Source organism: Meriones unguiculatus, chromosome 15 (genome assembly GCF_030254825.1).
Source record: "Meriones unguiculatus strain TT.TT164.6M chromosome 15, Bangor_MerUng_6.1, whole genome shotgun sequence".
NCBI lineage: Eukaryota > Metazoa > Chordata > Mammalia > Rodentia > Muridae > Meriones > Meriones unguiculatus.
In genome coordinates, this window is record NC_083362.1 from 50,853,762 (window position 1) to 50,925,850 (window position 72,089).

Consider the following 72,089-nt stretch of genomic DNA (forward strand, 5'->3'; position numbering starts at 1 on the left):
CTTGTGTCTTGTGTTCCTCATCATTCTTGATTGCTAGATTTAATCTCACTGTTTGTGTTTAATTCTCATGTGTTCTATGTGTTCTTGAAATCAGCTTTATTGTAAGCAAATCTGTGACTACTTTAAAAGACGGGAAAACAGAAAAAAAAAAATCTTTGCCAAATCAAAAAAAAAAAAAAAAAAAAGATATAACAAAACACAGAGAACCAATACCCGGACCCAAGCACCTGAGCTTCAGCTTCCTCCCTAGCTCTGAAGAAACCAGGCATTTGATAAGGGGACCTGCAAGGCAGCTCAGCGGCTGCACAAGCCTGCTCCCAGAGCACCGAGAGCTGTGCACCTGCATGGCGCCTGCATAAAATCACAGCCACTATTACCGTCTCTGCTTACAAACGCACACGAGGAAAAGGCTGTGGGCATAGTAAGTTTTTGGCTAGGTTGAGCTCTCCAAAAAACCTGGGGGGAAGGAATAATTCTGTGATGTCTCAAGTAAGCCAGTGAGGGGAGGTTAAGCAGTGTGGAAGCCTGAAAACCAGGCTTTTCATGTAGCTGATATGATGAAACCCGGTTGGTAAGTCTTGCTTATAGCTTGCTGTTAAGTGCCCTGGGGTTTGAGCTCCGGCCCTACAGAAGCCAGCCGGTTGTGGTAGAAGTCTTATATGCTTTATAACAAGTTTGAGCATTTTTAGATCAGTTTAGGGTACAGGAGACCCTGTCTCTCAAAGTAAAAAAAAAAAAAAAATTGTAAAGAGGGGGGGAAAGGTCTGCCCGTATTTGTATTTAATCACTTTGGTTTGCTCTGCTTTTGCCACATCTGACATGCAGAAAGAATCACCCTAAGAGTTGGCTTTTTCTTCTGGGGGTTCACCTCTATGCTTAAGTAAAAGTGCCGTTGTACCACTGTTTGATGCCTCACTAATTTTGTAGACACTGGCTATTACCTTTGTTTCTATGAGATGGGTTTAACTCTCGCGCCGGCTCTCCCCCTGCACTCTGGTTCCTGCATCTTGCCAGCCCATCACAGGCCTATCATCTAGCTTTGCAATGAAGTCATCCATCCACCTTAAGGTGCACGTCCTTCCAGCAACCCTTTCCGTTTGAACAGGCGCTGAAGCAAGGGCTTTGTCATCTTTAAATTAAAAAAAAAAAAATGTTTGACAGTTTCCTACATATAAAGAATTTTAGTCGTTTTCACTCGTGATCCCTTCCCTCCAGTTGAAACCCTTATCAACCAGCCCCCCCCCCATTTCCGTGTCTCCTCTTCTCTGTGACCCACTGAGTTTAATTAGAGTTTCTTGCTGGAGCGCGGGTAGGAGGTAATTTACCGGTGTAGTGGCCACTCATCAGTGACTATATCACTGAAGAAAATGACACCCTCCTCCCCCGCCAACCATTAGCGCTGGATAGTCCCTCGGGGAAGGGTCTGGCCTCTTGGACCCCTCTCCCATCCATGATTAAATATAGGCAGGCCCAGCTTGTGCAGGTTTTGTGAGGATTGTCACAGCTCCGGGGAGTTCATGAGTGCAACAGCTATGCCAAGCACAGAAGCCTTTTTTTTTTTCTCTGCACATCTCCCACCCTGTGGCTCTCACATTCTTTCTGCCCGCCTCCCCAAAATGTGCCCTGAGCCTTAGAGCAGGTGATGGATATTGCCGTCCCAGTTACTCTCGGCACTTCAGCCAGTGCCGGGTTTGTGTAATAGCGGCTTCCAGCCGCAGCTCTGGCAGCTCGCTGTCATCCAAATGGAATCTCTGTATGTTTCTCAGGGCAAAAAATGCGAACGTTTTGTAACCAATCTCAGTTTCACAAATTATGATTTGCATGTGAAGTGTGATTGAATCATTAACCCTTAAAGATGATTTTAGTAATGCCACTCTCAAGCCCAGGTTCTTGCTTTGTTTTTTGTTTTTGTTTTTTTTTCGTGTGCTACACAGCTAGGCTGCCCTAGAGCAGGTGGTCCTCAGGCCTCTTTTCTGATTTTCTTTTTGACAAAGGGTTTTTACTGCGTCACTTTTGTTGGAATGGTGCCCCACTGTGTAGACCAGGCTGGCCTCAGGCAAGCCACCTGCCTCCGCCCCTTCTGCGCTGGCATTAAAAGCATGCCTTACAACGTCTGGCATCTCAACCGCTTTGAAGACATTTTATCAGAGAACAACTTGCGGAGTTAGTTCCCTCCACCCGTCATGCACGGTTCTGGAGACGGGACTCAGGTTGTCAGACTTGGCCGCAAGTGTCTTTATTTACTGAACCATCTCGAGGGTCTCTTCATCCTCTTGTTGAGATTACAAGTATGTGTTACTATACCTGGTTCCCACTGTGCGTTCTTTAAAGTGGTAAAATCCAGGCTATTGTGTAAAAAAACATGACCTCACTGATTATGAATAAGTATTCTAAAGTACATAATAATGGATATTTTTTGGGGGGCGAGTGGATAACAAAACCCCTAAGTCGACGATTGTCTAAATGCTTTGGTTTTTGGTTTTTCGAGTCAGGGTTTCTCTGTGTAGCCCTTGGCGTCCTGGAACTTGATCTGTAGACCAGGCTGGCCTCAAACTCACAGATATCCGCCTGCCTCTGCCTCCCTGAGTGCCGGGATCACAGGTGTGCACCATCGCCCCCACTTGTCTGTCTAAATATGGTTCAGCAGTGAACTACAGATTTCTTGACACAGATGAGCCTTCTTTTTATTTAAGAAAAGAAAATCTGAGAGAATATATACTTAAGACCCTGTTCTCCCAGGTCCAAGTGTACTGGGGAGGAGGTGGGGTGTAAGCAGACTGTTGACTAAGGTCATTTTGGATGAGTTCTTGCTGTGTATGAACTCTGTAATGGATTGAAAAGGAGCTGGGAGCTTACAACTTTTTGATCTTCACCTTACTGATAACAATCTCCCCACCACTCATTACCAGTAGATAAAAATTTGATCTGAATAAATTGCAAATCTGATGCAGAATGAAACCTCCTCTAACACTGCTGGTTAGTATCATATTGGAAGAAAATTTCTGTGCATCCCATAACACAAGGATACTTTATTTTCCTACATGTAAAACACCCTTTCAGACTTCCTACATCGTGCATACATCGGTATATAGAGAAGAAAGAGAAGTAAAAGTGATTAAGATGTTTAAAAAAAAAAAAACCTTTCTCAGACTTAGACCTTAATTTTTGTGAATCACATCTTGAGTCAGTTGTTGATTGCTGTGATTTTCCCATACAGTACATCCTTCTGCGACGCAAAAATAAATGCTGGTGAGAGGCCAGATGATGCATCTTGCCATGCACACCTGACCCGAGTTCAAGCCCTAGAACCTATGATTCGAGGAAGGCATATGACTGACTCTTCCAGTCCTCTGACCTCTACATGGGCTCCTTGAGGCAGGAGCCCTGTACCTGGCAGGCCTGCACCTGCGTACTCTCCCTTCCTAGAACGTAGCGATAAGAAATTTAAAGCGTTTTAAACTGCTGGTGATGCACAAGACGTTAGTCATTCAAGCAGTTAACCCTGCCTCTCCCTCCATTTCCGATGCTGGCACTTTCTTGAGCTAAGTAGATGGCAATGATTTCAAGTGATATCCAAGCCACGTTGTCTCTGCGCAGTGTTTCTGATTAAAGTTTAAAAGGGATTGTAAGTGATCTGCTTGGCCGTCAGTGATAAAAATGACAATTATTTAAGGTGGTTTTTCTTTCTGTTTTGGCACTGGATTAGATTTATCCTTGTGCGTGTATGTGCGTGTGTGTCTTTTTTAGGTGAAGGTCTAGCTGTGTAGCCCAGGCTGGCTTCAAACATGAGATCCTCTTGCCTTCTGGGTGCTGGGGCTTGCAGGGCTGGGCTTGTTGTTTCGTTGTTCAGTTACAGGTCCCCCAAAGCACTGAGAACTAATAACTCTTGGTGAGTTAACTGGGGACCGGCATAAAGGTAATAGTTTTTAGCTCATCCTGAACCCTCATTTCAAACTGCTGGGGAAACTGTTTTTTTCGTTTTAGAAAAATCCTCAAGAAAAAAAATCATCCTTTCCCCCAGAAAAAAAAAAAATCTCTTTTCAAGATTATTATTGTGTGAGTGGTGCGTGTGCACGCGCGAGCTTCTGCTCACACTCTGTGAGCTAACAGAAGCTTTCCTGTTGTTTTCAAGTTTGACCGATTCGGATGTCTAATAATTCCCTTCCTTGTAGGGTAGTGGGTTTCATTAAACAATGCCGTTTACTCATTTGAAACGAGGACGATTTTGAACAGCTGCACACATCTTTTGTGTGGGGAAGCAATGCTGCCACCTGGCCAACAAAATCAAGAGGCCCCAAGTTTTTAAGATGCATTCTGATTTCAGAAGTGGGAAGAGTAAAAAAAACAAAAAACAAAAAACAAAACAAAATTAAAAAACAAAAAAGTGTGCTTAAGCTGAAATACAATAATGTCCCGAAGGCTGGCCTTAATGTATGTCTGGATTTTTTTTTTTTTTTTTTTGGATAATTCCAAGGCTGATATGTGTAAAACATTTCTTAAAGAAATTTGTGGGTTTTGTTGTTTTACAAGAAATCTAGAGAATAGCTGGGAGAAAAGCTCAGGGTTTCGCTAGGCGCGCGTTGTGTGTTGAGCGGCTGGGATGAGTCTCTGGAAGGGCGATGCCAACAGCTCCTTCTAAAGCCATAAAGATTATTTTTTCACAAAGCATCGCTTCCTAGCCTTGAGCGGTTCTTGTACTCTCTGCACTCAGGAGGCCAAAGCAAGAGAATTAGGAGTTTGAGGCGAACCCGGGCTGCTTAGTGGACACCCTGTCTGCAAAGAAAAGAGGAAAAAAAAAAAAAAAAGAAATAAAGATAGCTTCTAGAGGCTGTCCGTACTTTGAGGTAATGATTATTTTTCTCTATCACAGATTATAGTATTTGTTCAGTAGGGTGTCTGATTTAGTTTTGTGTCCCCCCTACGGCACTCGGCACTTAAATTGCTTGTTTTTTGCTCACCACTGCATTCGTAGGAGACAGGGCAGTGAATGGAATTGAGGGCAAATAGATATTTGCTAATATTCGTAATCCTTTTTTGTGCAATGCAAGGCTTTGAATACCGTGCCTCTTCAGAGGAGCGCTGGTCTTCGCCTTTGTTAAAGGGGGCTCATAGGATTCATTTTACGGTTACTCTTCAGCAGTGAAATGCAGGGCGAGATAGCAACCTTAAGACAGCGTCCAGCCCTGAGCAAACGGGTCTTTGAAAAGCAGCTCTTGGTTGGGGCACCTCGCTGCAGACTCTGGGCAAGCGAGCTCGCTCGATTAACCCCTTGAACGCCGTTCTCCCCGCCTGCATTCACATGTTGCACTGAGAGCCATTTTTCCATCTGGTCATTAAGGGTCTTATCTCTCCAAAAGCTGAAGCTGGGACTCCGGGTCCCGGCCCCAAGCCCCGATTCCGGTGGGGGCCGCGCGGGGCGGCGCCCGCAGGAAGTGTGCGCTTTAAGAGCGGGAGGAAGGGGCTCGCGGCGGCGGCGGGGGCTGGCGCGGGGGCTGGCGCGGGGGCCGGGGGCGGCGCCGGGCCGTGCGTCAGAAGGGGCCCAGGGTTCGCACCTTCGCTGACGTCAGAGCTGCAGTGGGGCTGCGGTGCCTTAACAGCCCGTGCCAGCCCGAGCCCAGTCGCGACTCGGAGCCCGCGTCGAGCGACACGCGCGCTCCGCCCGGCTCCGCTCCCTCCGTTCCCGGCGGGCGTGGCCCCGGGCCCCGGCGACTTCGGGACGCTTCGGGGTCCCCGCGGCGCGGCGGAACCAAGGCGGCGGGCAGCGCGCCCAGGCCGGCGGCCGCCCGCAGAGGCCCGGAAGGAGTGCAGGCGGCCTCCACGGAGGTGAGTGCCGCGGCGGGGCGGGCCGGGGCGGCGCGCGGCCCGGGAAGCCCGCTTCCTGCCCGGGGGGTCAGAGTGGACGGCTGGCCGGGGCTCCCGCGCTCGCCCGCGACGGACCCGGGCGGCCCTCTCTGCGCGGGGCTCCGGGGCGGCTGCGGGGCATCGCGGAGGGAGGAGGTGGGCTCCCCGGGCGGCGGGGACGCGGGCGAGGCCGGGGCGGGCCGGGCCGCGCGGCTTCGGGCGCCACCTGTCCACACGCCCCCTTGGCCGCTTTGCCCGCGCGCTCGGTCCCCGGCCTTGGCCGCCGCGGAGTTTTGCTGGAGACCGTCGATGCTGGGGCGTGTGAGTGTGTGCGTGTTAACGATCGCTTTGCTGCCGTCGTGCAACAGTTGTGTGGAGCTGGTCAAAGACGCCATCGCCCTTACTCGCTCCCGAGAAGGCCCTTTCCAGGTCCCACGGTTTTCGGACGACAAATTCTGGGTAGCTCGTGAAAGAACAGCAGAGAGAGGCCCGGTCCCAAGGCACTAAAACGGTTTTCGTCCCCTAAATGTTAGTGTTTTTTGTTTGTTTATTTCTTGCGTACTTTGCTGCAGTTGTATGCTCCGAGGGGCGGCGAGGGGCATGAAGAAAGCCTGGAGCAAATCTCATCCACTGGAGAGAGTTCATTAACAATCTCAGATTATCGGTCCCTTTTTGAGAATGTTTAAGTTCGTGTATTTGCTTTAACATGCGTGTTTTACATCAGCAGGGGTGTTTATTTTCTGTTCTTTTCACTTACTACATCGAGGACTTTTTCTGTAAGCTCTGAAACCAGAGCGTAAGAGGCTAGCGAGAAACTCGTTGAAAATTTGATTACGTATCACTGCAGTAGCCAGCCTATTGGCTGGAAGAAAGCTGAAATCAGGGTAGCAACCACTTTCTATAAAATATTGTTTACTCTTCCTAATAATTTAGGGCACTGTTTTTCACACTGCAATTTCGCCCCCCCCCCCCCGTTAGTCAGTTGTGAAACTGTTTTAGTTATTCATGACTAACGTTAAAGAAAAATGAATTAAGAAAACATAGGCAATACCAGAATGTACATTGCTAGGGTATTGTTTTGTGAAACCTTTAAAAAAAAATGTGCGTGTGTGTGTGTGTGTGTGTGTGTGTGTGCGCGCGCGAGCTCGTTTGAGCACTGGGTTGTAATATAAAAATTGTATTGCTTCCTATGGTCTCATGCTAAATAAACTTAAAGTCACAAAAGTACTTTCAACACTCAGAGTGGGAAAAATGATGGGCTTAAAGTAAATGTTAATTTTATCGTTTTTCATTTTGGGAATAGTGACATTGTATATAGCATCAAATTTAGTTGCTAATTATTTGCTTTCGTCTAATATTAAAACAATAACTTCTAAAAATCATTCTCAATTATTCCTTAAAAAATATTTTTAAAAAGTTTTATAGACATTAAGGAGCTGAAGCCCCATTTGCTCAGATTCACCAGCCACCCTGGTTTTTGGTGTGAGACCTGGAACAATATCCATCCTTCTTCTAAATCTCGGTTTGCCTCCTATCTTTTGATAAGATAATGCATCTGAAGCTGTTGACAGCATGCCTGGCTCAGATTAAGTGCTCACGGTTAGCTATTATTATCTTATTAGGACCCAATGGAAGTGTCCAGGATGCTTGTCGCCATCGGGAAGCCGGCATAGCATGGATAATCCAAAAGGAAAAAAAACCCAAAGGTGAAAATTAGCTGATAGTGTTATATGAAGGAACCGACACCGAATTAAAATGGTCTTTTTAATATATAGCTTGGCCATTGTTATGATTATGATTGCTTGTCATATTTCCTACTGCTAGACAGGTAATTTAGATTGTGGGGTTTGTTTGTTTGAAGTTTAACTTTTTAAATTTATTTTTTTTTATCTTTGGGACAGGGTTTCCCTATGTAGCCCAGGTGACGGGTGAATTCATGACCCTCCTGCGTCAGTCTCCCAGATGCAGGGATTATAGGTGTGTGCTGCTAGAGCCAGCTCAGATCTGCTTATCTAAAAAGCAGATATCTTTCTATTGTCTTTGTTATGTATTTATTTTTTTATTAAGTTGATGTTGTTTGTCAAGCAGCTGAGAAATATTTCCTAGGAGGATTCTGAATTTTGCTAGCTCTCATTACTGTGACACAGTCAGTTGAAAGACAATATAATTCCAAACCATTTCAACAATTTTATTGGTTTATCTCTTTGCCCAGCACACATCTCAGATGTGCAAGAAATATTTTGTTACAAAAAAAAAAAAAAAAGGAAGCAGCAATAGCATTCCAGGCAATTCAGATATGTCTGTTCAATGCCCTAGATTGGTTTATACAATTTTAGATGTTACAAAAACCAATGAAATGAGTGTGAGCATTGTCATTAAAAAATAGTATTAGAATTTTTGTGGAAAATAAATTGACTGCTTTGGACTAAACAAGGATTTAAGTTTTTTTTTTTTTCAAAAGCCGTAACTGGGTGTGATGTCTGTAAGAGATGGGAAAGATGGAAAACAATCATAATTCTGCTCTTGGTTTGAAAATGTGTTTAGGTTCTTGTCCTGTTTTACAGTGGTAAAAGGGAGAGTGAATCTTATGGTCTGTGAAAAAAAAAATATGGCTTGAAATACAGGTTAATTTGTCCACACACACACACACACACACACACACACAAAGACAAAATTCTCTAAACACCAAAGCAAAAAAGCCTAACTTGATTTTAAACATACATATATATTATACATCTTAAGTTGAAAATGTTAAGATTATGTATGTATGTGTTTTTAAAATTATTGGCTCGCCAGCTACTGGTTCTTATCTTTTTGGAAAAGAGGAATTTTGTCTTGCACAAGTTAAATGAAAGACTAAGCAGCCTTATCATTCCACTTTGGAATTATATGTAATGGTGTGAAAAGGTGCTCCTCATATTGTGTTTTAACATAAGCAGAGGGTGATAGAATGGAATGTCCAATATCATTCCCTTTCTGTAATATGTGACAAATGGCAAGAAGGATTGCAGCTTTTTTATATTTATGTTCTTTATAAACACTTGTTTTTACCACTGTGCAACAGAAATGTTTTTTGCATTTAAAAAAAAAGGTCATTTTTAAGTGAAAAAAATAACGTGTTTTTCTTTTACAAAATTTCTTTAAAGCACTAATATACCTCTTGTAAAAAAAAATCCTACTCTGTCTAAATTTTTTTTTTTTGGTTGGCTTTTGAATTTTGCCATGTCAAAATGCAGCTTACTTTTTCTCTTCTGCTGCCCCTTAAATTCTCAAATCAAACCTCTGATTCAGCAGAACTTACTAATTTACCATCTTCAAATGTACTTGATTCCTTTTGGTTTTTATACCTATGTTTGTTTGCTACTTGGACTATTTTTTTCCTAACCCTATTGTAAGAAAATTCTATTCATTTCCAAAATTTAGTTAAAAAACTGTATCCACTTTTACATCTTTGACCACTAGATTTCTCAGTTGATGTTGATAATTAAAGCCGTTATCATGTTTTTATTGTTGGCAGCAGTGGATCCTGTCCAAGCCTTTCGCATGCTAGGCAAGGGCTCTGCCACCAGCTTTACTCTTTGGCTTACGCTTACTATTTTTACCTTGTCAGTTCTAAGATACACTTCACACTTGTGCATTGATTTTCCAGTTCCATTTTACACTCCTCAGTGGCAGGAGAGCTTGTGTTTATTCCCTGAAGCTCCTAGGACGGAATTCTGCTCCAGGCAGGTGCCTGATAACACACATTGAGTAAGAAATGCTCTTACCAGTTTTTTTGAAACAAAGTATTGGAATTTTTCTTTACAAGTGGTCCTGGGCACAGGTCAATATTTGACCCATAATTAAAAGAAATTTAAAAAAAACTTGATCATTCTGTTTGATTGTCCACTGATACAGCGGATTTGCTAAAACTAGTATGGTAGCTGAAAATTGGGTCCTGGTCCCAAATTCAGTTTAGCATGTGTATTTTCCTTTGAGATTTCTCCAGAAGCTTATTTTGATTTGGGGCAGTTTTCCCCTAACGTGCCTGAGACTCGTAGCACGCAGCACTGGGCGGGCACAGAACGTGTGTGCCTCACCTTCTTTTACATTCCTGTTCCTGGAGGCCAGGGCGCCAGGTGCTTGGGTCCTCGTTGGGCCCGCGGTCACTGCTCCAGAACACCCTTGGGGAGGCTATGTTGTGTTATTCAATGAATGGTAGTATGTAACGTGCTTTGTGTTCAAAATTTTTTAATATTTTCTTCTGTTACTGAAAATAATTGTGTTACTTTTAAAATGCCAGTATGACTAGGAATATGACTAGGGGGTGCTTGTTCAGTCAACTATAGACGTAAGATTTACTGTCTAAACAGTTGTTTTATTTTTATTTACAGGTGCTTGTCCAGACTAATGCAGCTGATGAGATACTTGCCTTTTTCTGCTCAAGGTAATCAACTCGTTAACTTTTAAAAATAAGCAATCAATCAGTCAGGTTCTAGTAGAATTAAAAATCAACATAAAAAGACTGGTTGACTCATGCAAAGCAGTATAATTCCAGACCCTGGATAAATGGTCCTTTTAATAATTAAAATTTTATTAGTTCATAAAAATGGGCTGATGTTATTGGGTCAACTTAGAATCAACTTGACTATTTTAATTGTGTAATATGTGCGTATTGTCTTCCTACTCCGGAGGGACTGGATTTGGTAAGTTTTAGGTGAGGTACTAGAATGTGAAATTTAAAGAATGTCAGCACATGCTTCTTCTGATTTGCTGTAACTCACTGTGGCATGAAAGGTGAAGAGACAACAGGTGATAGTGCATTAGGAATTAGGCTGAGGCTCTAATTGTGTGTGTGTGAGATGCTACACTCATTTTGTCTTTCATTCAATGAATGTTTTAATTAGATATTCAATAAGTTTAAAACGTTTGTTATTTTATAATTTTCAAAGTTTAGTTTTATGTTCTAGGATTCACGTAGCCTAAAAATAGTCTTATCTACAAATATAACTCTGAGCTTTGTCTTACTCTCTGGTTTTCAATTAATAAATGAGATGAATTAATGGGGAAAAGATCCAGTTTTAAATATTCACATATATTATTTCAGATGCTGGTTTAATTGATTTATTTTTCCTATAAATGTGGGAAGTCAGAAAGGCAAAGGTTCTCAGGAAAGAGTAATAGGTAAGTGAATATCATAATGGAATGCTGACCCTTAAAGGCGTGCGCCACCGCACCTGGCTCATTTTATTAGTTATTGAGGCTGTAATTTCATTTTTACCATTGGTTTTAGTAGTTACATCTTTCACGTCGTGGAATAATGTTACTCAGAAATACGGCTGTCACAGAGGCAGGCTTGGTGGCGCAAGCCTGTAATTCCGTGCTTGAGAAGTTGAGGGGAGAGGGGCAAAAAGGTAGCCTGGACAATACATCAAGACTGCTTCTACCTTCTTTTTCTAAACACAGCACATCCAATGATTCTGTTCTATATTTTCCAACAGACAAAAACGTTTAAATAACTAGAATTGAAACTTGAAAAACTTATTTGCAATTCTATTTTCAGTTTTAACAAACCAGCATTGAATTTATTAAAAAAAAAACCCTGTAACTATGTATGTATAGCTGGAATTGTGTGTATATCATCAACAAATTAGTTGGCTGTGTATCAAGATGATGTAGGGAGTCAATCTCTCTTAGCAGAGTGAATGTAGATTTAATTAGAAAAGAAAGAAGGGGCTCCTGAGGGTGGAAGGGCTTTCAGAGAGGAATGCTTTTTTATTTTATTTTTTGCAAAGCAGCAAGGGGGTTTCATTTGGAAGCACAGCGTAAGCACAGAAGAGCTATCTGCAAGGGAGCAGTATGAGATTTACTCAGGAGCCTCCTTTTAAGTAGCATGGAGAATCTTAAAAATTCTGAATCCTAGGCTCTAACTCAGTTCTACGAATTCAGAATTTGGGGAATGATTTTTAGCATCCAGCTTGACTTTTGAACTTGGATATATTGTGGAAAGTTTATAGTTTGAGGTAGGTAAAATTTAGTAAACCACTTATTGGTCAAGAAATATCAAAAGTACTAGTAGGAAAAATTCCCTATAGGTATGTGGTTTGTACAGTTTTTAGGAAAGTTTTGTGATTCAGAGGGCACTTCAATTGCTTTTTGTCTTTAGCTACTCTAACAAATTGTAACAGGAGCTTTTGAGCTGAGAAGAAATCTCGGTGTCTTCACTCTCATGGTAGATTATTAGATACCAGAAGTTCACATAACCTGGAGTTTTGTTATAAGAATGCAGGGAAGTGGTTGTGTTTGAAAAAATTACACTGCAGTAATATGGTCTTTAGAAATCTAGTGCTTTATTTTTTCGTCCTGAATCATTTTCTAGTAACTTGGAGCTATAGAAAATTGACAACAATTAGTCATCTTCATATAATTGGCAGCAAACTGCTCTTTTCAATGATACTCAGTAGCTCATGCCTGCTTTGTATTATTTTCCTCAACAATAGAACTGGGACTGGTGAAAGTTAAGCATGGTGGTGCATGCTTATTATTCCCAAACTCAGGAAGTAAGGCGAAAGGATTGTGATTTCCAGGCTGCTTTTGGAGTATATAGTGAATTCTAATGCTAGGTCAGCTTAAGGTTTATAGTGAAATCCTGTCTCAAGAAACAAACAGGAATAATTCTGAGCTGTTTTCCTAATAGAAATAAGGAATTACTGTTTATTATTATTATCCTCATTATTTTTAATGCTTTTTTTTGTTCTTTGCAGATTGACTGTTTGAGGCCAATAGCCTCCTGACTGATTAGACACGATGCAGAAAAGACAAGGGTATTGCAGCTACTGCCATGTGCAGTATCCTAACCTGGAACAGGTGAGAGGTTCCTACTAATATGATAGCACCTTAGTTGTGAGTTTCTCTTTTTACATTTTATTAGCTTCATTTATTCATTCAATGAATTTAGGAAACTGCTGGTTTGTAGATATTGCTTCAAAGTGTGAGAATATGATCATGAACAAAATCAAAACTTTTTCATGGAATTTACAGTATAGCTTAGTAAGACAGAAAATAAATAGCCATATTATTTTAATGTTTAATATGTTAAATTATGATGAGTTTTATGATGAAAACAAAATAAACAAAAGAGTGCTATTTAAGTAGAATGGCCATGTAAGGTGTTTTGTGTTTTTTTTTTAAGTGACATTTGAGTTTGCATTTGAAAGAAGTTCAGTACCAGTTTTGCATACATATGGAGGAAGTATTCTAGGCAGAAAGAAAGACCCCGAGAAGAGGATCATGTTAACTAGAAGTCAAGAGGCCAGTGTGATTCCAGTGGAAGCTGGCTGATAGGTGTAGAGTAATAGGTGAAAAAGGAAAAGTAATAGATTCGGTAAAACCTAGTAGGTTAGTTGGGTGTGGTGATGCACTCTTTTAATATCAGCACGGAGAGGAGAGGTAGAGGCAGGTAGATCTCTGTGAGTTCAACACTAGCCTGATGTACAAAGTTCCAGACCAGCCAGAGCTATATAGAGGGACCCTGTCTCAGAAAACATACATTCTTGAAGGTTAAGGTGACAGCATTGACTTTTATGCCAGTCAAGTGGGCAGCAATCTCAGGACTATAAAAATGGTGACTATATTATTGAACTTGTACTTTAAAAGGATCATTCTGGCTGCTAATGGGTAGAGCAGTTGATATAGGGATTCTTTTATATTTATTTGTTTTTTGTTAAAATGAAATTCTTTGACCATAAACTTACCCCTTTACAATGAAATTCAGAGATCTTTATGCAAAAGTGACAGATTGTATAATATTCCTCTTTAAAAGGAAACCACATACCCAGTGAACAGTCACTCTATACTCCTTGGGTCTCTAGCGTCTGGCAACCACTAATATTTTCTGTTTAAAAAGATACCATTCTAGATATTTCCTCCAAATGGAAGCATATGCTGTGTGACTTTTTGTGTCTAACTTTTCATTTAGCATAATATATTCAAGGTTCATTCATATCATAGCATGTATTACTACCTCATTATGGCTGAATAATATTTCATTATAAAAATACCACATTTTATTTATTCATTCAACAATTGATGGATGCTTAGGTTGCTTTTACTTTTTTTGGCTACCATGAATATTGCTGCTATGGATATTTGTGTATAATTTTTTGTCTGAACATACATTTTCAGTTCTCTTGGGTGTACATGTAGGAGTGAAACTGTTGGATCATATATAACTTGTTTTTGAGGAACTGCCTCACTGTTTTCCAAAGTGTCTCTACTATTTCATGTTACCTCTAGCAATGCATGAGAGTTCCAGTTTCTCCTCATCCTTGCCAGCACTTATCTTTTTTTTTTTTTAATTATAGCCATTTTGTGGATGTGAAGTGATATCTCATTGTGACTTTGATTTGCATTTGCCAGTGTCATTGAGCATGTTTTCATGTGCTTATTGGCTGTTTGTGTACATTCTTTGGACAAATGCCTATTGAGATACTATGTCCATGTTTTAGGTGGTTTGTCTTTTTTATTTCTGAGATGTAAGCCCTTCTGGCTAGCAGACCTTTATGAAATAATATGACTGTAATACTTTATCAATTCTGTGGCTTGTCTTTCTACTTTGTTGATAGTATGCTTTGGTATATAAACTTTTAAAAATTTGCTAGGTGTAGTAATGCTTGCCTGTAAGCCTACAATTTAGGAGGTGGAAACAGGAATATTGCAAATTCCAGGCCAGCGTGGACTATATAGTTAGACCTGTTTGAAAAAGAAGTTTAAACTTTGCATCATTGAATTTGTTTATCCTTTTTTTTTTCTTTTTTTTTTTAATTAAAGACAGTTCTTACTATGTAGTCCAGGCTGGCCTCCCGAGTGCTGAAATTGCAGGTATGTACCACTGTGCCTTTCTTTGTGTTATTGATGAAGGATTGCCTAACCCAAAATCATGAAGGTTTATGCCTGTGTTTTCCTCTAAGAGTTTCATAGTTGCTCTTATAATTAGGTCTTCTGTTCAATTTAAATTAATTTTGGGATAGGACGAGATATGGGATCCAGTTTCATTCTTTTGCTTGTGATATCCAGTAGTCACTAAACTCCTTGATGAAAAGACTAGTCTTTTGTATTTAATTGTTATATCTGTTGAAAAATCAACTAATTATTGCAAAAGTTTATTTCCTTCTCAGTTTTGTTCTATTGGTCTACATATGCATCATAATGCTAATATCATAGCCTTTAAATATATATGGTTTAAACTGCCATATAGTAATTGTATGTTTTTATCAGATAACAGTGATATTTCAGCACATGTATATAACATGTAATGATCAGATCATGATAACTGGCTTGTGTGTCACTTTAGACATTTATTATTTCTTTGTACTGGAAACATTCTCACTTCTGTTTTTCAGTTGTTTTAAGTCATAGTTACTGTACCTGTTCTATAGAACATTAACAGTTATTCCACCTATTCACCTAAACTCCTACATCCATTAACCATCCTCTTCTCATCCTTTTGTCCTTGTCAAGCTTGGGTGATCACTCTACCCATTCATCCATCTATGGACACTTGGATTGATTCCCTTTTGGGCAGTCGTGAATATTTTGTAGTAAACAGAAGAATGCAGATGTTGCCTTGGCATACTGATTTTATTTCTTTTAGATATTCATCAGTAGTGGGATTTCCATTGTAAGAGGCTCTGCTTCTAGTTTTTCAAGAACCTCTGTCCTGTTTTCTGTGATGGTTCTGCTGCTTAACACTGTTCTTACAGTAGTGTTTTCCCTTTGTCACAGTCCCATTTTAAAATCTTTTTTGTTAGTAGCCCTTTGTACAGGATTGAAAAGATAGCTTATTGTCTTGATTTATATTTCCTTGATGATTTGTAATATTGGTTTGCTGTTTGTCTGTTGTTGTCTTTTAAATATGTCTACATAGGTTATTTGCCCATTTTTTAAAAATTTCTTAACAGATGAAGACCTTTTATTTTCACTGTATTACTTTTTTTCTTTTTAAAAATTCCTTATTAATTACACTTTATTTACTTTGTATCCCCCCTGTGGTTCCCTCCCTTCTCCCCTTCCAATCCCTCCCTTCCTCTCCTTTTTGCACGCACGCCCCTTCCCAAGTCCACTGATAGGGGAGGTCTTCTTTTCCTTCCCTGTGATCCTAGTCTATTAGCTCTCATCAGGAGTGGTTGCATTGTCTTCCTCTGAGGCCTGGGTAAGGCTGCTCCCCCCTCAGGGGGAGGTGATGAAAGAGCAGCTAAGCCATGGAAGAGGTCCCGGTTCCACCAGGCGTTTGGTCCCCACCCCAGAGCCACACACCAGCGTGCTCTGATCACTGTCCTAGACTGAACTGTGGGTCCCACAACGTCAGAGACTAGGATTTCTAGTCGAGAGATAACCCCATGGTGCAGGAAATGATCAGGAACGACCTTAGGTTAATTTGCCCATTTTTAATGATTATATTTTGCTGTTGAGTTGTTTGAGTCCCTTACATATTATGGGATGAATCCTTTGGGTGGCTGAGTATGGTGACCCATGCTTTCTAAGCAGTCAGGGAATCTAGAAGCAGGAGTATCAGGACTAGTCTACACAATGAGTTTGAGGCTAGCCAGAGATGCATGAGACTATGTCTCAAAAACAAAACACCATCAATAACAAAACTAAAGAATTTTGTGCTGGTGAAGTAGCTAGGTGGGTAAAACACATGCCACACAAAACTTAGGGGCTGAGTTTGACTCTCTAGAACCCCTGTATGCAAGTCATGGTAGTGTACTTCTGTACTCTCAGTGCTTCTGTGACAGAATAGGAGCGCAATGAGCAGCAATGAATAGCTACTATGAAGACATCTTGTTTGAAAACAAGGTAGAAGGGAAGAACTGGTCCTGAGGTTGTCTGATTTTTACATTTGCACCATGGCACATTCATGTCTGTTATGTTTTCTTTTAGTAGTTTTCTTTTACACATAAGAGTGCCTCTTAGTTACTGTTCTATTGCTTGGAAGAGACATCATGACAAGGCAACTCTTAAAAAAGAAAGCATTTAATTGGGGCCTGCTTATAGTCTTAGAGGGTTAGTCCACCGTCATCATGGCAGGGAATGTCGTGGCAGGCGGCCATAGTGCTGTAGAAGTAGCTGAGAGCTTTACCTCCTGATCATCAGGCAGCAGACAGAGAGACTGAGGCTAGCATGGGCATTTGAAACCTCAGTGCCCACCCCCCCAGTGACATACCTCTTCCTATAGGACCACACCCTATCTAATAAGGGTCCTGATCCTTCTATTCCTTCCCAAATAGTTCCTCTAACTGGGAACAAGTAACAAACATAGGAGCTTCTGGAGGTCATTCTCATTCAAATCACCAGAGAGTATGATATATTTGGATTGATTTTTTTATATAGTAAGAGATTGAAGTCTAGTTTTAGTCTCCTATATTTATTATTATTACAGAGTCTCACTGTGTAGCTCTAGCTGTCTAGAGCTATGTATACCAGGCTGACCTTGAACTCACAAAAGTCAACCTGCGTCTGTGCTGGGATTAAAGGTCTGAGCCGCCACACCAGATTTATTTTCCTATATATAGATGTTGAAGTTTCATTCCAGCACCGTTTACTGAAGAGACTTGACTTTAGTTGGTGCCTTACGTTGCTCTTACTGGTCAGCCACTCTTAGTTAGCTCCAGATGGGTGAATTATATGTTTTTGTTATGACCCTTTGGTGTCCCGCCTCCTGGTATCATGCTGTTTTTGTTACTATAGTTTTGTATTATGTTTCAAAGTTACTATTATAATGGCTCCACCTTTTTTATTTTGCTCAATATTGTTATGGTTGTTAAGAATATTTTAGGGTCTGCATGAATTTTGTGGTTGCTGTTTTTTGGATTTGTTAAGGTCATTGGTATTCTGACATGAATTGCAATTGAATCTTTAGATTGAATATTATGGAAACTTTAGTTATATTCTTCCAATCCATGAACATGAACTGTCTTTTTTTTTTTTTGTATATGTGTCCTTCTTAGTTACACTCTTCATATTTTGTAACTTTTCATAGTAGAGCTCACTCATGTCTTTGGTTAAATTAATATTTAGGTGGTAGTGTTATTTATTGTCATCATCATTATTATTGGTAGCTTTCTTGGTAACCTTTTAGTAGTATGTAAAACACTTGCTTTTTCTATGTTGATTTTATGTCCTATACCTTTATTGAATTTGTTTTTCAGTTTTGAAAATATTTTAATAGAGTCTAGTTTTTTTTTTTTATCTTAGTAAAATTATGATGTCTGGGGCTCAGCAGTTGAGTGCTTGCTGCTTTTGTGGAGGACCTGGGTTTGGTTCCCAGCACTTACATGGCTGTAATTATAGCTTCAGGGGTCTGGTAACCTTTTCTGGTCTCCATGGGTACCAGGCATGCATGTGGTGCACGTATATGCTTGCAGGTGTAACACCTATACATGCGTGTGTTTTTAAAAAAAGACTGCCATCTACAAGTGAATAATTTCATACCTTTTATGTCTCTTATTGGGGTGGTCTAAGGCTTCCAATCTGATACTGAATATGAATGGTCAGTTTGGGTATCTTTGTCTTGTTACTGCTTTCAGAGAAAATGGATTTAAGCTTTCGTCCACTAAATATGATGTACATTGTGGAAAGTCATGTGCAGTTTCTGTTATGCTGAGTTGAGTTACTTTTACACCCGATTAAAATTTTTTATCATGAAGGAATGTTTAATTTTATTATATTTTTTTCTGCATATAATTAGATGATGATGCAGTTTTATATCCTTCATTATATTGATGAGATATGTTTGTTGATTTAATATGTATTGAGCCATTTTTACCTTTTTGAGGTAAATCCCACTAGTTATGGTCTGTAATATTTCTTACGTGTTTTGAATTTGATTCATTAGAATTTTGTTGAGAATTTTTGTATCTGTTTGTCAGCAGTATCCATCTGTAAAGATTTGGTAAGAATCTGTCAGGTCTCGGGATTCAATTTCTTGTGACATATTTTACTGATTTAGCCTTCTTGTTATCAGTTTACTGATTTTGTATGTTGTCATGGCTCAGTTTTTGTAGGTTGTATGTATATAGAAACACACTCCTGAAAGATTTGATTTTTCCAGTCTTGGCTTATCATTGTTCATCATAGTTCCTAATGATCATTTGTATTCCTGAAATGTTGGTTGGTCCCTGTCATCCCTGGTTTTATGTAGATCATCCATTTTACCCTTCTCTTTTCCCCCCATCTTTTTTCATGCTGCCATTTGTGTGCATATGGTATACCACTGAGCCACATTTCTAGCCCTCTTTCTTATACATGTGTATTTAGATAAATTTTAGTCTATTTCTTCTGTGTTTGCTATTTCCTCTTATTACTGTAAGTTTGGTGCTTTCTTGATTTCTTTTTTTTTTTTTTGGTTGTTGATTTGTGGTGGTATTTAAACATTTATTTATTTTTTAATATTTTTTATTAAAGCCACTTTTTAAATTTTTATTAATTACAGTTTATTCACTTTGTATCCCACTGTACCTCCCCTCCTCCTCCCCTCCCACTCTCACTCTCCCTCCCTCTTCCCCACTTGTGTCCTTCCCCCAGTTCACTGATAAGGGAGGTCCTCCTCCCCTTCCCTCTGATCCTAGTCTGTCAGGTCTCATCAGGAGTGGCTGCACTGTCTTCTTCTGTGGCCTGGTAGGGCTGCTCCCCCTTTAGGGGGAGGTGATCAAAGAGCAGGCCAATCAGTTCATGTCAGAGACAATCCCTGTCCCCATTACTATGGAGGCCACTTGGATACTGAACTGCCATATGCTACCTCTGTGCAAGGGTTTCAGGCCATCTCCATGAGTGGTCCTTGGCTGGAGTATCAGTTTCAGAAAAGACCCCTGTGCCCAGACTTTACTGCCTACAGATTGGGAAAGGATCTTCACCAACCCTATATCTGACAGAGGGCTAATATCCAGTATATATAAAGAACTCAAGAAGTTAAACAGCAACAAATCAAGTAATCCAATTAAAAAATGGGGTACAGAGCTAAACAGAGAATTCTAGATAGAGGAATATCGAATGGCAGAGAAACACTTATAAGAAATGTTCAGCATCCTTAGTCATCAGGAAAATGCGAATCAAAACGATCCTGAGATTTCACCTTACACCCATCAGAATGGCTAAGATAAAAAACTCAAGTGACAATACATGTTGGAGAGGTTGTGGAGAAAGGGGAACCCTCCTCCACTGCTGGTGGGAATGTAAACTTGTACAACCACTCTGGAAATGAATTTGGCGCTTTCTCAGACAATTAGGAATAGCGCTTCCTCAGGATCCAGCTATACCACTCCTAGGCATATATCCAAAAGACGCTCAAGTAAACATTTATTTTTTTTAAATGTTTTGCCTTTTGCTTTATTCCATAGGCTGTAGTGTGCTGTTTCAGTTTGTTTTAAGACATTTTAAATTTTCTTTTGATTTCTTCTTTGGCCCATTATTTTTTTAAGAGCATGTTAGTTTCCATGTGCTTATACAGTTTTATTCAATTCTGATCAAAGATACATGTGCTGATTTTTTTTTTTAATTTGTGGAGAATGTTCCATATGCTGTTGAGAATAATACTTTTTCTATAGTTATTGGATGAAATAATGTTGTAAATGTCTGCTTGGCCCTTTTGGTCTATAATGTTAACAGTTAAGCTGTGATGTCAGATATCAGGCTCTTTGTAGTTTTGTGTAGACGGTCTATTTTTAGAAGTGGGATTTTGAGTACCCATTACTGGACTAGAAAATCCACATATATGTGAATGTGTTTAAAAATAAAATTTCCTTTTGCTGAGTTGATTTTTTTGTCATTATATCTTTTCTCCCCAGTTTTTTTGTTTTGTTTTGTTTTTTTTACTTCAAGTTTATTCTGATACAAATGTGGGTATTCCTGCTTGGGTTTTGTTTACAATGGTAAGTCTTTTTCTGTCCTTCACCTCTAAGAAGTGTTACTTTACTCATGAAATAAGTTTCTTAGAGCAGTATATCATTGTGTCTTTAAAAAATCTTTATTAAGCCAGTCTACATCCTTTGTTTTAAGAATTTAACATTTATATTCAAGCTTATTATTGATAAATAATGATACACTCTTGTTACAGTTTTAGATTTTTTTTTCTAATTTTGGTATATATTTTGCTCCTTTTCTTACTCATCTTTGTGGTTTGATGATCTTCTGTATTTGATTCTTCCCTTGTGTTTTTGAACAACTGTTGAATTTTATATTTGCACATACTTTTATGATGGTAGTTGTCTTTGCTTCTAGTATAGAACTGTAACAGACATTTCTTTTAGGGATGGATGGTCCGATGGTGGGGAGTTACTGCAGTTTTTGTGTTTTTGGAAAGACTATATTTCTCCTGCATTTCTGAAGGATAGCTTTGCTGGGTATATAGTATTGGGTTTTTGTTTGTTTGTTTGTTTTCATTTTATAGGGGTTTTGAACATTTTCCATCCTGAAAACTTCTGCTAATAAATTTTGTTAGTCTAGTGGGAACTATCTTTTATGTGATTTGATGCTTTTTTGTTGCTATTTTTAGAATTCTCTTATTTTTTAGCAAATTGACAATGATGGCTAGGAGTTATTTCTCATTTTTCTTTACTATAACAAAATACATGAGATAATTATCTTATAAAGAGAAAAAGTTTGTTCTGGCTTTTAGCTTGGTGACAGTTAAGTTTGTAATTGATAGGCTCTGTTACTGTGGGCTTGTGGTGAGACAATGTAGCATGGCAGGGAATATAGTGAAATAAGCCTTTCATCTAATGTCTGGAATGTGAAAAGTTGAGAAAACAAGACCCCTGGAGGCATATTCTCAGTGACTTAAAATCTCCAGTTTTAGACCCTTCAACCTTTTAAAGGTTCTAATAGTATCAAACTCAAGACCAACGTTTTTTAATTCCTGAGCCTTTGAAGGACATTCCAGATCTCGTCTTGTGTATAAGACTTTTGATCAAGTTTCAGAGGTCCTTCAATCAGTCTATCTTTACTAAGATAGAAAGTTTTACATTTTAGTTGAATAGGGTTCTGTCTTTTTTAGAACACCAATAATACCAACTTGTCATTTCATCATCTCCACTAAATGTGATAAGCCTTTATTCTTAATTTTTTTATAAGGCTGGGTTACTTCAGGAAGGCAGGCAGATTATGATAGGTATTTTGTGGAATCTGCAGATGAATTTGTTGAGTATCCATCTTAGCACTGAGTCTTCCAGTTTGTGAGTAGGGAGCATATATTTCCATTACATAAAGCTTCTAAAACATTTCAACCTACTCTTAGGTTTTTCAGTGTACAAGTTATGTTAAACTTATTAATATTTTTAATGTTATTTCTAGCGTACAGAAATATATTAGCATTTTAAAATACCGATCTTACATTATGCAACTTTGTGGAACTTATTAGCTCTAATTTTTTTTTGTGGGTCCTTAAAGCTTTTTGTATGTAAGATCCTTCTCTGTACAAAACAATCAATTGCACTAGTCTTCTAATTTAGATAACCTTTTTCCTTGAACCTCTAGTTCAGTAGGTATCAAGTAGAAGTGGTGAAAATAGATATCCTTGTCTCTGTTGATCTTAGGGAGAAAGCTTTTATTCTGTCAATATGAAATATGACACATAAGTGTGTTTTTATATAGAAGACCTATTATTAGGTTTAGGAAATGATCTTCTGTTCCTAGTTTGTTGAGTGTTTCATTATGAAAGGGTACAGGACTTGTCACATGGGTTTATGTGTCTGTTTTTTCCTTAGTGTATGAATCTAGTAGATAAGTGTATTAGCACAGGCTGCCATAATAGTACAAGACGGTAGTACAAGATGCCATGGTAGTATAAGATGGCCTAAGCGACCTGATTTTTTTCTCTTGCTGTTCTGAAGGCTATGAAGTTCAAGACCAAGGTACTAGATGATTTGTTTGTTTGTTTGTTTGCTTGTTTTCCTAGCTATACTTCCCTGTCTTCTCAATGTGTCTTCACTTGTAGAGGAGGTTGAACAATAATACCATGTTGTATTAGGACATCATCCTTTTGGTGTCATGTAATCCTAATTACTTCCTAAAGTTATTTTTACTTTTAGTCATGTTAGAGGTTAGTAATTCAGCATATGAATTTTGGTTGGATGCAGGTCTGTCTGTAGTGCAGACCGATGTTTGGATGTTACTCTGGTATTGCAGTCTTGATAGGTCTTGCTTGGTTATGGCATATAGGTAGTTCTGTTTAGATATTGCTGGATTTTGTTCATTAATTTTTTTGAGGATTTTTACATATATATTTGTAAGAAGTGCCTGTCTGTGACTTCTTTGTTGGTGTCTTTGTGTCATTTTGGTATTAGGGTAATAACAGTTTCATAGACTGAATTGAGTATCATTCATTACCTTCTGTTTTTGTTGGAAGAGTTTTATGAGATTATATAGAGATTTATGAGTTATATAGAGATTTTGACCAAGTATTCGTTATAGTAGTAGATACTGTTTTCTGACTAGGCTTGTTCATGTAGAAGTGTCTTTTAAGTTTTTCTTCAGGGTCTAAACTGTAATTGTGTCATAGATGAAACAGCTTATAATGATGTTCTGGTTTTGTAAATGCTGAACTGTTTTTTTTTTCTTAGATGATATCTAAGATAACTGTAATATGTAAAAATTCTGTGTGGTGGCATTTGTCTTGTTTATCTAATAGAAAACACTTAATTCCATAGTAATAAAAACAAGTTTTTTTGTTGTGATTTTTTTTAACCCCTCAACCATTTTTCAAAGAAAATTTTTTAATGCTGGTCATAAACATGAGGCAGAAAATAAATGAAGTCTCTTTATCTTTCTCTAATGATTGATAAATTGTTTCATTACATGACTGGACTTATTGAACCATTGGCAATCGTAAAACATCAATTCTTTAACTACAGGTTCTAGTCAATAAAGATTTGATGCAACCCCCCCCAACATTTAAAATAATTTTTATTCATTTGGACACTCTTACACTGAATTGGCATTTAAAAGGATTCTGTTGATCACAGCCAGGTTAAAAGCTTGGAATATATATATATATATATATATGTATATATATATATATGTATGTGTGTATATATATATATATTTCAAAGCTTTGGAAAACTACTAAGGCAGTGAAGAAATATGGGGCCTAGATCTAGTGGAGTATTCAATAGAAAACAATGGGAGCCAGAAGAAAGAAAACAACTGCCAACCTAGAATTCTCTACTCAATAAGTATAACTTTTCAACGTAAGGTAAAATAAAAATATTTTCAGGAAACAAAAATTAAGGGAATTTGTCACCAGCAGACCCTCACTAAAGGAAAAACTAAAAGGAGTTCTTCAGGCAGAAGGAAAATGATTCCAGATGGAAGCTCAGAGCTATCAGGAAGTAATGAAGAACAATGGAAAGGTAAATATGTAGGCAATCGATAAATCTTTGTGGGATTAACAGCAATGTAGGTTGGGAGGGTAAGTAGAATTAATTTCTAAGGCTCTTACATTGTTTAAGGAGAGAATAACGTAGGAAGTGATTTTAGACTTTGATAGTTGAGACTTGTCATTTGTTCCTTAATAGTAGCCAAGGAAGAGAGTCTATAACTACTAAGCTAACAAAACAGGGAAATTAGAATAATAAAGCAAAGGAAGAAAGAAGAGAAAAATACCATAAGAATAATAACAGTATGCCCAAGTGAAAATAGACATACTGTTTGAATTAAAAATATGTTCAATGACTCTCTGTGTATGTTTTTACTTCTGTGGTAGAACACTTGCTTGTCATATATGAAACTGGGAGACCCCAGCAATTTGAAAAGGAGAAATAAAATTGTATTTAATACTTTATGGGAGGTCCTAGCCATAGACATAAGAAAGAAAAAGAGATAAAATGACTAAAATGATAAAGATAATTGGGTGAGAAGATAAAAGGTAATAATTTATCATAATATGACGATGGGCTAGAAAACCAAAACTAGATAAACTTAGAATTAGTGAGTTTAAAAGCATGTGGGAACCAGGTGTGGTGGTGCATGCCTGTGCCCCAAGCACTGAGGAGGCTGAAGTAGGAGGATCATTAGATTCTGTTTGTGCATTTGAGATCAGCATGGGCACCATGGACAGCCTCTGGCTAAAAAAAGTAAACAAACAAAAAACCAAAGTAGTTGGACCAATAGGAAATTTCTATTTGCAAATTCTCTGCAGAAAATTAAATTTAAAGAAATAATTTACAACATCAAAGAAAATAAAATTCTGAGGAATAATTATAGTAAAATGTATAAAACCTTATATATAATCTGTCAACACTGAAGGCTAAGGATTTAGCTCAGTGATGGCATGCCTGCTTAGCATGCTTTAGGCCCTGGGTTAAATTCCCAGCATTGGGCAGGAGAGGGACCTAATATTTTCATGGATTGAAAAAGCCAATATTAAAAGTGTCCAGTTTTCAGAATTACTGCACTTATTCAGTGAAATTCCAGTGAAAGTCACATATATTCCAATGAAAATTAAGCCAGTATAAATATGAAGTGAAAAAAATGAGAACACAGAATCTGAGCAACACGGTATATTCAACTAGATAAGCATGCTTACTCAGCTTTGCTCATGAAGACAAGGCAGTTTTGGTGATAGTTAGAAAGAGCATAGAAACAAACTCTAGGAATAGATGGATGTGCACATGGTCTTTGACAGAGTGACACTGCAGAGCAGCAAGGAACAGGATTTCTCTAGTAGATGTTTATATATCAATTGAGTAGCTAGTTGTGAAAAATTGAAACTTTATCATTGAATAAATCTGTGTAAAGGTCATTCTAAAGGAGTTAAACGTATGAATGTTGTAGGTAATATAATAAAGGAACTAATAACAGATAGAATTCTTCATGACTTATGAGAAAGCTTTCTGCCAACAAAAAGCATTGAAAACAAAATTTATTCTGGACTGCAATAAAATTAAGACAGTGATAGATGATTAAGAAAGTGAGAAGATCAACTATAGAAAGGAAGATGATGCTTCAAATACACATATTTTCATGAAGAGATCATGTCCAGAATAAGTCAACTCTACAAGTTAATAAAGAAGAAGACATCTATTTGAAAAGCAGGAAGAGGAGTTAGTATGGTGGCACAGGCCTGAAACCCAACATTTGGAGACAGAAGTAGGAGGATTCCAATCGAATTCAAGGCCAGCCTGGGCTGCATAATGAAGACCCTGTCTTGAAAAAAAAATGAGGAAGAAATTTGAATTGACTCATAATATAAGAGACAATCTGGATGCCAGTAAAAATGAAAAGCTATCATCAGGTTCAATATATGACACTGAACACCTTCCACAACAGCTAAAATGTAAACAGAATACCAAGTGTTGATGGAGCAATGCAAAAACATACTGTTGACTGAGGCACAAATTGTCCCAGCCACTTTGGAAGATTAGGTACTGAAGCTGAACATACATGTGCTGTATGACACGGACATTCTACTCCTACTAATCTAATGTCTCTTGTCACACAAGACAAATAACAAGGTTCTTTACAGCATTGTTTGTAATGTGCAAATGCTGGAAACAACCTAAAATCCATCAAGAGCAGAATGCATAAAATATGATAATTCATACAGTAGAATACAGATGTATGTGAAGAGGAACAGAATACAGTTACTGTCGAATAGGGTCATAAATGCAGTGCTGAATGAGAGGAGCTCAGTGCAAAAGAGTACGTGTCGTATGGTGTCATTTATATGAACTTCACTCAGAGCCTTTCAAAACTTAGTATTAGAAATCAGGATTATAATTACACTGGGGGAAGACAGAAAGGATATCAGATTGGTATGGGACAGTAGAGGAATATCTAGGTACTTACATTCATGAATAGATGATGATGGATATGTTTATTCTGTGATGGTTTAGGGGGCTACCTACGAATGTGTTGTGTATTTGTGTGATATATATGTTGGAAAATTCTCCAGAAACCCACATGGGACATGTATAATGTGGTAGCCCCTGCAGCCTGCACAGATGCAGCCCTCCATTCACATTGCTCCTTCTCTGTTTGCCTTAGCAGAGAGACAACAGGGTTGGATTTTAGTTGAGTCTTTATTTGTTCCCTCGTATACTTTTTTTTTTTTTTAAATTACCAGCAGTCTAGCTCTCGTGATGTGTACTAGACAGTGGGGGAGTTTATAGCAAAGGATTTTGAGACTGTCATATTTAATTGTTCCTGGGGCTAAGGTAACATTGCAGAAAAGAATCTCATGTCAACACAACAAAGGAAATAATTCCAAGACTCGTAGCAGTGGTCAGGAACTAGCAACCTGTTTTGTTTTGTTTTTGTTTTTAATAGTACCTTGACTTTGATATATTAATACATGATTTTTCTTAAGTATTGTTAAAGCATGCTATTATGTTATAAAGAACATATTGACTAATATACTATTTATACTAGCTATTTGACAAAGAAAAGGACATAAACTAAAGTTTGACTCGCATTCAAATTCTGCCCTTCCTGTTTGGTGGGTACAGAACCTAAGGCAGGTGTTCTTTTTGTTTGTTTGTTTGTTTTTTGTTTTTTTTTGTTTTGTTTTGTTTTGTTTTTTGTGCCCCACTCTCTTTGTGTCAAGAGAGGGCATTGTTCTTGCCGAGTGAAATTGCAGTGAGCAATTGATGGATTGAATAGCCTGTTTGTGGCATATGGTTTGTTTCAGCCTATGTTAGATTTCTTCTTATCACATTGCTAATCCACTAATACTAGTATCTGTGGTAAAGCTGAAGACTCTAATGTGCTTACACTAATATTCTGCTAAGGCAGAATTATTCTTATTCACTGATGAAAATGAAATGAAGCATTTTTTGTGAGTTAATCTTTGTTCTTTTTAATACCATAATCCAACCCTGTTCTCTCTTTTTGTAGTTTTTTATTGTAAAAATGCTCATGGGAAAATTTAAAAAATTTAAGAAAAATTAAAAATTATCCATGGCAATATCACTTAAAATATACTTTTAAGATTTTAGTATGTTTTCTTCCATTTGCTGTACATACCATTGTCTCTATATTTTTAAATTGTAGTTTGAGATAGAACCATACATATGATTTTTGCTTCTCTAATTTTTTTCTTAATACATAGTATTTCTTAATGTTATTATGATTTCTTTATTACTTTAGGTAGCTGCATGGTATTACATCTTAGTGTACATTATAGTATAAGGATATTGTTACGGAGTTTCCAGTTTTTTGTGGTTTTTTGTTTTTTTTTTGTTATATGTTGTGTTAAGCTTCTTTTTGATGTCATCCTTAGATGTATTTTAGAAGAATGTAACAACTATATATTAGGGAAACATACTTTTATGGTTTTAGATGCACATATTAGAAGTGCTATATGGAAAGAATATCAACTTATATTTCTGCAAGGGATACATTCATGAGTCCATTTTGTGTTACCATGAATAACAATTACTTATTTAAAATACCCACTATTTCTCTTTATAGCACTTGTTTAGTGCTCAGCACAGAAGCCTGACCAGACAAAGCAGACGTCGGACAATTACCAATAACAGTCTGATGGAGCGCTTCTTGCAGGATGTCCTACGACACCACCCCTACAATTATCAAGACAGCAGGTAAGGTAGTTCAATGGAATGTTAATATTTGTGTCAGTGTTATATTCCCCCCACCCCTGCCATCTTGCTTTGCAGCCCAGGGCTAGTCATGACTGGAAATGTGGTATAGCTCAGACTGCTCTCAACCTGTCAGTCTCTAGTGATAAGATTATATGAATGTGCCACCATACCTAGCTTAGTCTGTATTTGAATTTAAAAATACAAGGTACAAAATTATTTTGTGTTTATGGGACTAGGGATCAAACCTAAGGGCTCAACTATGCCTGCAAATATTTTACCATGGATGCATTCCCTGCTCTGTAGTAAATTGTTTTATTTAACCAATCAAAATAAATAATTGGAAACGAAAGTTACTAGAAAGTGGTCGAAAAGCAGGCAACAGAGTCCATGTCAGAGTCAGCCTCCATTCTCCTTACTGAGGGACCTATATGAGGACTGAGTTTCCCATTGGCTACATTGGTATAGGGGGGCTAAGTCCAGTCCATACATGGTCCTTGGTTGGTGTTTCAGTCTCCATAGGCTCCCCTGGGCCCTGGTTAGTTGGCTCTGTTGGTCTTCTTGTGGAGCTCCTGTCCCCTCTGGGTCCTTCTATCATCCCTCCCCCCGACCTCTTTCACAATGTTGCCTATGCTCCACCTAATGCTTTGTTGTGGGTCTCTGCATATGTTTACATCAGCTGCTGTATGGAGCCACTCAGAGGAAGCTATGCTAGGCTTCTGTCTGCAAACATACCAGAGTATTGTTAATCATGTCTCATGGGAGAGAGAGGGTTGGCTCTCTCCCATGGGGTGAGTCTGAGGTTGGGCCAGTCATTGGTTGGAGACTCCCTCAATCTCTGATTTAATTTTGTTCCTGCACATCTTGTGGGTAGGGTACATTTTAGGTTGAAGTTTTGGTGGGTGAGTTGGTGTTCCCCTCCCTCTACTAGGAATTGTATCTAGTTAGAGGGTGGCCTCTTCAGTCCCCACATGACCCGTTACTAGGGGTCTCAGCTAGAGTCACCCTCATATCCTCCCTGAAGCCTACCCTGTCGTAGGTCTCCGACTTACGACAGGGAAGTCCCCACCCAAGGTTTCTCTTCTCTCTGCAAGCCCTTTGTCTTCCCACCCCTGCTCTTCCCAGGTCTGATACCAGCCCTCATTTCTCTCCTTCAGTAATTTTTCAGTTGGACTTGCAAGCTAAAATTTCCAAGTTTGATGTCTTCCTGTTTTAGAATATTCACCTTATATTAGCTTATGATACTCTAGGCTTCCCTTGTCTATGATACCTCTTTTGGGGGTCTAAATATGATGTTGACGTTTTGCACTGGATGTTGCTGCTAACTGAATGCTTTTTGAGAGCTAGGCTATCTTTCTTTGAGTTTGCTTAGTGCCTACCATAGAGCGTACCACTGAGTAGAGAACCAAAGGTTCTCTACTAAACCTTTAGTAGGTGATTGCTGTGACAGAATTAAGACTATGACACTGTCATTAGGACAGCTATTTCTTTATATGAAAGAAGGATCCCTAAAATATTTTGAATCAAGGATATTGTGCTGATGGTAGTATAAGAAATGAACTGACAGATTTTTAGGTATAAAAATTTAGATCTTTAAAAACGTAATTTAAAATTTTGAATGGAAACTACAGTATACATAGTATAATTGAAAAGGAACATTCATGAGTGATTTAATCATAAGCCTAGTGTGATGCTATTGTGCCAATAGTTCTAGCAACATGAGAAGCTGAGGTGGAAGCATTGCTCATCCAAGAGAAAGGTCAGCCTGGGCAGCATACCCAGATCAATGCCTTTGAAAAAAAGGAGACAAGTACATATTCCTTATATTCCTATTGAGGCCCCAGACTTCACGTTCACTTTCCTAACAGTAACAGATAGGACTAGCTTCTTAACATATGCTTCTGTAGGTGGACTTAACTGCATAATTTGTCTTTTTTGGCATAGCTCTTAAAAATTGAGGTTCTGGGGATCAGACCCAGGCCCTTGTACATACTTGACAAGTGCTTTCTCAACTGAGCAACATCCTGAGCCTCTGGGTCAAATTTTGCAATGTTTACTGTGATAAGTGAAAAATAGATACAGAGATGCATCTCCATTTTTGTATGCTCAGGAGTTATTTATTTATGAAGTAGTAATTGGTGGACTTACTGTATGTATCTTCTGTACCAGCTAACTTCCTAAGGTACATGGAGTGTACAGTCTGGCATGATAGCTTGGTTTCTTTTTTTTCTAAGAATGGTCCATAATAGAAAACAATACCATGAATTTTAAAACAAAAACTAGGATATTTTAATGGCTTTTCTTCATTATATTTTAGATCTGCACCAAATGAGGCAGCAGCAAATCCTGAGTCACCTGAAGTCATTGTTTTGGACGACGACTCTGATGAGAAAGATGATGACACTGCAGAAGGCGTTGGAGAGAGAGACTCCGAGGATTCGTCATCTGTCGAAGAGATAGATTACAGACCTGGTCCTTCCCAGGAGTGCGCAGAGGCAGCAGTTCGACCATCAGTTATTCAAAAATTGGAGCGGGGGCAGCAGCAGTCCTTGGAGTTGCCTCGTAAAGTTGAGAGTGGTGTGAAAAAAGCTAATTCAGTCGGTGTTGTTCAGGCTACAACTAGTGGAAAAAAGTTAGTGCGTCCCCCAGTGATATGTAATGCTCCTGCCAGCTCTTTGCCTAGAGGCTCTTTCGAGAGACCAGTTGCGGCTAACAATGTTCCTCGGTTAGTACTGGCAGTTGCTTCAGATTCCTTTCCAGCTTGTGACACAGAGAACCTTGAAACATACTTTGACCCCCCAGATCAGGGCTCTAGCAATCCATCACCTCAACCCAATAAAGATCCAGAAAAGAAACCTTTAAATATAAATTTAGACAAATTGCTTGCACAGAGAAATCTCAGAGATAAGGGTGCATCTTTTTCCCCTGTGGTACGAGTGCGTGAGCTACCAGCCTCTGAGCTTTGTTCTGTAAGAGCTGAGTCTTCTGAGTTAGGGGCAGGTACAGCAGGAAACCCGAGTGACGACACACCACCGGCAGAAAACCGTGAAGGTGCCATTCCGAAGCGTCGTGAGGCGTCTCGTTCAAATATGGTTCATCCCCAAGGAGAAACACGCTTGGTTATTAATAAGCCAACACTTGTGAAACAGAAGCGCTCAGTGATTTCTGAAGTGAAGCTAGATCGTGACTCTCCTCATCCGACACCTGGTCATTCCCAAGGTGCTGTACACGACTTAAGTCTTTTGGAAGAGGAAGAAGAGGAAGAAGAGGAGGAGGAAGAGGAGGAAGTTGACCAAGAAGATGATGAGAGCTATGAATCGAGAAGTTCTGATACGAGTTTTGATTGTCGGTCCTCTTGTCAGTCACTGAGTGCCCTGTCTGACCTGACCACCAGAGAAATAAGCTTGTCAGAAGAAACACATGCTGATGCACAGCCTGGGGATGAAGCACCCACTGTTTCTGGGGCAACTTCACATAACTACAGCACTTCTCGTCAGGTGGCTACCACCCATTCTCAAGTAATTACACCGAACATACAGTTCATCAGTCTGGTTGATGAAAGCTATGAGTCTAGTGGCTCTGAAGTGAATTTTGATGGTAATGACTCACTTCCATCAACTAGTCACCGTCCCCAACAGCCTGTGAGAGCAAGCCTCCCTACACAGATGCCCCGTCGCTTGGTTGACAGCTATGGAAGTGGCAGCTCTGAACCATGTGAAGATTCTGGGTCCTCCGCTGATGAGACTCCGGCAGCGGCAGCAGCAGCAGGACAACAAAAACCTCTGGCGAATGCCCATGCCCTGGTTGATGAGAACTACGGGTCAGGCAGCTTCAGTTCTGACAGCGATGCGGTCCTGGACCGTCCCCAAATGCCTGTTCAAGAAAGAAGCCCGAGAGACACAGCTGCCCAAGAGGAGGAACAGCAGCCCAGTAGTGCTGAAGCACGTCTTGAACATGCTGCTTCTCTGGAGGCAGTGGCTGATGTACCCCAGAGAGAAACAGAAGAAATAAACCTTCTGACCCAGAATACCAGCCGTGGGGATATGAACTGTGAGTCTCATGGTTCTGAAATGGGTTTTCATGCTGATGCTCAATTAGAGGCTGATCAATCTCCAGTAAATCCCGAGGAAGTAGATCTTGACCTAGAAAATCAGAGTGTTCACTCTGGCATTTCTAATCTAAATTCTGATTCCCATGCTTCTTATCAGTCAGCTAATGGTCAACCTCAAGGGGCTTGGGGAGAAGTAAATCTTGATGAGTTAAATGTCGACATGGAAGTTAAGAGCGATGGGTGCTCCAGTTCTGAGTTGACATTTGATTCCGATTCCCCTCTTCTGTCAGTTACTGAGCGGTCTCTGCTGGATGTTGAAGGAATAAACGAAGATGACTTTAACCTGGAAGATGAAAGCTGTGTGTCAAGTAGTTCTGACATAACTTTTGATTCTGATATTCCCGATGACTCAGTAGCTGACCAACCTCAAGTAGCTGTTTATGAGGAGGAACCTGTTGATCTGGAAAATAAGAGTAATGAATCTTGTGTTTCTGAAATAACATATGATTCTGATATTCCTCTTCATTCAGGAAATGATCACCCTGAAGTAGCTGTTAAAGAAGTAATCATTCAGGAAGAAGAAAACGTTCACTTAGAAGGGAAGAATGACAGTCCCAGTGGTTCTGAACTATGTTTGGATTCTAATGCCCCTCTTCATTCAGTGACTAATCCTGAAGTAGCTGTTAAAAAGATAAAACCCCCCAAAGAAGAGCAGGTACATATAGAACAAAAGGAAAATGAACCTACTGATTCTGAACTAAACTCAAAGCCTGCACGCTCTGAAGAGCCCATTATCTTACGTATTTCTAAAACAAGATTGAATTCTCATGCCCCCTTTCAGTCAGTAATTTGTAAATGTGAAGTAGTTGTCAAAAATGCATGCCTTCAAAAAGAAAAACAGGCTGAATCACCAAGTAAAAGTACAGAATCTCATTCTGAAGTAAGTTCAGCTTCTACTGCTTCTCCTCCAGTGACAGAACCTTATGTAGGTAAGAAAGCAAAGAGAAAGACAAAGCATCTTGAAGAAGTCAAGAGTGATGATGAATATGGTGGGTCTCAACCAACCTTCAATTCTGATGTTTTTCCTCGGTTAATGACTGAAAAACCTCAACCAGCTGCTTTGAAAGTGGGCCACGCTGACCCAAAAGATGAAAGTACTGAGCTTAGAGGACCTGAGGTAAATCAGAATACTGCTGGTTGTCTTGATTCAGTCATTAGCCAATCTCAGTTACCGACAGAGGAAAACCCTGTTGAACTGAAAGACACAAATGGCAAACCTAGTGATACTAAAGCAAGTGCTGATGCTGCCGGCCATTTTCACTCACTGCCTAAACAAGAGTGTGACGTGATTACAGAAATGAACGAGTGGAAAAAAGAGGCAAACGTCCTTGAAAAGAAGGTCAGTGAACCTGTTTATTCAAAATTAATACATGATTCTAATGTTTCTTTTCATTCTGCAATGGATCAACTTGAACTAGCTCTTAAACAAATAAATCTTGATAGTAATGATCAAACGTCCTTGGAAGATAAAAGCCAAGATACCTGTTCTGAAACAAATTTGGAGTCTAATATCTCGGTTCAGTCAGTAGTTGAATCACCTGAAGTGACTGTTTTGGAGCCCGAACACGTTGAGCTAGAAGGTAGGAATGACAAGTCTTGTGATTCTGAAGTAAGCTTTGATTCTAGTGACTCTTTCCAGCCCGAGGCTGATGGGCATAGCGAAAGTGGTGAAAAGAGAAGTCGGAAGGATGAAGATTGTCACCTGGAAGGTAAGAGGGATGAAGCTCAGGGTTTTGGAAATTCGTGTGATTCCAATGTCCCCCAGCTACTGGCTAGCCAAACTGAAGTAGTTCAGGAGACCAGCCATGGGAAAGAACATGTAGATTTGGAAGATAAGGTTGTTGAATCTAGTGACTCAAAAGTAAACTTTCACTCTGATGAACCGCTTCAGTCTGTGACTAATACAGCCCAAGAGCCTGTTCAAGAAATAAACTTACTGAGGGAACATGTTAGTCCCAATGATAATGGCTGCGAGCCCTGTGGCTCTGGAATAGTTTCTGTTTCAAATGTCATTTTTTGCTCAGTGATTCAGAAACCACAACGTCTACAAAAAGAGTGTACCAGTTTGAAAGTAAAGAGCAGCAATCATTGTGGTCCTGAAGTTCGTGTTGATCCCCGTGACAGTCCTGAAATGCCTTTTGATTCCAGTGATCCATGTCAGTCAGTAGCAGGCCATCTTCAAAAACCTGTCAAAGAAGTGAACCTGAAGGAAGACCATATTTACCTAGACGACAAGAGCTACAAGCTAGTTGATTGTGAACCAACTTATGATTCTGATGATCCTGTGCAGTTTGTGACAGATCCATCTGTGGAGGACGTGTCTATCAAAGAAGTACACCTGCAAAAGGAGAGTCATGTTGACCTAGAAAATGAGAACTTTCAGCCATGCTATTCTGAAGTAACATACAATTCTGGTATTCATCTGCAGTCAGAAGTTGACCCACCTCAAGTAGCTTGCAAGGAAGCAGACCTTGAGAAGAAAGGACTTGACATAGAAGACAAGTGCAGTGAATCTTGTGAGCCTGAAGTGCTCTATGACTCTGATGTCTCTTTTCAGATACTAGTTAACCAGCTTCAAACTTCAGATGGAGAAGCAGATCCACCACAGGTGGTGTTTGTGGATGTGGTGTCCAGTGACAGTGACTGTGATCGGGAAGTCATTTCTGATGCCAATATCCCTCTTCATCTAGGAACTGAGCCACCTCAGATGACTGTCAAAGAAAGCAGTGAGATAAACCCAGATTCTGTTGGTTCTGCGGCAGTAGAAAAGTACTACTGTAAATTCTGTGGTTGTGATTATGAAGCCTTTCAGTCACTGACAAACCAATCCAAGGAAAGTTTCAAAATAATAAATCGAAAGAATGACTATATTATTCTGGGAGATTCCACTTGTCCATCTTGTGGTCATGAACTCAGTTTCAATGTTGATGTCTCTGATCAGCCCACTACTTCCCAGTTACAAGGGCCTGGTCGTACTTATACTGTCACAGAAAATAGGAGCAATGGCTCTAATTGTCTTAAAAGGAATTATAGTTTTGAAGACACTACTCAGCCAACAACTCACCAACTACAGGAAAGTGGTGAAGACATCAATCTGTGGAAAGATCCAAAAAATGTTGCCTTTCAAGATAGCTGGGAAGCCTGTAGTTTTGCAGGAGACCGTGCTGCCTATGCTGTGTCTGTGATCCGCCCGACAGCTGTGCAGGACAACACTTGGACATATCTGTCTGTGAGCCCTAACTCTTACGGATCTGAGCTGAATTTTCAGTATAATTCCTTGTTTCAGTCTGACACTGATGGACCTTATCCTGCTAAAAGACTACGCCAGCGTAAGAGGGTAACATTTGACTTGAGAGTAACTAAGTATGAATATCCACCAAACCCTTTGTACCGCAGGGCAGAAGCGGGAAAGGTTGCAAAAGGTGGTCCTAATAAACTGGCTCGTGGAGCCTCACGTCAGGTACCTCCTTCATATGTTGGAAAAAGATGTTCTCAGATGAGAGAAGATGATGTGAAAACAAACACACAGGATTTTCAAGGCCATCACAGTGACTGTGATGGCGGCTCTGAGACCCAGAACGTTATTTTGGGTGAAGAAGGAAAGACTACCTCGTCTGACCTTAATCAGAACAATTCAACATCAATTCAATATGTTGAAGGCCAAGTTGGAGACACCGGTGACTTTTCAGTGACCTTAGGTAAGCCATCTGATTCCCTAGCAGAGGGCCATCATCCGCAACATGGGCATGTGGCATATCAGAACCAGGTAGGAGGAGTCAGATGTGGAACTCAAGCACGTTCTGGGAAGAAGAGGAAAATGACAGAAGATGATGATGATGAAGATTCACCAAAAAGGAAGCATTTCCAATATGATAGCCAGAAAAAAAAAAAAGCCGAAACGGAGACAACTGAGTTACCTGCCCCACAAGCTCAAGTTTTAGAGCCTGTACAGCCTGATTCCTTGGTCTACATATTTTCTTCTCTAAGTATGAAGGAAGATCAGTCTTTGAACCCACCCAAAACGAAGCGTGGCAGTGGCAGTGATTTACGATTCATATACAGTTGTAAAGAGCATACCTTTTCTGGCCCACTACGTAAGAAAACTGTGATTAATGCTCCACAGAACCTAAAGGTACCAGACTCTGACAGACATGAGGTAGCGCCACAGAACCTAAAGGTACCAGACTCTGACAGACATGAGGTAGCTCCACAGAGCCTAAAGGTACCAGACTCTGACAGACATGAGGTAGCTCCACAGAACCTAAAGGTACCAGACTCTGACAGACATGAGGTAGCTCCACAGAACCTAAAGGTACCAGACTCTGACAGACATGAGGTAGCTCCACAGAACCTAAAGGTACCAGACTCTGACAGACATGAGGTAGCTCCACAGAACCTAAAGGCACCAGACTCTGACAGACATGAGGTAGCTCCACAGAACCTAAAGGTACCAGACTCTGACAGACATGAGGTAGCTCCACAGACCCTAAAGGTACCAGACTCTGACAGACATGAGGTAGCTCCACAGACCCTAAAGGTACCAGACTCTGACAGACATGAGGTAGTTGGCACTGATCTTAAAAGGCGTGATTCAAGGTCCAATGCAGGAGAGAGTGGTGCCAACAGACAAAACTTAGCTTCAACATCTTCAGTGACAATGCCAAAAAGATCTGTGTTTAGGCTCTACGGGAGCAGTCAGTCTTCATTTCTAAGAAGTTCAGATGTGGGTGCTCCTGAAGTTATAAAGACTACTTTCGAGCAGCCTCCTGTAAAATGTGACAGTGCCAAAAAATGTCTCAGATCAGTTGGAAAGGGGTCTTTTGAAAGTAAAAATGAAAAGAAGTTTTGGAAAAAGAAGATGGTGGTAGCTGCAAGTACAGCATGCTGTATCAAAAATGCTTGTAAAACAATGGTTCTTCAGAAAAGGTCAAGACTAGCTTCAGAAAAACTGGCTCTTTGGGTTCAGATGAAAGCAACCGACATCCTTAGGAAGTATGTCTCTAAATGTCCTCGTACCATGCGCCGGAAACATCAGTCAAAGACTGTTCTTATCAGAATGCAACTGAGGAAGAAGAGAATAGTTGCCAGGAAGATAAGGGAGGCCAAGAGAGCAGCTGAAGCACTTTCGAGCCCTGCAGCCCTCCCAGCTGTTGCTCAAGAGGAGCAGAGTCCTCCTGCCCGGCCTGCAGAACAGCCTGCTCCTCTTCCCAATGCTTCGCGAGTAAAGAGCTATCGGAAAACTTACTGCCGCAGAAAGAAGAGGCCGCTTCCTGTGAGAGAATATGACCTGAGAAGTCTGAGTGCCACACCAAGTGCCGACAGGATGGTGACGCGGCTTGCAAGCAAGTCCAGAAGTAACGAGGCGAAATAAAAACGCATGTCTTAGCAGGCGGAGAGCGCAGTCCTTCACTGAGATGAGACACATTGGAGACTTGAGTGCACATGCTTTTCCCAGCTTTGGTGGGGAAAATGACCTCACACTATTTTGCTACAGATTTTATTTTTCAGAGATTTTATATTCATTTAAAATTAGTGTTTAGGGTCCTTTTTTTTTTCTTTTAAAGATTTAAAAGCAACCTTTGTCCCATATCTGTAGAAGAGCTTTATCTTAATTTGTCTTATAATTTAGCATACCATATAGAATTTTGTCCCTTAAATTATGTTCATATTCATTTCCTCTAAAAATCTTTTGTGCCAAACAGTTATAATACTGGGAGAGTGAACACAGCAAAGTTATTAATGTCATTTCTTAAACAATTGGGACAGATGTACTTAATTAGTTACCATGTTTCTGAGTTGAATCATCAATAAGTATTCTAACTGGATAATAAAAAGAGTGACATTGTGCTATCTCAATTCTCGACTATGACTGACTTAAATGATCACAAGAATATAATTTTTTTTTCTTTTAAAGGCATTCCATAAAATAATTATTTAATCCAGTTTTTTTAAAAGTGCCTGGTGATTTTTATAGGCAACAGAAATTATTTTTCTTTCATTTAAATTGGATCTGCACATCTGTAGCTTTCCTCGTTTGGACACATAGCCACAAATCTTTTTGTTGGCATTATTAAATCTTTTTTAATTTGATTAGGCTTTGAAGCTACTTTTCCTCCCCTTACTAGTAATCTAAAATGAAAATCCAGGTAATTTTATCATCAACCTTATTAAATTTCAGACAGCATATTTTAAAATGTTGAACTGAAGTTACTGGTTTGATAATAGTGTGTGGGCTGGCCATTAATTGTCATTAGTGAAAAACTTCAATGTTTCGGAAAAATCAAGTTAAACTAGTAACCTAAATAGAGACCCACTATACAAGTAAAAATCGATTTATCCATCAGTTTATCTTAAACTATCTAATTATCTTAAACTAGCTAGATAGTTCAAGGTTAAACCAATATGATGTTTTATCTTAAACTACCTAATTGATGTTAACAGTTGAGATAATGCTTGGATACGCGGTGTGAGCCTCTGGTACTTGAGTATATTCCTTTAAGGGTCATTGACTGAGCTGGTGCAGGCGCACCCTCTTCTCTTGTTCAGTCAAGACCTGGATCTCTTTCTATCATTGATCTTCGGAGGAAACACAAAGTTTCCCTTTATTGTGTAACTACTATATTTTATTGAAACTAGATTCAGTGTTAAGATGTGTCTTGATTTCAGAGAAAAAACTGTGTTACCTTAGAATTAATGAAATATCAGTGTGGTTTTTGTGCCTGGGGCCATTATTTAACCCGTGAGTCATTAATGATGATACTGTTGTCTTTTCTTCTGAATATAAATGGTAATTATATTGCAAAAAGTGGACAAATCTGTTTTTTTTTTTTAAGTTGGTAAGTAGTGTGTTTACTTTCTTCAACCTTGCCTCTATATAGAAACGTTTAAATTTCCTCAAAAAATCTCAGTGGGCCACTAGTTTTTAAAAAAAAAAATCCTCAAATTTTAATTAAGGAAGAAAACTCTGTTTCACCGATTAAGAAGTAAACACCTTAGAAGTACTGTTTGTAGGTGTTAATGTCGTTTGTAGTTCCCAGACACCATTAATAAGCCCTTACAGTGTAAGCTAAAAGTGGGAGTTCATATCCAATGACCTATGGAATTATGCCAAATTATATCTAGAAGATGATTCCTATAATTCGAATTTAAAGTTCAGAAATGTTAGTTTTCTTTCACAAATTGGAAACTTTTCTGAGTACCTTTTAAGGGAGAGCAAGGAAATAATTCATATGTGAAATTCATATCACCAAAAATATAAAATGTCTGGTACAGAAATGATGGGTTTTGTTTAGCATTTTGCAAGTGTTTACTACGTTCTTGTAAGGATTATTATTTTAGGCAAGCTTGGAAACTTGAAATTGTAAAACTTAAATTGGAAGTGAATCATTTCAGAATTTGGTAGGATATAAGATGTGCCCCTTTGTCTACATAAATGTTGACTTAATTTTCAGGCTAGGTTGAAGCAATTGCTTATTTTGTGTAGTCAAGAGTGCCCTATATTCTTTTAATAGTAATACATCAGAGTACAACCATAGTGAATATTTTGTTAATCTTGTCCTTTTTAGTATCTTGAATAGATTTTTATTGTAATTGTTCTGGTGTATGCAGTGTGTGGACAATATTGTGTAAAGAGTGTTTTTTGCATTTGTGCATTTAAATTATTTATGTAACTAGGGCTCTGAGTAACACTTTTTTTTTGCTTAAAGAAACGCTATATTTAAATATTCAAATAATTATATATTTCCATGTAAAACTAATGTGAAGACCGATGTATTTTTTATAATGCAATTTAAAGCGTAGACTTGTTTTGATGTTATCAAGATAAATTTATTAAATATTGAAATTTGTGTGTACTCTCTCCTCATGTTAAAACCTTTCCTGGAAATACTTAAAAAGAATCAGAGAGTAATCAAGTCTGAAGTAACTCTGTAAAAGGCCTGAGAGATGATAAATAAGAGAATGCAAATGTTGATGCTGGCGAGAAAATAGTTTAACCAAAGATGCACAGGTTGTACTCAAATCAGTAGTTATTTCAAAAGATTAAACAACCACTAATTTGCCTGGTGGAGTGATGGGGGAGCTGTTTTACTTGTGTACCTGCACTGCACTGAAAGGATTGAGTTCAGGAGGCAGGATCCATACCATCATCTGACCCCTTTTGGGAAAGGCAAATTCCCAAACCTTCCATCTACCTCCCTGTCTTCTAGTGCCAGAGCATAGGAGAATGATGACAGGATGACTTGGAAGAATATGTGAGAGAAAAGTGAAATAGGTGGTTTTCACTGTAGAATTACTGACTTACAGAATCTGTTGGTCTGGGATGTTGCTAGAATGAGAATTATCTTACTCTTTACAATGAGAAGTTGCTACTTTTTTAGTGAAGGACTTTTATGTTTAGAATCACGGAATTGTAGACATATATGCCAAAATGCCAACTTGAGGAAATTGAAGGTAAGAAGACTTAGTATTTCCTCATCTCTTACCCAAATCAACTCAAAATTTAAGGGGAAAAAAGAATAATTTAAAACATTTCCCTTTGTCCTTCTACTTTATATGTATAAAGTTCTAAATATTTTCAGCTATGGGCTTAATTTTTAAAAATCTTTTGCTTTGTTTTGAATAAGGATTGGTTTGAGGATGAAGTAGTTTGTTGCTGAATCTTTATATTATTTCTAGGTTTATTTATTTTAATAGCCATTAAACCTGGAAAACAATTTATTTCCCAGATTTATTATTTCCAAATTTAGTGTGTGTACATATTGAGCTCTTCTTGAGTACAGCACATTGTCCTGAGCTTTAACTGTATCATGTCCCTTAATGTTTGTGTTTGGGAGCCTTGTTGGATACTGTAATGATCACTATGATGTGAGAAGGTTGAGGCATAGAGTAGTTACCCCCTTCCTGCCCCCAGTTAAGACCATCCTCTAGTTCCTGTCTCCTTAGTCTCTCTTCCCTGCTTAGTTCATAAAAACGGTACCTTTATGTTAGTCTTTTTCTTTCTTTCCTTTTTTTTTTAATTTTTATTTTTTGCCTTGTTTCATTTATCATGATTAGGTTTTTGTTGTTGTTGTTTGGTTGGCTGGTTTTGAGAGTCTTTTGTGTTACAGCATGCTGAGAATTTTGGTTTTTTAATTACTTTTTAGCAGTTTTAAATTTACTTAAATTTTTGTTTTTTATTGTTTTGTATTTATGCCTCCGAGAGCGGAGCCCAGGGCCTTGTGCATGTGTCAAGTGCTCTGCTGTGCTGTACCTCCAGCTCTCAGAGAGTCTTTAATGACATGACTACCAGAATCTTTGTCTCCTGACAACAGGTGACAGAGACAGCAGGTGTGAGGCCAGCTTTGTTCCCTTCATGGCTCTTACTTAACCTCCTTACTCCTCAGATCCAAGACTGGATGGCACAGTTGCCTTTGGCAGTGCTCTTGCAGCTCACTTGAGTGCTGTGTGCCCTCATGATCTTTGGCTCCTTTTCCTGTCCATCGTGACATTCTTTTCCGTGTGCTCAGTCCGTTCTCATTTTCAGCATCAACACATCACCTCATGCCCTCAATCCTTTCATGATGGAGTGCTTGCAGGTAACTGAAATCTGAGAGCGATCAACAGATTGCTAGTTTAATCCGGTTGTGCCACAGAGCCAAGAAGTGTATTGGTGGCAGCCTCTTGGTTAAGTTGCTCTCCTGCATATTTAGATACTTACTGTCAAAGTCAGGAAGTCAACATTGATCTCATCTATCTACTCTGCAGACCTTATTCAAATTTTGCAATTTATCCCAAAATGTCCTCTGTAGGTCCTGGATTTGATCCACAGTTATTGGCTTCCTGGATACTTTGTGATTTCCTCGGTGTGGAGCAGTTTCTCGCCTGTCTGTACTTGGTAGCATGGCATTTTGAAGGTACTGGTTTATTTGTGGAATATCATTGAGTTTGAGCTTGTCAGATGTTTCTTTGTAACCTATGCATTTTTGGAATTCTGTGTTCTCAGTGTGTATTAACAGAAGCCATGTGATGTCAGTTTGAATAAATGTGGTGATAGAATATATCCTGTGTTTGTCTTTATTTTATGAAAAATTCCTTTTGAGAACCACAGAAATGGGGAGATGCATCTCTTTGAGGTTTTCAAAAATTAATTTACACATAAAGTTTCATTAGATCTGTTGATTGTGTGTTTGCTCACATGTGATAAAGTGCATGTGTGGAGGTCAGGGGACACTTTGCCAGAGTCAACTTTCTCCTACCATGTAGGTTCCCCTGATCAAACTCACGGCATTAGACTTGGAGGAAGGTCTCTGCACTTGCACACCCATCTAACAGATAGCTTTTACAACTAACTTTTTTGGTAGTTGTGACTGAAAATTTGGTGGTGCACACCTCCATTCCTGGCCATTTTGGGGGAGACTGAGGTGGGAGGGTTCAAATTCAAGGGCAAGTGTGACTGTATTGTGAGACACCCTATAAACTGGGGCAGAGTGTGGGATGGTGGCTTCAGGAGGTCAAGGCAAGATTATTGAGAGTTCAAGGCCAGGCCAGGCTATATAGCAACACCCTGTCTCAAAAAACAAAACCTAACAAAAAAAAAATCCATAATCATGGAAGGCAGATGGCAAGTTTATGTATATATTTAGCAAATACTCTACCCCTACAACCCCAGTATCCCTAAATGCCTGGGCCAACTGTGGGTTCCAAGAATCCAGACATAAGTGGTAGCTGGTCTACTGAGCTGTAAGTCTTTGCCAAAATAGGTACATTCTTTTCCTTCATCTCTTTCAGTCAAAATAGCCAATTTCACTCACTAGACGTGAAATTGTGTGCAAAAGTTCCTTTTAACTACTCAGGTTAGAGAGAAACACTATAGGAAAAAGTATAAGCACTTTGTAGCACAGATCCCATGAATTTTAAATACTCTATGGAATAACCATGAGATCTAGTTTCTTAACCCCTGTCCAGTATTCATGTCTAGCGTTTAACATGTAATCTTCAGTGGATTTGCATTATATAATTCCAAGCCTGGACTATTTCTTTCTAAAAGACAGTAGTTATATGGGAATTAATTCAAGAAATACTTGCCGGAGATACACTGAAGTTAGTATTTGAAAACATCAAGATTCCAGTCTAAGCTGGACCCATTCTGCTGGTGAATTGCCTGCCTAGAACATGCGTGATTAGGAGAATAACATACTAAGCTCACACATTTTCCATCATTTCACTTAGCTACAAGTTTTTCCACAGTCAATGAACATGTGAATGGACTTAAAATTAGTGTTATGTTTACAACAAAATACTATCCAGCCACAAAAAATTAACAATTTGGGTCAACTGGGGGGGGGATGACATTATTCTAAATGAAGTAAGCTAAATACATATAAACTAACAATCTCACTTGTGCGTGGAATCTAAAAAAAGTCAAACAAGTGGAGAGGAGGGCCTGGTTGAGAGGGACAGGGAAAAGGAGGGACTGCTGGTCTGTCATCACTTACAGACGGTGAGACCTGGGAGGATGGAGCCAATAAATGAAGCAGTCTCATGTAATAGCCAGCTGTGGTGCATAATCTGAACTAAACGCGCTCCTGTCCACCACACTTGGGAGGAGCGTGAAAACATTTCAAGAAGAATTCCATGTTCTGAAGAAACTTGGAGTTGCTCACAAGCGCTCAAATTCTCATAGGATGCCATTCCTGGGCCATGTTCTGACACTGGTCTACCGTCAGGTACAAGGGTACGATGACAAAGAATACAAGATCATGATTACTGGATATTTCAAAACTAAACAATTTCTTTAAATGTTTTCACTGCAGAGTATATTTGCAGTCATGGGTATTGCTGCTGTGATCTTTCTACTACACAGATACAAGAACTATAAATTTTTTTTTTACACCAATTTTTAGTTAAAAATACTAACCCACCAAGCTATACTTAAAGTGGTTAAATTTTGTATATAACCTACACCAAAGTGAGGTTGACAAATAACTCCCCTATGATGCTTGTCTCCTCCACTCCTTTGGCCACAAAATTAGTTTTGAACACCATTCCAGAAATGTTCATTTATTCCAAAGACTGGAGCTTCTGGAATGTTGAAATGAATACCTCTGTAAATCTGTCCCCTCCTCAAGGACTATGAGAAAACTGGATGAAAGGTCAACCCAGCCTTTTTGGTCTCTAGAAATTGAAGGCTTGACATACTATGATGAATATTATGGAAAACCTTCCAAGTCTCAGGATTGTTGTACGCCTTGTAGCATTTTGAACTGCTCGCAGTACATGCTCTGCAGCTCCACTTTAGCCCTGAACCAACAAGCTTTGCGTTCAGTTTTCTCTGAAAACCAGGAGCCTTGCAGATCCTGAGGCGGTATTACTGTGGTGCTTCTCTTAAAACCCTATCCCCAGAACTAGTGTTATTTGGCCTGCCCTTGGCAGCTTCCTGGAAAAGCCCCCACCAAGGGGGTCGTACTGGTTCGTCCTGACATGGGGTTAATTCTGCTGAAAACTATCCACAGCCCATTTCTGTTGAACACTCAATGGAAATTAACATCACAGCTACCTAGGACGGTGTTACAAGGCAAAGCAAGAAAAAGCCTGGCCAAATCTGGGCAGTTTGGGAAACAAAATGTCAGTGGGAGCTTGGAAGAACTCCAGTCATTGCTGGTGATTTAAAAGGTTGCACAAAGGTTCAATGCATGCCCTGGGAAGTCCAGAGAAAACCTCATTCATCTCTGGCTGACGAAGGACCCTACTTAAGCAGAAAGTTACGGCTCAGGCAGAGTTGTGAACTGCCTGAGAGCTGAGAACAAATTCCGATAGTGCATACACAACGTGGTTCTTACAAGATGGTTCTTCTTGACCGCTAAACTCAATGAACATGGAAGTCAGTGGCTGCACAGTAACAGGGAGTGCAGGCGTTTGCAGAAGGAGCTCGTGAAAAATCACTAACCTATCAAATAGGGACGATGAAACAACCAGAGCTGTCATATATAGGATACTAGTTTGGGGGCTGAGAAGGAGGCTCAGTGGAATGGTGCTTTCTTAGTATGCACAAAGCCCTGGATTTGGTTCCCAGCACATCCTTTTGTGTATGTGTGTGTGTGTGTGTGTGTGTGTGTGTGTGTGTGTGGTGTGTAAATATTACCATGTGTGCATGTGTGGAGGCAAGAGGCCAGGCTGTAGCTAGAAAGGTCCCAGGAGCCTCCTCTCTCCATTTCTTCACTTTCCAGCATCATCATGACCAGTTTTTATTTTTAAACTGAGGTGCTAGGGATTCAAACTTAGACCCTTACACTTGCATAGCAAGCACTATACCTACAGATTCATCTTCCCAATCCAAAATTCAATTTAAAAAATTGAAATACTCAAAGAAACAGGAAACTATGACCATACACAGAAGAAAAACAGATATGGTTAACAGAAAATGTCCTCGAGGTGTGGACCTCAATGAAGACATTAAGACAGCCACTAAGTATATATAATAGATATGATTTATAAATATAAATTAAAATAAAAACCCAGAGAAATCACGAGTGAAAAAGTATATTAGGGTTCTCTAGAGTAACAACTTATAGAACACATATCTTTCTATATATCGGAAGGAAATTTATTAGAATGACTTAAAGGCTGTGTTCCAACTAACACAACACTAGCTCACTGTGAACAGAAAGTCAAAGAATCCAGTAGTTGCTCAGTACACAAGGCTGATGTCTCAGCTAGTCTTCAGTATATACAGGAATCTCAAAGAAATAGGCTGTAATTTCAGTGAAGGAATGGATGTGCTAGCAAGGTGAGGGCAAGCAGGCAAGGAGCAAAAGCTTCTCTTTTCTATGTTCTCATAAAGACTTCCAGCAGAATATGTGGTCCAGATTAAAGGCATGTTTTTCTGCTTCAAGATCTGGATTAGAAGCGGATCTACCTCATCCTGAGGGAGGTACCCAAGAAGCAGAAGACACACATGGCATATACTCACGTATAAGTGGATATTAGACATATAAGATAGAATAAACATACTAAAATCTGTTCACCTGAAGAAGCTAAACAGGAAGGAGGACCCTGGGTAAGATGCTCAATCCTCACTCAGGCAAATGGGACAGACATTGGAAGAGGAGAAAAGAGGGAACAGGACAGGAGCCTACCACAGAGGGCCTCTGAAAGACTCTACCCAGCAGGGTATCAAAGCAGGTGCTGAGGCTCATAGCCTAACTTTGGGCAGAGTGCAGGGAATCTTATGAAAGAAGCGGGAGATAGAAAGACCTGGAGAGGAGAGGAGTTTCACAAAGAGAACAACAGAACCAAAATATCTGAGCACAGGGGTCTTTTCTGAGATTGATACTCCAACCAAGGACCATTCATGGAGATAACCTAGAACCCCTGCACAGATATAGCCCATGGAAGCTCAGTCTCCAAGTGGGTTCATAGTAATAGAACCCATGTCTCTGACATGGTTCTGACATGAACTCAGTGGCTAGATCTTTGATCACCTCCCCCTGAGGTGGGTGTAGCCTTACCAGGCCACAGAGGAAAACAATGCAGCCAGTCCTGATGAAACCTGAGAGGCTAGGGTCAGATGGAAGGGGAAGAGAACCTCCCCTCTCAGTGGACTTGGAGGGGGGCATGGGAAGAGATGAGGGAGGGGGGTAGGATTGGGAAGGAATGAGTGAGGGGCTACAGCTGGGATGCAAACTGAATAAACTATAATTAATATAAAAAATTAAAAAAGAAGTGCTTCTACCTACTTCAAATTAAGCAAAAATTCCTCATAGCTGTGCCCTCCGTTTTTGGATTTAAGTTAATTCGAGATGTAGTCAAGATGACGTCAAAGAATAGCCATCACAGAAAGTATGAAATTATTTCACCAAACAGTACCAATAAAGAAAACACAGAGGAAAAACACCAAGATGAAAAATAAAAGCCAGTTATTGGCTGGAGTTTCCCTCAATCTTTGTTCCCTCATTATCCCTGCACTTCTTGTAGGCAGGGTAATTTTTGGATCACAGGTTTTGTTGGTGGGTTGTTGTTCCCCTCCTTCCACTAGTCCCACCTGGCTAGGAGGTGATCACTTTAGTCTTCATGTCCCTCCCCACCCCCCTTAGGAGCCTCAGCTAGAGTCATACCCATGTCCTCCTAGGAGCCTTCCTTGTTGCAGGCCTCCAGCTTGACAAAGAGATGTCCTCCCTCAGTTTCTCTTCTTGTTCCCTTTCACCTCCCCTTCCCCATTTTCCCACATCTGATCCCCATCCTTGTTTCCCTCCCCGTAGCTATGTGCACAGCAGCATGCAGGCAAAGGCATGAATCACAGGGAATCCTAGCCTTGGCTGAGTCTCTTAGTCTACCAAAATACAAGAGGATGACCAACTCTCCTGGCTATTACCCATGAGTTTATTTATTCTTTGAGAATTTCATGCAATAAATGTTGGTAATATTCTTCCCTCCCCAAGCTCCAGATCCTCCCTCACCCTCCTACCCATCAAACTTCATGTTCTTTTTCTTAAAAAACAAAACCAAACCAAACCCATGGAGTCCAGTTGGTGCTGGCCAGCTACTTCTGAGCATAGAACCTGCCCTAGAGATCCACAAGGTTTTGTTGCCTAGATACTGGTGAGATGTGAAGCCTTCTATCTCATCTATTTGTAATATAAGGAGTTTAAAAGCAGCCTGTGGGAGTCTAGAATTAGCTTCACGGGAACAAGGTGTCCCAGGAACATACGATCAGCTGACCCTTTTGTTTTTGAGTCATCCTTTTTTATTGTATGGGGAAAAGTCCCCCAAGAAACTGGAGCTTATGTCAACCCTTCATCTATGTGTGCAGCAAACTGTCTACATCTCAAAAGGTCTGTGTATTTCTCCCCATAGAGGCTGTCAACTGGGCCTCAGTCATGCCTCATTTGCGCCTGAGTATTGTACATGACTCTGACCCCAGAAAGGGAGTCCTGTCAATCCAGGCTGCTTGGATAGTTCCTCTCCTAATCTGGCTGCGGCTCCCCTTAAAGCCCACAGAGTTTGAAATCCAGACTTGTTTCTTTTTTCCTTATGATTCACCTTGGAAGCAATTTCTATAGAACTATGTATTCAATTTATACATGGTAAAATTTAAACACTACACACTGGGATTCTGGAAGGATTAATCTTTTGCTAGTTCCCGCACAGCTTTTGGCTTCTTGTTTATTTGTTTCTTTGTTTTTGTGTTTTCCAGACAGGGTTTCTCTGTGTAGTCCTGGCTGTCCTAGAACTCACTCTGGAGACCAGGCTGGCCATGAACTCACAGAGGTCTGCCTGCTTCTGCTTACTGAGTGCTGGGATTAAAGGGTGCACTACCACCTTCTGGCTAGCTTTGGGCTACTTAATATGCAGGAGAGATTTTCTTTTTCTTTCTTTTTTTTCTTCCCTCATTCCCCGCCACTGAACTGCAGGGGATTAATTCATGACCATCATGGCAGGGATCATGGTAGCAGGCAGGCAGGCAGACATGGTGCTGGAGCAGTTGCTGAGGACTTACATCGTGGTCTGCAAGTAGGAGGGAGAGAAAGAGTGAGATTGGGTCAGGTGAGGGCTTTTGAAACCTCAAAGGCAGCTTTGCGCAGTGGCAGTATGGTAGCCAATGAGGTTTATCCGAGGCGCGATTATTGCTAATTGAAACCTCAAAGGCCACTCCCAGCGACACTTCATCCAACAAGGCCACATTTCCTAATCCTTCCTGAACCAGTCCCCCAACCGGGAAACAGACACTTAAATATATGCACCTACAGGGAGTAGACTCATTCAAACCATCACGGAGAATGTCTTCAGACTAGTGTGCCTTGTCATCTGTGAGAGGAGAGGTCACAGACTCAGAGACGCCAGTCTGGGAAAAATCTCCACGAGCCCCCAAGGAGTTCCGGTATAAATAATCATCCAAAAATGAGTTCGAAAATGTCAGCAATGGCTCAGTAAATTGGACACACCAGGGAGATTAGTGATTTGGGCTAAATGTTTAGTGGCTTCCAAAGATGCTTTAGCTGGAGATCGTCAGCTAACTGTGCTCCTGTCTTCCGAACAAGTTGTTCACAAAAGCAGATCCCTATGGCTACAAATGTCTCTGAATGCCAGGTGGATCCAAGGATAGAGTATTGCCTTGGCAGGCCCTTGCCCCGGCCAGATAGAGCATGCTGTTTGCGTTTCAGCTGGTATATGACGTGAGCTGAAACTATTATAGTGCTTTCTTGGCTGTCAGTAGAAGTAGGTGTTAATTTGTGTGTGGGTTTTGTTTCCTGGTTTTGTTTGATTGCTTTCTAGACAGGGTTTCTTTGTGTAGTCCTGGCTGTCCTAGAAGTGACTCTGTACACCAGGCTGGCCTTCGAACTCAGAGATCCAGCTGCTTCTCAGGTGCTGAGACTAAAAGCTCTTCTGTATGGGTTTCTGCCTACAGATTAGCCACTATCAGCTCTGAAACCATGATGGTGACAAGTTGGTAGAAGGAAAGGTGAGGTCAAACTGGAAAGGAGTTTTCTGTTCCTGAGAGAGTACATCATTAGCCACTTCATGACACAGAGTATCCACTGTGGTCAGCTTGCTACCAAGTGACTAGCGTCGGTTTCCGGTGTTGGCAGGCTTGAGTAAAATCCCATGTTGTTAAACCCATATGCTGCCTCCATCTCTGGCACAGTGAATACTCCATTGGTGTATTCATTTATCTGGTTTTTCAAATCAGGTTGCCAGTATTTACTTACTGTGGCTTCTTATTTTCTTTGTTGTTATTGTCTTTTCTATGGTAGTTGCTTCTGGTGGGCATTAAAGTGTGACAGAAAAGTTTGCAGTTCATGCTCATTGTCCCCATTGTTCATTTGTTTGCCTCTGCACTAGAACTTTTTATGCCAGTCTTCTATAATTTTCTTCCAGGCTCTTGACCTGTCTACCAGGCCATTCATTGCTGGTCACGATTCCACATAATATATAGTTTCCCTTTATTACTTAGCCTCTCATCGCTGTGACAAACTTTGTAATAAAAGTGACTTGGGGAGGGTTTCTTTTGGTGTGTAGTTAGTTAATGGCAAGGAAGTGAAGAAGGCATGATAGATTCTAGCTTGAGCAACAAGTGCATAGGATGCCTGGCCGCATTGTGTGTACAGGCATAAATCAGAGATACACGATGGTAGAAAGCTTGCTGCTTAATTGTTGTTGTTGTTTCCCGAGACAAGGTTTCTGTGCGTTGCAGCCTTGGCTGTCCTGGAATTCACTTTGTAGACCAGGCTGGCTTTGAACCCAGACCTCTGCTTCCCCAGTGCTGGGATTACAGGTATGTGCCACCACCATCCATTTGCTGTTTACTTTTTAATCCGGTCCAGGAACCTATTTCTTAAGACAGGGATGCCCGCATTCAGTATGCGTTTTCTCTCACCTAACCTTTCTGGAATCCCAGACACACCAAAATGTGTGCCTGCTATGTGTTTCTTAATCTAATAAAGTTGACAATGATGATCAAGCAACGCAATTCATCCTTTATCAATCTGATACCCAAACACATAATCCTTAAATCATAATCTTCCACCATTGGCCTTTTAAATGTATATGAATGTTTGCCTGCATGTATGTATACCATGTGCTTGCCTGATGCCCATAGAGGCTGGAAAAGGGAATCAGATCATCTGCAATTGGGAGTTAACAGATAGTTGTGAGCTGCCATTTGGGTGCTGGAAATTGAACTCTGGTCCTCTGCAAGAAAAGCAATTGCTCTTAACTGCAGAACCATCTCTCTAGCTCCATCTGGACAAAGTCTTTCTTTCTTTCTTTCTTTCTTTCTTTCTTTCTTTCTTTCTTTCTTTCTTTCTTTCTTTCTTTCTTTCTTTCTTTCTTTTTGAGACAGGGTTTCCCTGTTTAACCACCGTGGCTGCCATGGAACTCTCTTTGTAGACCAGGCTGACCTCGAACCCACAGAGATCTGCCTTTCCTCTACCTCCTGAGTCCTGGGATTAAAAGTGTGCGCCACCATACCTGGCTTTTAGGAGCAAATTTTAAATTGTGAGCCCTTGCAAAAAAAAAAAAAAATTAAAAGTCATATACTTTTACTATATAATGAAATAGAATAAGCACCTCATTCCAAGAGAGAGGAATGGGGAAATAGTAAGGAAAAAAATGGACCAAAATAAAACCTAAAATCAGCATAGAAAACACAGAACCTTGAAGGTACATGTCCACTATCTGGGATTCTTGGAACCATCTTCTGATTGGGTCACCATACCCTACAACTCTGCCAGCTGCAATGACCTCTCTCTTGGGACAGCTCCATTCTTCGCCTTAAGCTTTCCTTGGCAGACATCCTTTCGTCTGCCATCTCCAAAATTCTGGGGTCTCCATGAAAATTTAGCTTCACCTTCACCTTCACCTTCACGACTCTACATATTGGTCTCTTAGGATCTCCTTGTCCCCCAGCAATCTAACCCTATGCAGCCTCAGAGGCTTTCCACACTCGCAATGGAGGCCTTCGAGATCCTGTAACACTTGCATTTTCCGTGCCTACAAAACCAGTATTAGGTGGATAATACTGTCAAGTTCTTCTGCCAGCCCAAGAGGTAGTCTTGACCTCTTCTACCACAGTCGTAGTGGCCTTTGTGTGCCATGGAGGCTGAAGTTGGGAAAACCTTTTCAGTGGCATTCCAAGTTTGATGTGTTCCAACGACTGCATTGTAATGAGTGGCAGCCTTTGATGAGTGGGGTCTTGTTCTTAGGGAACGTTTCCTAACTTCCCAGTGCATAGCCCAGGTGCTGCTGTACTTTGAGTGGGAAATGTCCATCATAGCCTCATGCATTTGAACGCCTAGCCCCCACCCCCACCCCGGCCCCTTCGTGGCAATGTCTCAGAACCCTGGCAATGTCTCAGGACCCTGGAGGATCTTTTGAAGGTGGAGACTTGCTGGAGGAGTCAGTCTCTAGGGATGGGCCTTGAAGTTTGACAGTCCAGTGGAACTCCTTGTCAGTCTTGTTTCCTGACCACAGATGCAGCGTGGCTAGTGCCTTATGCTCCTCCTGTCATGCGTCTTCCGGCATGATAGGTTGCATCCTTTTCTCAAACTGTATGTCAGAACACACCCTTCCTCTTTTATAAGATGTTTGCTTCCACATCTCTGGGGACATCAATGAAAAAAGTAATACAGGTCCTGATCTCATTAGCAATCACAACTGCTTTCCCTTTGCTAACTCTTCTCCTTGCCAGACTACCCATTCTTTTATGTGTTTCTGCTCCCTCTCACTATGGATCTGACCAAGGGCAGTAAGCAATTACCATGCCATCGCCTGGAAGTCACACTGTCTGCAAAGTTCCCCTGACAAACATGTCCAGCGTTTTTGAATTAAAGCTCACTAAAGTCTTCAGAACCCAGGCAGGAAACAGCCAGTTATTTTCCCCCAGAGCGGAACACAAACAGGCTCTGGGCTAGTTCTGAAAGCTTTTGAGCAGCCTTTGCCATTTGACTTTTCATTGGCATTCTTGTCTTCCAGGCTTCCACCAGAACGGACTATTAAGTTCTGCCTACAGCATTCTGGGCTTCCTGTAGCCTTCAGTTTCAAACGGTTCCACATTCTTCCCACAAACCTACAGAACAGGTAGTCATGATAACTGCAGCAATTTCCCAGTACCAATTTTCTGTATTAATTACTTTTCTCTTGCTGAAAAACAACAACAACAACCCTTCTCCCCCAAAAAAAAACCCTATGTGACAAGAGCAGGTTAAGAAGGGAAGGAGAGGCAGAAAGGGATGAGTGCTGGCATTCAGCTCGCTCTCCCCTTGCTCTGCAGCCCAGGTCTGCAGCCTGCACCCAAGGCGGATCTTCCCACCTCAGCTAAACATCTGGAGAAGCCCTCACTCACGCTCCCAAATGTATGTTTCCCAGGTGACTGGCCATCACGGTCACCTTGACCAGTCCTTCCCCGCAGAGCCAATGCCCAAGTGTACTAATAGGTTGGCCGATGCTTCTGACGCTGCTGGTGCCCAAGGTCGCCTCTAATTAGAGCTGTGATGCAGGGTCCATGTACTTTTCGATTTGACACCCAGAGCTAATTCACTTATAAATGGAGTTCAGGTTTTCTCCTCGTGCTCCAGCTGCTGGGCTGAGAATCTCTAGGTGGTCAGCAAGCGTAAACCAAAGGGAAAGTATTGCAATAGGAGTCTTTCCTTCCTGCCCAAGATGCTTACATATGCTGGCCGCCTCTGCATGAGCTTAAGCCCAGATGTACCTTTTCCAGCTCCTGAGGATTTCCGCTGGGCAAAGTTACCCATTACAGCCCGGCTCCTACTACTTCAGAGACTCAAAGAAATGCTGCTATTAATGAGTCACTGTGTGATTGCCTCTCCTACTGTCAGCCTTAGCTCGCAGTTGAGGGCCACCTTGAATTCCTTAGTGACGCTGATGTTCTTACTGCTCTTCCAATATTTTTCGTGACTAGAATGTCACTTGCAGAGTATAATCCTCTGATTAATCTGCTGGCCTAAACAATATATCAATCCCAGAATGCTCCATTCCTCAAATCTTCTAATTATTTTCTTCACTGCCTCCCAAGACAACTCTTGCATTTCAAGCTTACCCAACGAAGGCTCTTGTTTCCTCTAAGGTTTTAAAGACACTTTGCCAGTGAGTTTACTCTGTCTGTCTGTGCCCTTGCCAGGGTGTCAAATCCTTTTTCTGAGAGAGTGTCTCTACATCAGTAAACCTGTGCTTGGACAGGACTTGCTCAAGCATACTTGAAATCTAATCTGTTGTGCGTTCTGCTGGAACATCCTAGCTAATCTCCTCTTATCGTTTTCAGCATGCACACACAGTAGTGTTGGGTTGGGCTTTAGACCCTCGTAATTGATTTGGCAGGTGAGAAGTGGGGGTAAGCTTCTGAGATCAAGGACAGATGCCCGGAGAGGGAGCTGGTCTTTGTAGCACTTCTTACTTTGAAGGAAGCGCAAAATCAAACTGTTAATTTGGAGAGGTGGGTGGCCCAAGGCCATTCTCTGCCTCTGAGAGAGCTCTTGTGGCTCCACCCGTCTCCTGTCTCACAATCCTGTACTTTTTATCCAGAGTATGGGTCTTCATCTCACAGACGGCCATATGAGTATCCAGTCGTCTGGGAAGTTTGGCAGTCCAGGATTTGCTCCACAGCTGTGTTTGTTCTCCCGCTGCAGGAGCTAAAGCTCCTCTGGAAGCTGCCAGAGAGGCCCTTTGGCTCTCGCATTTAGGTTTTAAATGTTTGCTAACTGCCTTCATTTTCCCATTATCCCTTGTCTGGCATCGAAACTGTACAGTGAAGCCTAGCCGATTCCATCCCCTCATTGTTCAGTGTCACACACCTGAGTTGTTATGCTAACCAGAAGAGTGGCCTCTCTCAGGACCCATCACAAACAAGTTTAGCGTCCACCTTGCACCTAGGTGCCTGGAGGTTATCCCTGTCACTGGGACAAGGAGTTCATCATTTCCTGCTGGTAAGTGAGCGACCGTATCCTAGACCATCCTGCTACCTGCCACCTTGGATGACTCTCGGTATCAGCGGACAGAATCATGGTCACCTCGGAGGAAGATGCCAAGCTGAAGTTGGCAGAGCAAGAGCTTCCGTTGGGGTAACCCTGTGAAGTGAGAAGGAAGAAGAGTAGAGACTGAGCTGAGTCACTCAGCTTGTTCAGTGGGAGCTGTGAACACCAGGAAGGATACCGATAGAGTGGCCTTAGGTTGAACAAACTGTCCAATGCCTTAGGTACCCTCTACACTCTGTTATGGGCTTGGAGCTGCCCAGGAGGCATGGAGCTTCAGTTTAAATAGTGGGGCATGGTCTAAAAGTGCTGCATTAGGGGCTCTCAACCAACCGCACACCTCAGTGCTGAAACACACATTCTTTCTTGACGGGAGGCGCAGGTGTGAACGCTGTTAATGAACTTGCCAGGGACGAGTCGGGGGAGGATCCGGTGGAAGCCGCTTCTCCAGCATCGTCACAGTTCATTTATGTGAGAGAGTGCTGAATGCAGGGCCAGTGGCATTGCCTGGACTGTGCTGAACGGTCAAATGGATGACAGACAAAACCAGGGCAGCCAGTAAGCTGTAAAGCCAGCTGTGCTAAGTCTGATGATTCTCAAGGGTCTGTCTTCGCCTCTCCGTAGCCTGTGGATGCTACCTCATCTGTGAGATGGGTCTTTTCAGATATAATTAAGGGCACTGAGATAATCTGGTGAGATCTGTATGTCCTTAATGTCCATATTAGAGAGAGACAGGGGAGAGGAGAAGACTGGGTGAGGGGAGAGGAGAAGACTGGGCGTGGGGAGGGTAGTGACAGGCCTGGCAGAAATGAAGATGTGCTCAGGAGACAGCAGTGTCCCTAAATCTGACCATCCGACTGTTGAAACAATGGACCCCAAAGAAATGGGAATTCTTCCAGAAATCTCATGTCAGGAGAAAGAAAAACGCACCAGTTAGAGGGGACCACGCAGTTATAGCTACTTGTTAGAAGGCCTGGATTTTTGTTTCGTGCCTCCAGAGAAACTGTGAAGACATGGGCAGCGTGGGAAGTGATTTGGTGTAGGGGTGCTTTGGTGTAGGGGTGCTGGCCTCTGTGCTCATCGTGTCTCCAGGAAGAGTAAAGCCCTGTGGATGCAATGGCGTCAGACTTTCTGTCTACAGAACTGCAAGGAAACACATATGTGATGTCGTGTGTGTGTGTGTGTGTGTGTGTGTGTGTGTGTATTTAATATATTTATTTTTAAAAAATTTAAATTTTTTTTTCTCTGCACTGGGAAGGCAGAGATAGGCAGATTGCCGAGTTCAAGGCCAGCCTGGTCTACAGAGTGAGCTCCAGGACAGCCAGGGATACACAGAGAAAGCCTGACTGCTGTGGGGGGTGGGGAGGGAGGAGGAGGAGGGTGAAACAAAAGAACGAAACAAAACAAAGCAACTACAAAACAAAAGAGGCGGAGAAAGAAAATATTTTCGAAATTCCGATTACCATTCCCTCTCCCTCTACTCTTCCCAGTTCCTCCCCTCCCACCCAGATTCTACTCCCTTTTTATCTCCCATTAGAAAACAGAAACTAACACACTGTAGTAAAACAAACAAAAGGAACAAAGCCCAGGAGAAGGCACAAGAAACAGAGCTCCACTCCTTTGCATACTCAGGAATCCCATAAGCACACTAAACTGGAAGCCATAATATAGACACAAGGGAACTGTGGGGTAAAAAAGAGAGAAGGAAAAAAATATCAATAAAATTAAAAAAGAATAAGCAAAAAAAAAAAAAAAAAGAAAAAGAAAAAAGAAATGGAAAAGCCTTGACTTGACACTGTGAGACAAGGAACCTCCAAGAATGCCGCTGAGTTTGTTTCCTGTTGGCCATCGACTGAGGGACATGCAGCTTACCCTTAAGAGTCATTTGTTTCCCCGGTGAGATTTTCTTGGAAAAAAATAAATACATTTTTATTTACAGGTGGTTATCATTTGGAGATAGCTTCTGGGTTAGGGATGGGGGCGTGTGTCCACTTCTCCCTTCAGCTCGAGGACCCCGCCTGGTGCAGACCTGTGGAGGTCTTGGCGTGCTGCTTCGATTTCCGTGAGTTCATCTGAGCTTTGCCCTTGGTGATCCGGAGGGCCTTGTTTTCTTGGTGTCCTCCATTCTTCTGGCTCTTGCTCTCTTTCTGCCTCCTCTTCGTTTGTGTTCCCCGAGCTCTGAGGGGAGATATTTTGTTTAGGGATGAGTGTTCTAAGGTCTCTCACTCTCTGCAGGTCTGGCTGTGGGTCTCTGCATTTGTTAACATTTGTTAACATTTGCTGTTGGAGGAAGCTTCTCTGAGGAGGGCTGAGCAAGGCACTGACCTCTGAGTACAGCAGGATATCAATGGGAGTCATTTTACTGCTGCTTATTTTTTTTTTTTTTACAATTTATTTTTTACAATTCATTTATTTTTATGTTATGTACATTGGTGTTTTGCTTGCATGAATGTCTGTGTGAGGGTGTCAGATCCCCTGGAACAGGAGTCACAGACAGTTGTGAGTTGCCAAATGGGTGCTAAGAATTGAACCCAGGTCCTCAGGAAGAGCAGTCAGTGTTCTTAACCACTGAGCCATCTCTCCAGTCCTAATTTTGCATTTAATCAGTAGCATGTGGCTTTCCCCTAAGTCCCTGGGTTATCTAGTCTCAGATTCTTGGTCATCCAACAGTGTTGGGAATGGGTTCCAGCTTGTGGAACAAGCCTAAAATCAAATCAGGTATCGTTTGGCTCCTCCAAGTTTTGTGCCACCATTGCCTTGGCCTGTCTTGAAGGCAGGACACTCCTGTAGTTTACAGGGTTTGTGGCTGGGTTTTTGTTGCATTTCTCACCTTTCTGTATGGAAGATTCTAGCACATGGGAGTGAAGGCTCTCTGTAGGCACTAGCTCCATATCTCCACGTTCAATGAGTAGGTGTTGTCTTCTGCATTGGGGCCTTGCTGTCAGTCTGTAGAAGCAGCCTATACAGTCTTTGCAACAGTCTGGGTTGTTTGGGGCTTCCCATGAGACCCCTTTGGCCAACAGCTCAATTACGAGTAACCCAACTGCGTGACTGGAAATTTCATTTGGTGACAAGAGATGGCCGGTGTGGACTCCCCATTATGGGCGGTTTCATCTAGATTTCCTTCACATATGAATATATCTACTGTTAAGTTTTCATGGTGCCCCTCAAACTCCCTTAATGTTAGCTGCTGCTTCTACATATTCTCTCCCTCCCCCCATCTTTCCTTCTGCTCTCTACTCAATCCTCCCATTCCAACCTGCCCCTGTCAATCCATAACTATTCTATTTCCCTTTTCTAGGGAGATTTTCCTGTCTCCCCCTAGTCCCTTACTCTATACTTAACCTCCGAGGTTCTACAGATTGTAGCTTGATTAACATTTAATAAACAGTTAACATCCACATATAAGTGAATAAATACCGCATTTGTCTTTCTGGGTCTTGGTGACTTCACTCAGGATTATTTTTTTTTTTTCAGTTCCATCCATTTACCTATGAATTTCATGATTTCATTTTATTTTTTAACTTCTGAGTAATGTTCTATTGTATAAATGTATCCCATTTTCTTTATCCACTCATCTGTTTAGGGACATTTAGGTTGTTTTCAATTTTTGTCTATTAGGACCAGAGCAGAAATGGACATGGCTGAGCAAGCATTTCTGTGGTTGAATGTTGTGTTCCTGAGAGCAGCATAGCTGGATCTTTCCCATCTTTCTGAGGAACAGTCACACTGATTTCCACAGTAGCTGTACAAGTTTGCACGCCCATCAACAATGGATGAGTGTTTTCTGACTCCACATCCTCACCAGCATGAGCCGCAGCTTGTTTTCTTGACCTTAGCCACTACACCAGCTGTAAGAGGGAATCTCAGAGTCATTTTGATTTCTATTTCCCAGATGGCGAAGGATGCTGAACATTTCATTAGACGTTTTTCAGCTATTTAAGTTTCCTCTTTTGAAAATTCTCTGATTAGATCCATACCCCGTATTTAAACTGGCTTATTTGTTCTCTTCATATCTAGTTTCTTGAGTGCTTTATACATTTTGGAAATAAGCTTTCTATTGGATGTGTAGTTGGTAAAAAATTTTCCTACTCTGTAGCTTGCTTCTTTGTTCAAATGCTGGTGTTTTTTGCCATGCAGAAGATTTTCAGTTTCATGGGATCACATGTATTAATCATTGATCCTAGTGCCTGTGCTAATGGTGTTCTGTTCAGAAAATCTTTTCTTGTACCAATGAGTTTAAGGCTATTTCCAACTTATTTCCATCTGGTTTAGTGTGTTTGGTTTTATGCTAAGGTCTTTGATCCATTTGGAGTTGAATTTATGCAGGGTAATAAGTATGGATCTATTTGGATTCTTTTGATGTAGTTTGACTAGCATTATTTATTGTATATACTATCTTTTTCCCACTGTGTATTTCTGTCTTCTTCATAAAAAAATCAGGTGTTCATAGGTGTGTGGATTTATGTCTGGGTATTGTTTGATCCCATTGATCAATGTGCTTATTTTTGTGCAATGCCATACCATTTTTTATTACCACAGCTTTGTAGTACACTTTAAATTGAGAATGATGATGCTCCCAGCAGTTCTTTTCAATTTTTTATTTTTTGTATTAATTACAGTTTATTCACTTTGTATCCCAGCTGTAGCCCCCTTTCTCATTGCCTCTCAATCCCACCCTCCCTCCCTCGCCTCCTCCCATGCCCCTCTCCAAATCCACTGATAGAGGAGCTAACTTAGCTAACTTCCCTTCCATCTGACCCTAGCCTCTCAGGTCTCATCAGGACTAGCTGCATTGTCTTCCTCTGTGGCCTGGAAAGGCTGCTCCCCACTCAGGGGGAGGTGATCAAAGAGCCAGCCCCTGAATGTATGCCAGACATAACCACAATCTAATTCTGGAATACTTTTATTACTCCAAAAAGAATCCTTAGACCTGTCAGCAGTCATTCCCTTTTTCACATACTTTATTTCCAAGCTTTGACTAATCTGCTGTTGTCTCTATGGCTTCATGTGATTTTCTATGTATGAAATGATATAGTGTTTGGTATTTCTATGTAGTTAAACATCATTTAGCATAGTATTTTCAAGATTCATCCATGTTGTAATATGTACCAGTGTTTCATTCCTTTTGTTTTAAAGACATACTTTCTCTACATAGCCTTGACTGTCCTGGAATTCGCTATGTAGACCATCTTAACCTCCAATTCATAGAACTCTGCCTGCTTTAGCCTTCAGAGTGCTAGGATTAAAGATGTATGCTACTATTTCCATCAAATCAGTGTTTCATTACTTTTAATAGTCCAATGACATTCCATTTATCGCCATTCTATGACATTTTGTTTATTTATTCACTAGACGTTGACATCTGAGTGTAAGTTCTCTCTCTCTTTAAATATGAGGGTTGAGGAGCTAACTTAGTCAGTGCAGTTAGTCGGTACACAGATATAAGGATCTGAATCTGATTCCCAGAACACATCTTAAAAAGTTAGTCATGCTGGTTCACATACGGTCCTGGAGGCCTTACAGTCTCGGGGGCCCGCCGGCCAGCCAGCTCAGCCTAACTGCCGAGCCCCAGATCAGTGAGAGACTCTATCTTAAAAAAAGTGGTTAGCTCCCAAGGTTGACCTATGGCTTCCACTTGCACGTGGACACACGTGAGTGTGCGTGCCCACACACATCGCTCTGCACAGACATATGTTATTTGTACAAATGCACTTCCTATCATATACACACAAAAAATAAAAACATTTTTAGCAGAAACATAAAAAAATGAAAATGATACTTATTAATGGAGTACCAGTGTTTTATTAGGTGCAAAACATGTGTAATATTTAAGTCAATTTGAATAGCAGTGGAGATCTAGCTCTGTGGCATAAGTAACCAAGACACATGTCTGTATAAAATTAAAATCTAGAATATGCAATAGAGCATGAAATCTAGACTCTGAATATGCGATAGAGCATTCAGCTTTATCCTTTGCTATCTTTATTTTATTTTTTATTTTTTTAAAACCAGGACAGGAGCCTACCACAGAGGACCTCTGAAAGACTCTATCCTGCAGGGTATCAAAGCAGATGCTGAGACTCACAGCCAAACTTTGGGCAGAGTGTAGGGAATCTTATGAAAGAAAGGGGAGATAGAAAGACCTGGAGAGGACAGGAGCTCCACAAGGAGAGCAATAGAATCAAAAAATCTGGACACAGGGGGTGTTTTCTGAGACTGATACTGCAAACAAGGACCATGCACGGAGATAACCTAGAACCCCTGTACATATGTAGCCCCTGACAGCTCAGTGTCCAAGTGGGTTCCCTAGTAATGGAACAGGGACTGTCTCTGACATGAACTTATTGGCCTGCTCTTTGATCACCTCCCCCTCAGAGGGGTGCAGCCTTGCCAGGCCACAGAGGAAGACAATGCAGCCAGTCCTGATGAAACCTGTTAGACTAGGATCAGGTGGAAGGGGAGGAGGACTTCCCCTATCATTGGACTGGGGGAGGGGCATGGGTGGAGAAGAGGGAGGAAGGGTGGGGCTGGGAGGGAAAGAGGGAGGAAGCTATAGGTGGGATACAGAGGGAATAAACTGTAAATGGCTGGGGGTTACATAACAGGGTCATGGGGTTGTTCTACTTTCCGTTTTCTGAGAACCCTCCATATTGACTTCCATGGTAGCTACCCCAGTTTGCACCCATGCTATCAATGAGTAAGACTTCCTCCTTCTCTACGACCTCATCTATTATAAGTTGTTTTCCTGGTAAGAGCCATTCTGACTGGGGTGAGATGGAATCTAAAAGAAGTTTTAGTTTGCATTTCCCTAACGAGTAAAGAGAATTTTGGAGCTGCTTTTTTTTTTTTCCTCCCTTCATTGATCTGTTGCGTATATATTCTGGTTTCTGACTTTGAATGTTTTTGGGTTTTGTTTGTGTGTGTGTGTCGTGTGAATGTGTTTCTTGTGCTCTTTTTTAGTTTCTATTTTTTCCTCTTTTTGTTTGTTTGTTCATTTTGTTTTACCCTTGTTTGTTAGCCTTTTTACTCGCTTTTTTTTCTGAAGAAAGAAAAAAGGCATGGGAGTTGGAAAGGTAGAAAAGTGGGGAGGAGAAACCGTGATCAGAGTATGTAGTATGAAAAAAACTTTATTTTTTTCTCTCTCTTTCTCTCCTTCTGTTTTTCTTTTTTTGTTTTTTTGTTGTTGTTGTTATTGTTTTTTGTGTTTTTTGTTTTTTTTTTTTTTTTTCAGACAGGATTTCTCTTTGTAGCCTGAACTAACTTTGTAGAGCAGGCTGGCCTCAACCTCACAGTGATCAGCCTGCCTCTGCCTTCCAGAGTGCTGGGATTATAAGCGTGCACCACTGTGCCTGCCTAAAAGCTTTATTTTCAATAAAACAGTAAAGTAAAAAGCAACTATCTAACATTCTAAGGGACTGGAACCTTTGCAGGATCTCATAGCCCAAGTTAATAATACTCCTCCTGGCCGCTTAAGACTGGTATTCTGCTGTCTACTCAGCCTGTTTGTTTAACCTGCTTTCCAGAGAACAATGTAACAAACAACCTTGCTTTGGATCTTCTGTGTATCATCTTTCACAGCCTAAGTTAATGCATAGCCTGTAATCTTGTTACTTATTCTTCTGTGTCCCCTGACCCACGGTAAGGCATGTGTGTTTGTATGTGAATTGCGATAATCCTTTGCTGAAAACAGAAAACTGAGCTTGAAAACAACCTTATAAGGTGAATATTTACCATAACTGATGAAGGCAGCATTCAGATATTGCTTGATAGTGTTTATTTGCTTTTTTTTGGGTCATTTGGAGTCAGTGACTTAATCTTTTGCTAAACTTTGTTAAAGATTTCTGTCAAGTATCCCTCATCCCTTAGCCATGTGATACTTTAGGTGCTTTTTGATAAAAGAGGGAGCAAAGTCCTGTTAAGATAGACACAGAGGGAAAATCAGGGACAGAGTCACAAGACAGCCTTCTGGAAGGCATGGATTCAGACCCATACAATAGACAGGGATGATATAAGATGCAAGGAGAGCCAAGTCAAGAAGTTAAATCTGGGTTTATTTTTAGTTAAATAACACCAAAGGAAAGTGCTTTAATTTCTTTTCTTATTTTGATATCAAATAAGAAAATTGGAGGTTTTGTTTATTATTAATGTTTTGAAACTGACCACAATGTATAGTCTTTGTCACATCGACACATACTTCTTCTGTTGCCAGTTTCTTCAGGGCTTTTATCATCAAGGGATATTGAATTTTTAAGTGTCTTTTCTGCATCTACCAAGATGGCCACGTCCTTTCTGTCTTTAAGTCTGTTTATATAGCGTGTTTACATTTGTTGATTTGTGTGTGTTGAAACAACCTTGCATTCGCTGGGTGACACTAGTGTGGTTGTGATGTATGATATTTTAAATTTGTTCTTGAATTAATGTTTTAGAGAATTTTTGCATCAATATCCACCAGGAAAACTGGTTTATAGTTTTCCTTCCTTGCTTCCTTCCTTCCTTTCACTCATTCTGTTGTTGTTGCTGTGTTTCATACAGTTTTGGTATTAGGGTAATGCTGGTTTCAGAGAATAAGTTCTGCAGTGTTCCTTTCCTCTGTGTTTTATGGGACAGCTTGTGAATACAGTATTAGCACTAAGAGTGTGATTAGTATATAATAATAATTAGTATTATTTAAGCATTTGATACATTCAGCAGTGGATCTGTCTAGCCCTGGACTTTTCCTTATGGGGAAGCTTTTAAATTGTTTTAATCACATTGCTGGGTTGGTGTCTATTTCAGTGCTTTGTACAGTCTGCACTTAATTTTGGTGGGTTTTGTGTGTTTATATATTTACCCACTTTCCTGGGTTTTCTATGACTTGGAACATAATTTTTCACAATATTCCATAATGATTCTCTAGGTTTCATTGGATTCCCCTGAAACAACTCTCTTTCCATGTCTAATCTTAGTTTGGGATTCTTATCTTTCTTTTGGTCAGTTTGGATAAGAATTTGTCAGTCTTGTTAATCTTTTCAAAGACACAACTCCTTGATTGATTAACGGCTCGGTAGTTAAGAGCACTTGCTGCTCTTCTAGGGGACCCAGCATTGGTTCCCAGCACCCACATGGTGGTTCACAACTACCTGTAACTCCAGTTTCAAGGTATTTGACACCTTCTTCTGGCCTCTGCAGGCACCAGACAGACACATGGTACACAGACATATATGCATACAGAACATCCAGACACATAAAACAGATTAAAATAAAAAATAAAATCAGTTAGAGACAGGGCCTCATTATATAGCCCTGAGTGGCTTGAAACTTCCTGGAAACATGGTCTCACAGACATCTGCTTGGCTCTGCCTCCTGGTGCTGTGATTAAAAGTTATCCTGACTTTCTAATTTAAGTACTCACAGCTATAAATCTGTCTCTTAGAACTGCGTTGTCACTTGGGTGTCATGGCACACACCTTTAATCCCAGGGTTTGGGAGGCAGAGGCCTCTGAGTTCGAGGCCAGGGATCTATATAGGGAGTTCTAAGACACCAGGACTAAAATAGAGAAACCCTGTCTCAACACAAAATCTCCTCCCCTCCCCGCTTTTCTACATCCCTGAGATCCTTTCAGTTTGTGCACTAATTTTATTTTATTCTAGGAAATTTAAAGTTGCCCTCTCTGGTTTCTCATTATTCATTCAGAAGTACATTGTCTAGTCTCCAAACATTTGTGTGATTTTTAAGATTCATCTTCAGTGGTTTATACTTTTATTTTATGGTGGTCTGATTAGACGCAGAATATTATCTCAAGATCTTTTGTGTTTCTTCAGGTTTATGTTGTGGCCTGCAATGTGATTGATTTAAGGCTCTTTATGAGGCTGAGGGCAGTGTGTGTTGCTTAATATTCTGTAGATATGTGTTAATTCCAGTTGATCTGTGGTGTAATTTAGGCAAAAGTTTCTTTGGTAATGTTTAGTTTGGAAGGCCTGTGTAGATTACAGGCATGGGCTACTACAGTACCTTGTCACTGTTTTATCTGAATCTTTTATTCCTTTTTGTTTTATGAAATTGGGAACGCTAGTGACTTGGTGCATAAATATTAATAATTGTTATATCTCTTTTAAAATAGAAAAGTAGTTATTTCTTTGATAAAAATGAAGAGGATCACTGCACCATTTTTCTTATACAAAACAATTTAAATAACAATGTGTACACACTTTAGCTTTGGCAGGTCATAAGAGTGAGATGGCAATCATCTTTTGATGACTAAGAGATGGGTAAATAAAAATTAAATATTTTTAATCTGACATTTGATATTGACAAATGTGAACCCAATATATGAAGGACAGCAGAGTCTAATTCTTTTTTTAAATGCTCAACATATCAATGATTTTTAAACTAAAGATATTTAGAATATTGTTTTCTTTTGGTTTAAAGCAATATGATACAACCATGAACAAGCTGTTATTGTAACTCATTTTAACTGTGGTAAAGTGACCTTTTGGTCTAGGACATAGCGCATGCGCATACATGCGCGCGCGCGCGTGCACACACACACACACACACACACACACCACACACACACACACACACACACACACATACACAACATGTTTGTCAAACAAACCTGGCGAGAGTGCATGTTTATAGCCTGCTATGCACACTGATTGATCTATCAGCCCTTCACAGTTGTTTAGAAAAATATCTACCCTAGTCTTATGGATATCAAAATTTTACACTATCACATGTTTTTAAAAAAGGCCCACATTCATACTCTGAAGGTATTAGGAAAACACTCTTGCAAATAAACTACTATATGATATAAAGTAGTTATATTGTAGTTATAAAGTAGTTATAATGATAAAACACACTTTAAAAACATGTGATTCAGGCCAATGAGATGGCTGAGTAGGTAAAGTGCTTGGGAGGCAAGCATGGTGACTGGACTTAAATTCATGGAACCTACATAAAGCTGGAAGGACAGAACTGACCCTACAAAGTTGTCCTCTGACCTCTGCTTGGGCTCTGGGGCATATGTGCCCTTCCTCCAAAATAAGGAATACATTTTTAAAAATCATTTGGGTTGTAGGTTTTATAATATTTTACGAAGCACAGTAAAATCCTAAGTAAAAAGAAAATACTACTTTCTACCACAAGTTTAATTACTGTAGTTTTTGCATAACCTCGAGGAAGTTGAACCTTTCAGTCGCCTGAGGAAGAGAAGGATGAGAGAAGGATGAGTTCAGATTTACTCTTATATGTCTGCTTCATTTAGGTGTGTTTGCTATTGTCAAATCTCCCTTCCATCGCTTTCTTGAAGAGTGAAGGGATCTATTTGCATCTTCGGGAGGAATCTCATTATCCATGTCTGTATGTGAGTACACCCTCAGCTCTCTGGAGAATGTGAAGCATCAACGTCCATTCTGGACTAGAGCAGCTGCTCTTGCCTGGACCACACGGGCAATGAACCAGGATGGCTGACTGGAAGGGAATGCCTGACTGAGGTGACAAGGCATTTGGAACATCTCGGGTTGAAGCTTGTCATTTAACCAAGTTCAAACCTAACTGTGGTGAACATATTACAGGCTTCACTCTTGTGTTTTCACACTGGGAGACGAGTGATCCTCACCATGGTGAACAAACTCCTGGATAATATCAACCTAGTGCATTAGAAAAGCATAGTAGAGGCAAAGTTTAGACATCTTGGTTTTCAGAAATCCATCGAGTTTTCCTCCCTCCTGTTTCCAATGCTGCTTTGGAGAATCGCAGAGAAACCAGCCACCTCTCCTTTTCCCTTACCTTTGCCTCCTTCATGTAGAAACACCTTTCTAATGGAGTGATTAATTGTTCTCTGCACTGTCTGTTACATGAACTCCAGTTTCATAAACTTCCATCTTGATACTTTCCTCCCCTCCCCCAAACAATCATAACTTTGCGATTTCTACGAGAAAAGGATCCCGTTTTCCAACATAAACCAGAGAGGCGCTCAACCTATGTCCACCTCTGTGCTTTGGAACCCAGCAACGACGCTCATCTTCCTTCAACTGACAGCCACACTGCTGGGAGGGAGGTAGGCGCCAAGAAGCTCCCTGTCACTCAAAGACACCCTCTACCCGTGTGTGGCCCTTAGAGGCCTGACTGGTGCTCAGCTTGTAGAGCATCAGTGCATTATCAGGATGACTATTCCTTTGCTAAGATGTGGTGTCCCCCTTTACATCGTCTCGTTTTGCTTCAAAGCATCCCTTATTAAATATGAGAATCACTGTACTGGCATGTTTTACACCTTCTTTTGGTACTTTGGTTTTTATCCAAGACTCTCAGTTTTGAGATGTGTTTGACAGTGAGGTCTAGTTCTTGGAAAAAACACAGATAGTTGGATCTTGTTTTTTAAACCTAATTAGCCTGTCTTTCAGTTGGAGAGTTGAGGCTGTTTACACATTGCTACTGTTTCTTATGGTTTCTCTGGCTGGTTGGATCCCTAGTCTTTCTTTTTTCTCCTCTGTTAGACATAATGAATTCCTTCCCCAATCTCTTCTGTTTCACTCATTGCCACCCACTGTGTGCTCAGGAACGAAACTTTCCTGTTCCTTTGTGTATAGTGCTATTTTAAATTTATGCCTGTCTTCAAATGGTATTATTTCTCTTAAAAGTTTCTTTTTGACACAGGCTCTCACTGTGTATAGCTTTGGCTGGCCTGGGACTTGCTATATAGACCAGGCTGAACCCAAACTCCTACAGATCTGCCTGTGTCTACTCCCAATGTGCTAGGATTAAAGGCACATGCCCTACCATTCCTAACTGGAATGTCTTATTTCTGAACCAATTTTGAGAACCAATAGCGTTTTTGGTAGCAATCTGGTCAGAAGTTGGTTGAAAGATATTTCTCTAGTCCTTGAAATGTCTAGGTCCAGGCTGGTGAAGGCCTGATAGCATTCTGAGTCAGTGTTTTCCCTTTACAGATATTAACATTGATTGTTTTGTGTTTTTGGTATTTGATGTTGTTATGGAGTAGCTTTCTGGTCATATCCCTTTGGGTTCTAAAATGTCTCTGTGTTTGGATTCACATTTCTGGGCTTAGAGATCTTCTTGTTTGATCTTCACCAAATAAATTGTCTATGCCTTCGGATCTTGTCTCACACCCTTTTTTATTTTTATTTTTTGGTTTCATCTTTTTTTTTTCTTCACAATTTATTCATTATATATCCCAATTGAAGATCCCTCCCTCAGCTCCCCCAGCCTCACCATCCCTCCCTCCTCCACTTATCCTTTCCCCTAGTCCACTGAAAGGGGGAGTTCTCCACCATTGCCATCTGCCCATAGCTTGTTAAGTCTCATCAGGACTGCTTGGATCCTTCTCTTCTGTGGGCTGGCAAGGCTATATCACCAGGGGCGAGTGATTAGAGAACAGTCAACTGAGTTCATGATAGAGGCAGCCCCTGCTCCCTTCCCTCAGAGATTCACATGGAGACTGAGCCACAACTGAACAGGGGTTCTAGGTCCTCTCCACGCATGGTCCTCTGCTGGTGCATCAGTCTCTGTAGGACCCCATGGGCACACTCTTCTTCTTTTCCAGGGATTATCAGGTTTGTTTTCCCGAATGTATCCCAGAATTTTTGAAGTTTGGTTACATTCATTCATTTTTTTGCTTTATATATTGTGAATGCATTATCTCAGCCTTGTCCTCCATCCCTGACATTTGTTCTTCTGCTTAGTTTTGGTGTCTGAAAATGCTTTCTACTGTGAGTGTGAGTGTGTGTGTGTGTGTGTATGGTTTTAAATTTCTAAAATTTTAGTTTGATTCTTTCTCAGAGTTTCAATTTCTTTACTGGAGTTTTCCTGTGTGTATTGGGACCTTTCTAACTTGATGATTATTTTTTTTTCCACTTTGATGGCTTTCTTGTAGGTCCTGAATTGATTTCTTTACCTTCTTACTTGTATCATCTATATGGTCATCAATCTCTCTTTTTTTTTAATAGGGCTCGTTTTTCTTTTCCTGGCATTTCAGGTATCTCATTATTCTTGACCTCCGTTATCTAGCACTTGTGAACATGCGGAGGAGTCAGAGTGGGTTGTAGCATACTTCTGGCATTTCTTTGTTGTGTTTTGTACATCTGTTGAGATAGACATATCTTTCAGTTTTTGTTTGTTTCCTTTATCTTACACGTATCCCCCTAGTCAATTATTTTCTCTTGGTACCGTGTTTCCTGCTGCTATTTAGAGCAAGGTCTGCTACAGTTTCTTCTAATGATTTCCCAGCGTTCTTTTGTTTGAAAGAGACACTTTAAAACTTTAGAAGTGTCCCCAGTAAGATTCAGAGACTTGTACTCCCATACTGGTTGGAGAAAATGTAGTTCATATAATTTTAGAGAGGTAAGAGTAGTGAATGAAGATTGGTAAAGGGGGAAATAAGAGGGTCAAATGTAAATGAAAACTTAAAGTATATGGGATAAATGTATGAGAGGTAATGTAGAGTCTTTTTTTTTCTTCTTCTTCTTTTTTTTTTTTTTTTAGACAAAGTTTCACTATGCAGTCCTGGCTAGCCTGAAACTCACTATGCAGACCAGGATGGCCTTCACCTCAGAGATCTGCCTGCCTTTGTCTCTTGAGCACTGGGATTAAAGGTGTATGCCATCATGCCTGGCCCAGAAAGACTTTTATAGATATTGAAGTGTCAAAAAAAAAAAAAAAAAAAAAAAAAGAAAGAAAGAAAAAGAAAGTTGTTATAGAAAAAAAAATGACCAGTCATAAAATAGAAAAGTTAAAACAGAATATCTTAACAAAGTACAAAATTACAAATAATAATCGAAAACACTAAACAACACAAAGTTATAAAATTTAAAACAATAACATGAAATAGAAGGTATGCCCTCTATCAGTATTTTTAGCTCACTTGAGAGAATGTGGATTCTCCCTGCCCTTGGATTGTCACCCTGCCCAGTCAGCATTTCTTCCAAATGGCAAGGGTTTCTGTTGTTGACACACTCTTTCTCCTGGAACCCTCCCTGCGCCACACAGGTCACAATCTTGCCTCCGGTGACTAAAGACCGGACTTTGCATCTCCAAGGCTGTATTGTCACTTAAGATCTGAAGGAACGTAGAAGACCCACCTAACTAAGAGCCTCCGAGCTCTGTAACACACTGCCAGTAGCTTTCCCTCTATTGGCGGGGTTCAGGACTCACTTTCCCTGACCTTCTGCCTCTGCTTCAGATGTCCTGGCTATCCTCCTGTTACTCACTCCCAGGCTTACCCTGTTATTGTCCACACTCCCCGAGTACCCAGTCCAGCCTCTGATTGCTTTTCAACAACCTGAACTTTTTTTGAGCTCCTGAGGGAGGAATTTGAGGTGGCTACAGCCAGTGCTGGTTAGTGGGTCCAGAGTTGGTAGGAACCTCTTCCAGCTACTTAGGATAGCCAGGATATAGCTATCTCTAGTTGTTCTGCTGTGCAACAGCAGGCCAGAAGTTCTGATTCCTATCTGTGACTTAGTGCCCTTTCGACAGCAATTCCCTAACCTTGCTTCCTTACTTCTTGCTTTCCTCTGCCTCTGATAACCTCTATTCTACTCTCAGCTTGTGTAGTATTTGTCTTTCTGTTACTAAGAAAACTCCTACACAAACCCTTTAGCTTCATTTGCTCCGATGATTTAGAGTTCACTGATTTGTTTTTTTTTTTGGGGGAGGGTCATATATCTGAGCAGCATATTATTATCTTCCCACCATCTCTGCTGTAGGTAACACCTCTGCTTCTCTGGGTCATGATAGCATACATGATGGCCTGGGTTACCTTCAGGGACTTGATGGCAGAAAGCAGCAACTCTTCCCTTGGTCCTATCAGATGTCTGATAAGGTGGTTGAAATGGCTGGGAGGCATCTGTACTTTGATTTTGTAACTCTCCCCTTTGGGGCCTAAACCTTTGGGCTAAAGACATTTCCCAGCCATGTGGCTATGACTGAGACACCAGAACGGAGTGACAAGAGAAAAAGAGGTATTGCTGGGTTCCGGTGCTGCCTGTCTACTCTCCTCTGTTATCCTGTCTCCCTCCCCTAGTTTCTATTCCCTATTTGTCAGTCCTCCAAAGGCTCCTTCCTTCGTTCCTTCTTTCATTTCTTCCTTTGTTCCTTCCTTTGTTCCTTCTTTTGTTCTTTCCCTCCTTCTTTCCTTTCTTCCTTCCTTTGCCACTATGTAAAGATTTCTCCCATCAGCCATCTCCTGAATCAACGTTTGTCCAGGGACAGCAGAATACAAGCCTTTCTCAGTAATACTTTCACGACTTGCTTATTTTACCCGACACAATGGTCTTTGGTTCCATTCATGCTGTCACAGCGGCAGACTTTTCAGCGACTGGATAGTTTTCCATGACAGCACATTTTCTTTATTATTCTCTCAGTTAATGGAAATGTATATCATTTCTGCTTTCAGGGCCTGTGCGAAGAGTGCTACTGTGAAGAGGACTGCAGGCCTGTCTTTGTCCTATTGACTTTATTTCCTTTGGGTGTACACCCAGCAGTTTGAGTACTGTATCACTCAATCAGGAGTTCAAAATTTAACTTTCTGAGCAGCTTCTCATTCTGTCTTTTAGAATGGATGTTTTGCTAGTGTAAAACAGTTGCAAGAATCCTCTTCTGTCTACATTTTACCTGTGCCTGCTGCTTCTTGTGGCTTTGATAGTAGCTGCTCTCTCTAAATGGTATCTCACTGTGCTTTCATTTTCATTTCCTAGAAAATTCACGATATTGATCATTTTTAATATATTTATGGGCAGCTGTATAGCCAAGGACACGATATCTTGAAATCAATCGGTACAGGACAAAATTTCTATTTTAGTCCCGTGTTACCCAGAACTTAATTTAAATCTCCTCCTTTCAATATTCTGAATAAATCCCAATTTGAATTTGGCAGAATCCCTAGAATGCCCGTCCGTTTCTACAGATTGTTGAGTGGGAGCATAGAGAAGACCTGTGTTGTCTGTCACTTTATTCCTATATCCTGTATTGCTGATGGTTGTCCTCACTCTGGATACTGTTTCTCATTCATCATTCCTCTATTTACATGGTCCCAGTCTGGGAGTTCAACTCCTTTTTCCCCTGAATTTCTAACTTTATTTGTATGTGACAAAATCTAAATCCAAACC

General features: G+C 40.5%; 1 protein-coding gene and 1 pseudogene across 9 annotated transcripts; both read left to right on the forward strand.

The window, feature by feature from the left end:
- The first annotated feature begins 5,704 nt into the window (after positions 1-5,704).
- Zdbf2 (zinc finger DBF-type containing 2) lies at positions 5,705-42,560 on the forward strand. Of its 9 annotated transcripts, none has more exons than XM_060368479.1 (9): positions 5,705-5,823; positions 7,464-7,547; positions 10,215-10,267; positions 10,928-11,004; positions 12,585-12,687; positions 14,650-14,700; positions 20,664-20,747; positions 28,285-28,415; positions 30,730-42,560. In XM_060368479.1, exons 7-9 carry the CDS (start codon positions 20,745-20,747, stop codon positions 37,892-37,894), a joined length of 7,299 nt encoding a protein of 2,432 aa, XP_060224462.1. In that variant the 5' UTR covers positions 5,705-5,823; positions 7,464-7,547; positions 10,215-10,267; positions 10,928-11,004; positions 12,585-12,687; positions 14,650-14,700; positions 20,664-20,744; the 3' UTR covers positions 37,895-42,560. The 9 variants fall into 9 exon arrangements, with proteins under 9 accessions (XP_060224462.1, XP_060224463.1, XP_060224466.1 ...); XM_060368480.1 differs by having other exon boundaries at positions 14,654-14,700; XM_060368483.1 differs by lacking the exon at positions 20,664-20,747.
- Positions 42,561-49,070: 6,510 nt separating this feature from the next.
- On the forward strand, positions 49,071-49,144 carry LOC132648168 (U4 spliceosomal RNA; annotated as a pseudogene).
- Positions 49,145-72,089: the final 22,945 nt, after the last annotated feature.

Coding starts and splice junctions, on each gene's coding strand:
- Zdbf2 (XM_060368478.1), top strand. CDS start 12,628: ATGCAGAAAAGACAAGGGTATTGCAGCTACTGCCATGTGCAGTATCCT. Junction 12,688..28,284: donor AGTATCCTAACCTGGAACAG/GTGAGAGGTTCC, acceptor TTCTCTTTATAG/CACTTGTTTAGTGCTCAGCA. Junction 28,416..30,729: donor TACAATTATCAAGACAGCAG/GTAAGGTAGTTC, acceptor ATTATATTTTAG/ATCTGCACCAAATGAGGCAG.